The sequence below is a fragment of the Musa acuminata genome, chromosome BXJ2-6 (genome assembly GCF_036884655.1).
Source record: "Musa acuminata AAA Group cultivar baxijiao chromosome BXJ2-6, Cavendish_Baxijiao_AAA, whole genome shotgun sequence".
Taxonomy (NCBI): Eukaryota; Viridiplantae; Streptophyta; class Magnoliopsida; order Zingiberales; family Musaceae; genus Musa; species Musa acuminata.
In genome coordinates this window covers 20,290,773-20,362,861 of record NC_088343.1, presented here as the reverse complement: position 1 = coordinate 20,362,861, position 72,089 = coordinate 20,290,773, and positions in this window count along the sequence as shown.

Here is a 72,089-nt window from a genome sequence, read left to right as displayed (position 1 = left end):
CTCGCCCTTATCCTCGCAATGCCTACGTTGATGCCCTAGCATAGTCGGGATCGAGCCAAGTCGTGCCGACTCCCAGGCCACGACATAAAGGACAACAACATCAGTAAATATGATATTTACAAGATTTCAATCCACATTCTAATAAAGTAATATCCTAAGATGAAATAAAACTTTAGGCAACTATAATTAATATGAAATGTAGCAACTATAAATGGACAAATAACATAGAGTGGTGAAAGCTTTATACCTTAGATCTTGATGATCTTAGGAGCTTTGACCACAGGGTTGGCTTTAGCAATCTCCTCCCTTCCAAACGCCTTGTAGTCGAATGAGCAATCATGGGTGTCCGTGTACTGGTGGCGGCCGCAGAAGAGATCTCCGCATTGGCACCGGAATCCAGTGAGCCCCACCTTTTTCCGGCAAGTGGATCACCTATTACTGAATCTTACTGGCGGCTTAGGTTCCTCCTTAGGCTTCTGTGCGGAGGAAGCCACGACGGGTGTCTCCACATCCGGAGTTCCCGGTCTCGGATTCGGCGATTCCTCACAAGGATTCAAGAACAAGGATGGCGGTAATGGTGACGATGATGGAGGAGTGGGGGGAGACGGAGAAGGAGAGGAAGAAGAGGAAGGTTTGAGGATTTCAGCTTCTTTGTCAAGATTACATCTTTCTCGAGCCATTTGACTGGTAGGAAAAGATGAAAACACCCAAAAATCCAATTTTTTCTTAAGAAGAAGCAGATCAAGGGAATTGGAGCGCAAACAGGATTAATTACAACACAAAAGCACCACAGAATTTCACAGCATTGCTAAAAGATGGATCTTTTAGGACTCGGATCGAAACGACGAGTAATATAGCGAAAAATAAATGTAAGGTAAATCCGGAAAAATTGAGCTCAAATCTTAAAAAGGAATTCTTTTCCATCAAATGGAACATCCGTAGTCACGAAGGATTAAAGCTGCAGAGGATCGAGATGTGACCATCACTACGAAATCAGATCGAGATAGGACGAATATATCAGGCGCAAAAGAACTGATTTTTCCCCATGCTTCCACGGAATCAAGTTCGAGGGTAACAAAAACTGTGAAGATGATCGTAGACAGAGCGACTCTGATCGACCGGACGGAAGAAACGGCGAAATAATCGGTGGAAACTGGGGGAACTTAGAAAGGTAAAAGCATCAGTTTTCAAGGTGGAGTAAAAAAAAAAAAAGCTAATAATAAATATATGTAGTTTAATCAAACAATATAATTAATAGGGCCATCAATTAAAGTGAAATAGTTGAAATAATCGATGGGCACAACTCAAAATTAAACTTTTTTTTTTTTTTTTTTGGTTGGAATGACTATATACACTTGAAAACTTTTAAACATAGCATATATATATATATATATATATATATATATATATATATATATATATATATATATATATATATATATATATATATATATATATATATATATATATAACGATTGGCCATATGAAAAATATCGTTTTAACTCTACATTTGTCGGAATCATTATTGCTTCCTCCCTGCCTCCACCATCACTCTTATGTCATTGTCGGACCGTAAGGGTGTTGCATGCTTGGAGGGGGACAATTGACAAAACCAACCCATGCACGAAACCCATGCACGAAGATGGAGATAACTAAGGGAGAGGAGGGGGATGGTTGATGGACCAACTCATGTGTAGAGGTGCAAGCACCTAAGGGAGGGAGGGAGGTGACTAGTAGGGCCAACTCAACTCATGTGTGAAGGTATAAGTGTGACCATTAGGATTAACTTGCATGTGGAGACGCATACGATTATGTGAGGGGAAGGAGTGGCCCATGAAGCTAGACCATATGCGAAGGTGTAAGTGACCAGAGGTGGCAGCTATCGATAGGGTCTACTAATGTTAATGGAAGCATAACCAATTAGGAGAGAGGACAATCGATAAAGTGGAGGGGATAAAGAGCGATAGCCGACAAGGATATGATGATCATTTTGAAAAAAATAAAATTTATGAGAAATTTTTAAAATTGAAACGTTATGGGACAATTTTTCAAAGTTCGATTTTTTAATGAAAATCCATCCTATATATAATACTAAAAACACTTGGTGTGTCGCATTAATAATTATTTTATTACGAGTGGTCCCAAATTAATTTCGTAATTAGCGACATGTCATCTGAACATCTATCAAAAGTATAAGAAGATCGGCAGCTTTTTTCTTTAAAAATCCATCATTTGGAGTTCTTCACTCCGGTTTCAAGGGAATCTTCACTCCGGTTTCGTAATTAGTGCATTAATAATTATTTTATTACGAGTGGTCCCAAATTAATTTCGTAATTAGCGACATCTCATCTCAACATCTTAAAGAAGATAGCAGCTTTCATCTTTAAGAATCCATCATTTGGAGTTCTTCACTCCGGTTTCAAGGGAATCTTCCTTTAATTAATCCCTCTTCGACTTCTGTCAGATAATTACCTTCCAGTAAGAGCATTATAACTCTCAATTGGGTGGTCCATATATTAGTTTCTTTTTTCAATAAAGCAAAAAAGTATAATACTATATTTAAGTAGCCATGACTAAAAAAGAAGTTTCCACGGAGAATAATGATATAAGCATTGACCTGCTGATTTACCCAACGATTCATCGTCACCTAGATAATGATGTGGGCAGAAGAACCCTCACGCCCCCCTTTCCTTGTGATTGACGGGAAGCGACTTTCCATCCCCAACTGACCACAGTTTTGAGAAAGGTTACATAGGCCGACCATACGGAGTATTAAATCCCGGGCAGTAAAGCTCATTTCTCTCTTTTTCCAATCACTTGGCATAGGCAACCACCATCTGTTTATCTTAGACAAGCACTAATACTGATAAATGATGCCCCCGCAATCGTCTTTCACTAACGATGCACCATAGGAAATTGTATCAATCGGTCTTCTACATAAATGAGCCCCTAAAGGATGTATGAGCTATCCACATCAATCATCAACCTCCCTCCGCTGGTTGCCCAAGTATAAAAGTCGATCCTCGGAGCTTGAACAAGGGATCGAAAGTAGAATTTCTACTATTCACTCTCTCACTCAGATTAACTTTACCATTGGAAGGGTTAGTTCAGAAACTCTCTCGACACTAATTGTTCATGTAGGGTCTTCGATGAAGCCAAGGGACACTTTAATTTGATGCAAAATCTATCTAAGTGTAAAGCAACACCTCGAGATTGCTTCAGCTAATCCTTCCCCCACTTCAACCACCTTACGTGATTGCCACATGGGCCGTTAGGACGAGTTTGTACCTTCGGGATAGAATCAAGTCATGCTGACTCTTGGGTCTGTTGAATCCCAGATTTTGATAATAAAATAAATTGATGAGTTTACGATCTAATCCATATTTTGAGAAAAGTAATACAGGACTAACTTCGATCATGAAAAGGTAAGACAATTGAAATAGAAGAATTAGACATTGAGCCGAAATTAGAGATTGGGCATCGGGCCAAAAGAATCAAATGTTATGCCAAGATTGAATATTGTAGAAGTCAACATTCCGATGAATTGAGTGACATATCGAAGGATAACACGATGTGCCAGGAGTTCGGATGAACCAATGATGTGCCGAACAATATAGATTTCATGTCTTGTAATCATTTAGGTCTTTCTTATCGTAGTTAGGTCTTAATTGAGTTAGTTTTGGGTGTAACCTTATTAACTCAATTATGAGTCCATTGGGTCTGATTTGGGGCTAAGTTGGGCCTATTGTGAGACATATTCAAGGCCTCAAAGTTAGGTCAAGCGGTGGCATCGCCAGTGGAACCACTTATGAGTTGGAACGTATGAAGTGTATGTTTTTTAAAAGACTTGGCGGTGGTACTGCCCAAACTGGCGATAGTACTCCCAGTACTACTAGAATCAAGTCAGCATTAAGAGGGGTGAATTAGTATTTTCGATAAAAATATCGATTTTAGAAAATCTTCATTTGATGAAAATGATAATAAGAGCGTGATTGACTTAGAGTAAGTAAACTAAGTAATCGACTCAGAATGTAATAGTAATGAAACACAAAAAGAAAGTACAAACCGAGTTTATAGTGGTTCGGTCATCGTGACCTACGTCTACTCTCGATTCCTCCGTTATTGAGGCCACTAGCATTCATTAACGGTCTTTCTTCAATAAGTAAAGACCAACTACCCTTTTACAACTCTTTCTCATTTTCACAGGTTTAAGAGATCCCCTTTACAAGCCTCACACCTCTCTTAGAATGATCACAAAGCTAAAGGAGGAGGAGGACACTTAGCACTTTCTCAACACTTTTACAACCTAAAATCTTAAGACTTTTGTTCATACTTTTGTGCTCTTGTATGCAAGAAAGAGTGGGGTATTTATAGGCCCCAATGACTTTAAAAATAGAGCTAAAAAGTGTCTCATCCCTAGTTTATGGGGTATGGGCGGTACAACCACCATTATTAGGCGGTACCATCACCTATAGACTAACACTGGATGGTACCACCGTATGACAGAGCCTTAGAGACTAGGCTCCAGTGGTACCACCACCTGATAGGGTGGTACCACCACTTGGCATTATTAACTGCTGGTGGTACCACCGCCTAATCTGGGTAGTACCACTGCCCATACCACCTAGGAGGTTGAGCCTCAAGTGGTTCCACCGCCCAGTCTGGGTGGTGCCATTGCCTATCGTGGCTCTAAGTGCTAGTCATAGGTGCCCAGCAAGCCAATCACGTGAGTGATGACACGTGTGACTTAATACAGAATCTTTTTGCTTATTATATTTTGGCATATATCACTTTATAACTATTACATAAATGTATACATATATTGTGATGTCCTTGGATTTGTGCAATGAGAATCGGATCGTGATGAGATCACGATAGTGAGATCGATTCACCTTTAAACACATATCCTAAATAATCCCGGACATAGGTTACTCGAGAGGGATATCATGATAACCGGACAGACTGGTGTGCTGTATACCCGTCCATATGATGGATGTAGTTGGTCTCATAGCTGCTTGTGTAGGGACACTAGGGATACAGTACAGGTGCTCATTGGAGAATAAGTTCACTGATTGATCCGCTTACGGAATGCTAGATGGTTGATGATGCCTTATTGTCAGACAGCGATTCCATAGTCCTAGTGGTGTATCTGGTCCTTAGACTTGAGACACCAAGGATGTCCTATATGAGTGCTCCACTCTTTGATACCAGACTTATAGGTTTGGCTGTCCCAGATCTAGTACAACTGGTCATTGAGAGTGGTAGTCGACCTTACAAGGGCTATTGAGTGTCGATAGAGGATCATCCACTCTCGACATCATGAGAGGAATATCTCATGTGTTCTTGCTCAGACAAATCCCTAGCCAGGGTCATTCGGGTTGAGGGAAAAAGAGTTCTCCGGGAGAATCCGATTAGAGCGAGACTCGAGTAGAAACCGTGTGGGTCTGACAACACCATGCTCGATATACGGTCTCTGGGATATTAGATGGATGAGGGCCTATAGGTACACGGTAACTGAGGACAGACAGGTCCAATGGATTGGATTCCCCTGTATCGTCTGGGGACTACGGCGTAGTGGCCTAGTACGTCCGTAGTCGATGAGTCAAGTGAATTATTACAGAGATAATAATTTACCGAGTTAGAAGGAGTTCTAACAGGTATGACTCACGGCCAGCTCGATATTGGGCCTAGAGGGTTACACACATATGGTAGGCATTGCGATGAATAGAGGTTCGGATATGAGATATCTGATGGAGCCCTTGTCTTATTGGATGCAGATCCAATACCCAATAGGGGAGGACCCATTAGGGTTTGACAGGGGACCTCTATAAATAGGAGGGATTCAGAGCCCCATGGGCTAGAGAGCTTTTGTTTGCCTTTTCCTATTCTCCTCTCCATCTCCACCTTAGAGTAGGTCTGGAGTTTTGAGGAGCGTCGTCGCAACCCTATTGTGTGGATCACCGCTAGAGAGGAGGACGCTTGACCTCCTTCACCCTCTCCTAAGGATCCGTAAGGAAACAGGGATATACGATCTCCCTAGGTAACACAATCTACTCTATAGGCAGTTTCATGTTTTGCGGATTTTTGCGTACCAATCTTCGCACGACGACGAACATCTCTTTGGGAATCGGGGATTTTGTTTTTCTTGTTCTTCCGCTGCGCATATGATGTCGCCCCCAAGGATTTCCCCATAGTGGTATCAGAGCCAGGTTGCTTGTGCGAATGATTAGTTTTAAACTGTGTGTGTTGTGTTTAGGAAGAATTTTGACGTCAAAATTGTTGACGCAAAAACAAGGAAGGGCAACAACAGTTGTTGCCCTCGATCTACGTGCGTGCAGCGCAGCCGAAGGCGGGCAGCATAGGGGCTGCGTCTGCTGCAGCCGGCGGGCGGCCTGCTTGCAGCAGGCTTGCTGTCGGCGGGGCTGGCAGCCCACGGGCAGAGGCGCCCGCCGCCGCTGCTCCCGCGGGCGAAAGCCCCCCACAGGGGCGGTCGCCCGGTGGGACAGCACCGCCTGCAGAGGTGGCGGCGCCCGAAGGGGGCGCCCACCCGCAGCAGCAGCGCCGCCAGCGGGCTTGCCGCCTACAAGCGAGGGCAGTGCCCTTGCCCCGCTGCACAGGCTGCCATCAGCAGGGTGGCGGCGGCGGCAGCAGCGAGAAGGGGAAAGGGCATTAGGGTTTTCTGGGCAAAAGATAGTTTTGCCCCTCGGAATTGAGAAATTCCAGTTTCTGTCTTTTATCCAAATTACAAAAATACCCCTTTGAATTCAAAAATTCCCTATAATGTCCTTGATTTAAGAAAATATTAATTAATTAAAAAGTTTAGTTGATTATTATTATTTTTATCTAGTAGTCCTACATTATGATGATTAATTATACATGTGATGTATGATGTGTGGACGGATGATCATGGACCGTGTGATGTGTGTACCTATGATTTTTATTATTGAGGTCTACGAACCTCCATTATATTTCTCGTTTATTGTCGGGTCTACGTGCCTATGATTAAGTTGTAATCACATGAGGAGGCACAGCGGGAGAGTGGATGCGATAGCGGGACCCACGAGACGGACGATCGTGATGCATGAAGATGCATCAAGATGTCGACGGAACCGACAAGGATGAAATGGACGATCACAGGGCATGGAGATGCACCGTTGCACACATAGATCTTGATGTGAGTGATTAGGCCTACTGGCTCGGGCCTAATCATATTAGGTTGTTGTCCATGATCATTTAGTGTAATTGCTTATACACATATTAGATATGTATATATATTTACATACGATATAAATATATATTAAATATGTATATGTGTGACATGTCATATTAGGAGACCAAATCATAGAAACATCTCTCGATAATATTAAGTCGGTAAACGTGAGGCAATTAGATTGACCCACGTGGCCTTCCATCGTTATAAGTAGGAACCGATTCCCGGTGTAGGTTGAGTTGGTCGAGTCCCTCGAGACTCACCTATATCACGATTCGCTATCTTGCTTACGACATAGAGATGTCATCGGTGACCTGAGGGCATGGTATACTTGGTCGAGTCCCTCGAGGGTATATCATCAAATTAGACTCATCTTGTAATGAAGGTGTTGACTTAACCGAGCATTATAGTTGGTCGAGTCCCTCGAGGCCATAGTGATTCGGAGGCCGAATAGGACGGGAATCACAAGGAGTTGTGATCGACAAGAGTTGCCTACCTTTTAGGCTTAGTGTGATTGGTCGAGTCCCTCGAGGTTACACTAAGACGCTGATTAGATCCTGATCCCCACTAGAAGTCTGCCTGAGACTTCCGTTTCACGTGCTGAGGGTGTCGCGTGACTCGTTAGTAAAATAGTGGGAGCATATTAAGATAGAAGTCCATATCTTGATTTCTTGCAAAATCTGCATGTTATTCATTTCTGCTGCATCTTTATTTTCAGAAAATGTTGCTTTAAAATCCCTTACGTGGCATACTTGATGTCAACCGCCTCACTAGTCCAAATTATACGGATTGGCTCCGTAACTTAAGAATTGTTCTCACAGCGGAGAAAATCATGTACGTCCTTGATACAATGTTGCCTGCGCCCGAAGAAGGGGCAAACGAGGATGAGATCGCTCGCTACGTGAAGTACATTGATGACTCCACTCTTGCTCAGTGCTATATGTTGGGCTCTATGACTCCTAAGTTACAGAGACAACATGAAAAGATGGATGCCAGATCCATTCTCCTACATGTCCGTAAATTGTTTGAGGAACAGGGAAGGACTCAGCGATATGAGATATCTAAGAGCCTCTTCCGCGCTAGGATGACTGAGGGGACACCGGTTCAGAACCATGTCCTAAAGATGATTGAGTGGATAGAAAAATTCACAGGTCTAGGAATGGTCCTAGAGGATAACTTGTATGTGGACATTGTGCTTCAGTCCCTACCAGATTCCTTTTCACAGTTCATAATGAATTTTAATATGAACAAGCTTGAAGTGACTCTTCTAGAGCTTCTCAATATATTGAGGGAGGCAGAGAGTACTATCAAGAAAGAGAAGCCAGTTCTCTACACTAGTGAGACCAAAAGGAAAAGGAAAGCAGAAAGGTCCCTTAAGAAGGGAAAGGGCAAGGTCAAACCAGGTAAAGCAAAGGTTACTAAGAAAGACCCAGCAAAGGACAAAGGCCAGTGCTTCCACTGTGGTAAAGATGGGCACTAGAAGAGAAACTGCAAAGAGTACCTTGCAGAAAGGGCGAAACAAAAGCTTGATGAAGCTTCAGGTACATTCATGATCAGTCTCTATTTGTCAGACTCTTATGATAACATATGGGTATTGGATACCGGTAGTGCTTATCATATATGTAATTCGTTGTAGGTTCTGGCAAGGACTAGGAGACTAGAGAGAGGCGAGATGGATCTCAAGATGGGTAATTGAGCAAAAGTTGCTGTAGTAGCTATTGGCGAGGTCGCCCTACATCTGCCTAGTGGAGCTTTTATTGCATTAGATGCATGTTATTTTGTTCCTTCTATTATCAAAAACATTATCTCCATTTCATGTTTAACAGTTAGTGGATATAAATTTGTTTTTGAGAACAATGGTTGTTCGATATTATTAGATGATAAGATCATCACGAAAGGAACATTGCATAATGGTTTATTTATATTAGACACCACTCCACATATCATGAATGTAAATGTGTCCAAAAGGAAACGAGATGAGTTGAACAGTGCATACCTGTGACATTGTAGGCTAGGTCACATCCATGAAAGAAGGATTCAAAAGTTGCTAAATGATGGATATCTAGATCCATTCGACTATGTGTCATATGCAACTTGTGAGCCTTGCATTTGTGAAAAACTGACCAACTCTCCATTTAGTGGAACTGGAGAGAGAGCCACTGAGTTGTTGGAACTCATACATAGTGATGTATGTGGACCCATGTCAACTCATGCCATTGGAGGTTACTTCTACTTCATTACATTTACTGATGATTTCTTAAGGTATGGATATGTGTACTTAATGAAGTACAAGTCCGAGGCCTTTGAGAAATTCAGAGAGTATAAGAATGAGGTGGAGAACCAGACTGGAAAGAGTATCAAAACTCTTCGATCAGATCGAGGAGGTGAGTACTTAAGTACAGAGTTTACTCACTTCCTCAAGGACCATGGGATATTATCCCAATGGACACCTCCTTATACACCTCAGCTCAATGGTGTCTCTGAAAGGAGAAATCGTACATTATTAGATATGGTACGGTCCATGATGAGTTTCGCTGACCTACCCATCTCATTCTGGGGATATGCCCTAGAAACCGCAGCTTACCTTCTGAACAGAGTTCCAACTAAGTCGGTAGTGTCTACACCATATAAGATATGGAAAGGGAAGAAGCCTGATCTTAAGGTTGTTAAGATTTGGGGCTGCCCTACACATGTTAAAAGACACAACCCCGATAAGTTAGAATCAAGGACAGAGCGATGCAAATTTATGGGATACCCCAAGGAAACTTGTGGGTATTATTTCTATCCTCTCGAGGACCAAACGGTCTTTATAGCTAAGAGAGCAGTGTTCCTTGAGAAGGAACACATTCTTGGCGGAGATAGTGGGAGAATGATAGAATTGAGCGAGGTTGGAGAACCAAGCTTAAGCATCACTCTACAGCCCGAGTCTGTTCAGGTACCTAATACACAAGTTTCAACTTTACGCAGGTCTGATAGAGTATCCCATCCTCCTGAGAGATATGTGGGACATATTAGAGGAGAGGATGTAGAGGATATTGATCCTCAGACCTACGAGGAGGCTATTATGAGTATAGACTCCGGGAAGTGACAAGAAGCCATAAATTCTGAGATGGATTCTATGTACTCCAATAAGGTTTGGAACCTAATTGATGCGCCCGAAGGTATTGTACCCATCGGTTGCAAGTGGATCTTTAAGAAAAAGATCGGAGTAGATGGAAAGGTAGAGACATATAAAGCAAGGCTAGTGGCTAAGGGGTATCGTCAAAGGCAAGGTGTTGACTATGACGAAACCTTCTCACCCGTAGCAATGCTAAAATCCATCAGAATTATATTGGCTATTGCAGCACACTATGATTATGAGATCTGGTAGATGGATGTGAAAACCGTATTCCTCAATGGGAACCTTGAGGAGGAGGTGTATATGATGCAACATGAGGGATACGTGTCAAAGAACTGCCCAGATAAGGTGTGTAGGTTGCTTAGATCCATTTATGGATTAAAGCTAGCTTCCCGAAGTTGGAACATAAGATTTGATGAGGCAATCAGATCTTATGACTTCGTTAAGAACGAAGATGAGCCTTGTGTATACAGAAAGGTAAGTGGGAGCGCTATCACCTTTTTGGTATTATATGTGGATGACATCCTGATAATTGGGAATGATGTAGGAATGCTATCCATAGTAAAGGCTTGGTTATCTAGACACTTCTCAATGAAGGACTTAGGGGAAGCATCCTATATTTTGGGGATTAGAATCTATAGAGATAGATCCAAGAGGATGCTTGGCTTGTCCCAGTCCAGGTACATAAAAACCATTGTCAAAAGGTTTGGCATGGAAAATTCCAAGAGAGATCTTATACAGATGAGACATGAGATATCGCTTTCTACGAGTATGTCCCCAAAGACTCCAGAAGAAAGGGCGAACATGGATATGATACCTTATGCCTCAGCAATAGGGTCTATCATGTATGCCATGCTATGTACTAGGCCTGATATAGCGCATGCTCTGAGTGTCACGAGCAGGTATCAGGTGGATCCAGGCTTGGAGCACTGGAAAGAAGTAAAGTGTATCTTTAAGTACTTGAGAAGGACTAAGGATCTTTTACTAGTATATGGAGGTAATAGCCTTAAGGTTGAAGGCTACACTAACTCAAGTTTTTAGTCTAATGTCGATGATAGCAAGTCGAATTCAGGGTATGTGTACACCTTGAATGGAGGAGCAGTGTGCTGGAAGAGTTCCAAGCAAGATACCACTACTGACTCGACCACAAAGGCGGAGTATATTGCTACATCATATACAGCAAAGGAGGGAGTTTGGGTGAAGAAGTTCATCACAGATTTGGGAGTCGTGCCGGGTAGCGAAGAGCCGATCTCCCTATATTGCGACAATAACGGGGCGATTGCTCAAGCAAAGGAACCTAGGTCTCATCAGAAATCTAAGCATGTTTTGAGGAGGTTCCACCTTATCAGAGAGATCGTGACCCGAGGAGATGTAGTAGTGGAAAGAGTTCCATCTGAATATAACATTGCAGATCTACTAACAAAGCTGTTGTCTCAGATTTGTTTTGAGCGTCACAAGGGTCTGATGGGGATCAGACACATAGGTGATTGACTTTAGGTCAAGTGGGAGATTGCTAGTCATAGGTGTCCAGCAAGCCAATCACGTGAGTGATGACACGTGTGACTTAATACAGAATCTTTTTGCTTATTATATTTTGGCATATATCACTTTATAACTATTGCATAAATGCATACATATATTGTGATGTCCTTGGATTTGTGCAATGGGAATCGGATCGTGATGAGATCACGATAGTGAGATCGATTCACCTTTAAACACATATCCTAAATAATCCCGGTCATAGGTTATTCGAGAGGGATATCGTGATAACCGGACAGACTGGTGTGCTGTATACCCGTCCATATGATGGATGCAGCTAGACTCATAGCTGCTTGTGTAGGGACACTAGCGATACAGTACAGGTGCTCATTGGAGAATGAGTTCACTAATTGATCCGCTTACGGAATGCTGGATGGTTGATGATGCCTTATTGTCAGATAGCGATTCCGTAGTCCTAGTGGTGTATCTGGTCCTTAGACTTGAGACACCAAGGATGTCCTGTATGAGTGCTCCACTTTTTGATACCAGACTTATAGGTTTGGCTGTCCCAGATCTTGTACAGCTGGTCATTGGGAGTGGTTGTCGACCTTACGAGGGCTATTGAGTGTCGATAGAGGATCATCCACTCTCGGCATCATGAGAGGAATATCCCATGTGTTCTTGCTCAAACAAATCCCTGGCCAGGGTCTTTCGGGTTGAGGGAGAAAGAGTTCTCCGGGAGAATCCGATTAGAGCGAGACTCGAGTAGAAACTGTGTGGGTCTGCCAACACCATGCTTGATATACGGTCTCTGGGATATTAGATGGATGAGGAACTATAGGTACACAGTAACTGAGGATAGACAGGTCCAATGGATTGGATTCCCCTGTATCGTCTGGGGACTACGACGTAGTGGCCTAGTACGTCCTTAGTCGATGAGTCGAGTGAATTATTACAGAGATAATAGTTCACTGAGTTAGAAGGAGTTCTGACAGGTATGACTCACGGCCAGCTCGATAATGGGCCTAGAGGGTCACACACATATGGTAGGCATTACGATGAATAGAGGTTCAGATATGAGATATCTGATGGAGCCCTTGTCTTATTGGATGCAGATCCAATATCCACTAGGGGAGGACCCATTAGGGTTTGACAGGGGACCTATGTAAATAGGAGGGATTCAGAGCCCCATGGGCTAGAGAGCTTTTGTTTGCCTTTTCCTATTCTCCTCTCTATCTCCACCTCAGAGTAGGTCTAAAGTTTTGAAGAGCGTCGTCGCAACCCTGCTGTTTGGATCACCGCTAGAGAGGAGGACGCTTGACCTCCTTCACCCTCTCCTAAGGATCTGCAAGGAAATAGGGATATACGATCTCCCTAGGTAACACAATATACTTTATACGCAGTTTCATGTTTCGCAGATTTTTGCGTACTAATCTTCGCACGACGACGAACATCTCTTTAGGAATTGGGGATTTTGTTTTTCTTGTTCTTCCGCTGCGTATATGATGTCGCCCCCAAGGATTTCCCCACACCAAGTGGTTGAATGGGCCATCTAACCGACCCAATTCAACCTTGTTTTGGGCTTAAGTGGCCTATAATTGAGTTAGTAGGATTTCTCCTAAAACTAACTCAAATTAAAGTCTTAACTATGATAGTTAAGGCTAAAATAATTATGATACAAGCAATCTAAGTTGTCTCGCACGTCAATCGTTCAACCAAACTCTCAATGAACTTCAGGCGAACTCCCGACGAACATTCGGCAAGCTTTCGATGAACTCTTGACGAACTTCCAACGAGTTTTTGATGAACTCCCGATGAGCTTCCGGTGAGTTTTCATTATATCGTTTGATCCTTCGGTGTATCCCCCAATTTATCCGACCTAATGCCCGATCATTGACTTTGACTCAACATTCGATTCTTTTTTAATTATTTTACCTTTTTCACGATCATAGTTAGTCCTGCATCACTTATCTCAACACATGGATTGGATCATTAATTCATCAATTTATTTCATCATCAAAATTCGAGATTCAACAAGTATATGATCTCCCATGTTGCAAAGTGGTAGTTGTTGGGAAATCTTAGGCAGCATCATATGCATAGTAGAAAAATATAAAAATAAAATCTTCAAATTTTTCATCGATGTGTTCATCATCATGCTAAGATTGGTGCACAAAATCAATGAAACTTAAAACCACGCGTGAGATAGTTGTGTTACTTAGGGAGATCATATATTCCTGAATTCTTGTAGATCTATAGGAGAGTGTGAAGGAGGTCAAGTATCCTCCTCTCTAGCTGTGATCCATATGGTAGGGCTACAATGATGCTCCTAAAATCTCCAAGCTTTTTCTATCTGAGAAGTGTTAGGATCAAGAACGACACTAAAGGGGGGGGGGAGGAGGTGAATTAATGCAGCGGATAAAAATAATAAATTTAAATAATTTTAGAAAACTTCATACGATGAAACTCTTAGTTAGACGTAAACCATTTTTAAAAGATATTTGACTCAAATAAGTTTGTAAGTGAGTAGAGAGGAGGGGATTGAATAGTTTGCAATGAAGTAGAATACAATAAAAGTAAAGTACGCACCAAGAAGAGAACATGCCAATTTTATAGTGGTTCGGTCATATGACCTACATCCACTATCAACACCTCCTCCAATGAGGTCACTAGTTTCCACTATTGATCATTCTTGAAGGGCAAAAATCAATCACCCATTTAAAAAACTTTCATAAGTGGTTCACTCTCCTTTTACAAACTTTCACACTTAGAAATGATGGAGGTGAACTCTCAAACTTTGTAAGCTATTTCACTATAGTTTTGGTTTAGTTCTAATCACTTCTTTATACTTTACTAGTTGAGAAGTAAGGAGTATTTATAGCCTTCAATTGACTTCAGAATTAATGCCAAAAAGTATCATATCCCTGATTTTCGGGATACTGATGGTACTATCGTCATTAATGGGCGGTACTATTAGGGCTCTAGCTAAGAGAGTCCTAATTGAATTTTATTGAAAGGGGCATTCATATAAAACTTATCTTACTGACCCTTATTAAAGAGATGAAAAGGCCAGCTAAGGTTAGGATTAGTTTAAAAGTTGCTTCTTAGAGAAGCATTAGGAGTTGGTTAGAAGAGTCTTGAGTAGGAGTCCTATTAGGAGGTGGGGTTTAGAAGCCCTATAAATAGTCATGTATTCATCATCTTTTCATAAGAATAGATGAATCTTTTTAGCAGCCTTTGAGCAACAACATGGAGGAAGGAACTCCTATAGAGTTCCAAGGAGGCCGATCCCTTAAAGAGATTAACTCCAAACTTAGAATTCGCAATGGTTCTAACGCTTGGTATCAAAGCAGCATTCTTGGTGTCTTGCTACCCTTCCACAACCATCCATCAGCCCTCCACAGTCGCCAAAAGCAATTCTCATAATTGCTTAAAAGATCGTCGTCGAATTCCGTCGTCATCTCCACCACCACGGATCAATCTTTAATCTCCCTATGAATTGCAACAGGTTCTAGTTTTCTACCTTACTGTTGCAATAATTTACTTATCCTTATTCAAGAATAAAAAAAAAATCAAAATTATTCCTATATTGCTGCATAAACTTTTTGTCATAAAGTTTTTATCTCTATGATGAAAAATGCACTATAGAATTCTAGCCGCATAGAATAGTTTGTTTGATCTTGCTACTATATTTTTTCTATCCAAATCTCTACAAAATTTTTATGACAGACTTCACACTTCCTAATAGCAGATTTCCCTTTGGTTTCGTCAAGAAATTCTTAATATAAACCATTGACCTTTTACGTCCAAACTGCTACACTTTAGACGTAAAAACCTACTGTAGTACCTTTTCGTGATCCTTAATTTTTCCGAACCTTCCACCACCCCGTGTCATTAACTCATCAATAGAAAAAAGATAGGGACATCTCTGATCTATATACATATGCTATGGCTTCTCAATATCCAAATCGCGGATTGAATCACGGTTTGAATCACGCTTGGAGGACAAATTGCATGTTTTGTTTATAGAATTTAGAATTGGACAACCGCCGAGTCCAACCAAATTTCTATGAGAAGAGAGTTCAGAGTGACCTCTAGAGAAGGAGAAACAACCCTCGGACATGCTTCAGCCATGCAGGAGGGTGGACTTCTCGTGATGGGAAGAACGACACCCGGCAGGATGGATTTCGCGCGCTGAATGTTACTTTCGCTACTACCAAACATTGGATGTTGCTATAGTAGAAATTGCTATCATTTACCTTGAAGGAGATGCTATTCAATGGTATAATTGGCTGAAATACAATTATGGGGCTCCGATATGGAATCAATTTAAGAATGCACTACGGAATCGTTTCGGACCTACGGAGTATGAAAATATTGATGGCCGACTTGCAAAGATTCGACAAACCTCTACGATTCAAGAGTACCAAATTAGGTTTAAGAAGATATCCTACCTTGCTCATGATTGAACTAACCATCAATTGTTAGGAACAATCATTAAAGGACTTAAGTCAGAAATAAATGGGGAGGTTAAGGCGCGAAAGCCCCGTACCGTGACAGTTGCGATTTCTTTCACACGAATACAAGAAGAAAGACTCAACCAAGATGCTTAGAGGATGAGAACCTCTCATAGTCCTGCAGCATATAAACCTCCTTCTACTCCCAGTCATCCTTCACTGCCAAAAAAATTGACAAAAGAAGAACAACGTGATTGATCAGCAAAGGGTTTTTGTTGGCATTGTGATCATCACTACAAAAGGGGCGACCTCCTACTGACTAAACCTCTTGAAGACATGGAGAAGGAGGTCCAAGATCATGAGGAAGAGGTCATGGATGAAGAACAGCAGCTGGTTGATATTACAATGCATGTCCTTGTTGGTTACGCGAACCCGCAAACAACGAAAATGGGAGGACTTCTGAAGCAACAACCTATCACCATTCTTATTGACACCGAGAGTATTAATAATTTTATGAATAGCAAGGTTACTGTTCGAATGGCCTTACCTATCAAAAATTGCAGCAGGTTTGACATTAAGGTCATCGACGAATGGATTTTAAAGTGTGATCATAGGTGCTCACGGGTGAAACTATTGCCGCAGGACCAAGAGATAATTGCATATTCTTCATCCTCCTTCTTGATAATTATGAGGTCATGCTCAATATGAAATGGCTGACAACATTAGGTGATGTTTCCCGGAACTTTGTGAAACTGATTATGAAATTTTACAGTAAGGGAAAACATGTGATACTACACGGGAAACGTGAGGGCAACGTAACGATGATTTGCACACAAGGAAAGGAGAAGGTTTTGCATAAAGCATGCAGTGGCTTTTTAGTAAAACTTGATCAAAAAACTAAGGGAGAGCCAACAAAATTTGAAGATCCAAACCTACTTCCGTTGCTTGTTGAATTTTCAGATATATTTGACGAACCACGCAACCTACTTCCTACCCATCAGCATGATCATTGTATACCGTTTCTTCTGGGCAAACCTCTAGCAAATACTTGGCCATATTGGTATCCATATCTCTAGAAGGATGAAATAGAAAGGATTGTAAAAGAGATGCTCGAAACCTCTAGCCCCAACTCTTCACCGGTGCTCCTTGTACGAAAGAAGGACAGAACAAGGCGAATGTGTGTTAATTACCAAGCTCTCAATGATATAACCATCAAGGACAAATATCCTAGTCTAGTAGTAGATGAATTGCTTGATGAATTAAAGGGAGCAATGAGTCTTTACAAAGCTGGACTTTCGATCCGGGTATCATCAAATATGAGTGTGCGAAAAAGACATACCGAAAATCATCTTTCGAACACACAATGACTACTACGAATTTTTAGTAATGCTCTTTGGTCTCACCAATGCTCCCTCCACCTTCTAGAGCCTTATGAATGAGACTTTTCGAAATTATTTTCGTAAGTTTGTGCTAGTTTTCTTCGACAATATCCTTATTTATAACTCTTCTCTTGAAAGTCATTTTCAGCACTTATGACTTATGACTTCCTAATAGCAGATTTCCCTTTGGTTTCGTCAAGAAATTCTTAATATAAACCATTGACCTTTTACTTCCAAACTGCTACACTTTAGATGTAAAAACCTAATATAGTACCTTTTCGTGATCCTTAATTTTTCTGAACCCTCCACTACCCCATGTCATTAACTCATCAATAGAAAAAAGATAGGGACATCTCTGATCTACATGCATATGCTATGGCTTCTCAATATCCAATTGATGCTAAATTTGAAGTATTGGAATCTCGGATTGAATCACGGCTTGAATCACGCTTGGAGGACAAATTGCATGTTTTGTTTGTAGAGTTCAGAATTGGACAACCGCCGAGTCCAACCAAATTTCAATGAGGAGAGAATTCAGAGTGACCTCTAGAGAAGGAGGGACAACCCTCAGCATTGCTTCAGCCACGCATGAGGGTGGACTTCTCGTGATGGGAAGAAGGAGACCCGGCGGGATGGATTTCGCGCGTTGAATGTTACTTTCGTTACTACCAAACGTTGGATGATGCTATATTAGAAATTGCTATCATTTACCTTGAAGGAGATGCTATTCAATGGTATAATTAGCTGGAATACAATTATGGGGCTCCGATATGGAATCAATTTAAGAATGCACTACGGAATCGTTTCAGACCTACGAAGTATGAAAATATCGATGGCCAACTCGCAAAGATTCGACAAACCTCTACGATTCAAGAGTACCAAACTAGGTTTAAGAAGATATCTATTAGGATCCTTTTATTTTTCCTATGCTTTCCTTTTAATTTCTGCATATTTATTAAGTCTATTTAGTTTAGCTAAAGTCGGAACTCTATAAATAGAGATGTAACTGCTTCTTTTCGATCATTTATGAAAAATATTATTCTGTCTTTTGACAAACCCTAGGAGGCCGATCCCCTCGAAGCGATCAAGGAGGGCTGATCCCCTCAAAGCGATCAAGGAGGGCGGATCCCCTCGAAGCGATCAAGGAGGCCGATCCCCTCGAAGTGATCATCCCCTTTCTCTTCTTCTTTTTTACGATAAGACTTTAGGGTCTTATCATTTGTTATCAGAGCGGCGATCCATGGCGTTTCCGCTGCAACGTAACTAAAAAAAAAGAAAAAAAAAAGAAAGGAAGAGAGAAAGCAGAGAGAGAGAAGAAGAAGAAGCCGTAGCCACGCACCCCTGCTTCCTCTGCTTGCGGCCAGCCCACCGCTGCCCCTGCTCTCCGGTAGGACGCGCCCTCCCGTGCTGCCTCCTTTCCACCATCGGCGCTGCTTCCCAGCTAATCGACCAACGCCACCGCTGCCCCCCTAGCCGGCGACGTCTCCTCCTCGCTTTCCCGTCTCGCTCGAGCGAGAAGGATCCCTGGTGCCGTCTCCCTGCTAACGGACCACCCCTTCGTCGTTGAGACTCTCGGCGACGCTGCCCTAATTTCTCTGCCACCGTGCCCCCCCCCCGGGTCGCAGCCGCAGCCACCGGTTGCCCCCCTCTTCACGACGACCGAAACAGGGCAACTCACCGCTGCTGCCCTTGTTTCCAGCCGCGACTCCACCAGCCGCGCCTCCTCCAGCACTCCTTCCCTCGAGTGCCATTGCCGCCCAGCCGACCCATCACCGCTGTGGGCCACCGTGCGACAACCGCCGCTCGCCTCCCAGCTGCCGCCGCTCCACCTTGCTCTGCATCTAACCGAAACAGAGCACACTTGCTCTGCCCTTGTTTCAACCGCGCCACACCTTGCTGCATCTAACCGAAACAGAGCACACTTGAGCTGCCCTTGTTTCCGCCATGCCACAGTCGCGTTGATTCCCTTGCTGCTGCCGGTTGTCGCCACCGTCGCTGCTACTGCCCAGCTACTGTGCAGATGCCCTTGACTAGACATCAGAAACAAGAACGGGGGATTATCGACTTGCAATCGTATGCAATGGCTATCGATAACTCAGTGAAGGCACAAATGGAAGCGTTGGAAACCAGAATTGAAAATCGGCTACAAGAAACTCTTCATGATTTCAATAAGAGTTTGTTGGAGCACTTTAGCGGGTTTCAACAAGATGGAAACTCAAGTTCTATGCTGAACAAATCGAGAGATACAGGAAAAGGGCCCCAGGATGGTGACACACACTACCCACGTATCAGGGTAGAATTTCCATGATGGGAAGATGGGGATCCGACCAGTTGGATCTCTAGGGCGGAAAAATATTTTCGTTTTCACATAACTCCAGAAGAATCCAAGGTCGAAGTGGCCTCAATCTAGCTCGATGGAGATGCAATCCAGTGGTATGATTGGTACGAAACTTGCCATGGAATTCCTTCGTGGGAGCAGTTTAAAAGAGGACTTCTTGTTCGCTTTGGCCCATCCGAATATGAGAATGTTGATGGCCAACTCACGAAAATTCGTCAGACTTCTACAGTGTTGGAATATCAGAGTAGATTTGAAAGATTGTCCAACCAAGCTAGAGAGTGGTCAGAACGACAACTTCTGGGTACATTTATTGAAGGACTTATTCTCGAGATCCGGTGTGAGGTTAAGGCTCGTCAACCTCGCCCTATGATGGCTGCGATTTCATTTGCACGCCTACATGAAGAAAAAATCAGTGTGGAATATCGTCGAAACAGAGGTACCAATAAATAGGTGATTAGCAGACAACCTACCTCATCTACTCCTAGTCGAAACTACAACACTAGCAAACTAACCCGAGAAGAACTCAAAGAAAGGTTAGCGAAGGGTTTGTGCTGGCATTGCGATGAAAAGTGGAGTAAGGAGCATCGATGCAAACAAGGAAGACTTTTGAGGATTGAACCGATCGAGGAGGAATCAGAAGTAGAAGTATCAGATTCCGATCATGAAGAAGTGGAAACTAATGATGATGTTGAAGCCGTCACACATATAGTGCATGCATTGGCTGGCTACTCTAATCCACAAACTATGAAAATTGGGGGAACTTTGAAACACCAGTCTGTCATTGTTTTAATTGATACAGGTAGCACTAATAATTTTATGGATAGGAAAATTGCAGCCCGATTAGCTTACCACATCGAATGTTGTGACAAATTTGAAGTCAAGGTCGCCGATGGACGAATTTTAACTTGCGACAGCAAGTGCTCAAAGATAAAACTAATTTTGCAAGGTCAAGAATTATTTGTGGATTTCTTTTTATTACCCTTGGAAGACTATGAAGTGGTGCTCGGAATTGAATGGCTATCAACCCTAGGTGATGTCTCCTGGAATTTTTCTAAATTGATTATGAAGTTCTTTATTAATGGAAGACAGGTGACTCTCAAAGGAGGACGTGGAGGTAAGGTTACAACTATCACTAGCCATCGGATGGAGCGGGTCCTTCGGAAGACACACACCAGATTTTTGGTGCAATTGCATAACATTGAAAAGGAAATGATAGTGAACATTCCGGCTGGAAATATTGAATCATTGCTAACAGAGTTTGCAGATATATTTGCAGAGCCACACAAACTTCCACCTCTTAGATGTCATGATCATCGGATCCCACTATTACCAGAGAAGGCACCAACCAATGTCCGACCGTATAGATATCCACATTTCCAAAAGGCAGAGATGGAGAGGATTGTCACAGAGATGCTCAAAACAGGAGTTATACGAGCCAGTGTTAGCCCTGTTGAATCTCGGGTTTTGATGATGAAGTCAATTGTCATTTGTTTGTCTAATCTATATGTTGAGATAAGTGTGCAGGATTAACTACGATGAAAGTCAGACAAGAAGCAGGAGTTTCGCCGGAGTCAAGTTCATGATCACGTTGGGAGTTCGAGAATTCGACGGAAGTTCGGATAGTCATCGGAGGTTCTGCGGGAATAGATCCGAGAAGTCCAGAAGCTTGCCAAGCGAAGCTCGTCGGAACTCGCCAAGTGGATCGTCGCAAGTCCAGGAGTTTGCCGGAAGTCCGCAGGAGCATCACTAAGGGTTCATCGGATGATCGACGGAAGTTCGCCGGAAACTCGCCGGAAGAAGCGATTGACGTACCGAAGCAAAGCTGTAGAAATTGTCTTAGAAGTAATCGTAGTTAGCATGTTGATTAAGCTGGAAATGGGAGGTGATCCCATTAGCTTAATCTTGGGGCAATTGGGCTCTTGAGAAACCAAAATTGGGCCGAATGGAGCTACCCATTCGGACCCAAATTGCACCAAGAGGTGCAACCGCCCAAGCCAGGAGGTGGCACCGCCTGGGCTAAGCCTCCCAAGGAGACTGGGCGGTGCAACCGCCCCAGCCAGGAGGTGGCACCGCCTGGGGCTTAGTCTTCGAGCAAGACTGGGCAGTGCAACCTCCCCTGACAGAGAGGTAGCACCGCCTGAGCTCGGTCTTCGAGCTCTGGCAGGCGGTGCAACCGCCTCAGTCAGGAGGTGGCACCGCCTGGGGCTCAGTCTCCGAGCCAGACTCAAGCGGTGCAACCACCCCTGACAAAGAGGTGCAACCGCTTGGGCTCAGTCTTCGAGCTCTACCAGGCGGTGCAACCGCTCCAGTCAGGAGGTGCAACCGCCTGATCTCGGAATTCCAGGATTTGATCATTTTGAGCTCCAAATTTGAACTGGGTTGGGGCCTATAAATACCCCACCCATTCAGCACTGAAAAGATACAGACCTACACCGAAATCTTGATCTTTTCTGTGATTCTAAGAGCTCAAAATTGTTGTAAAGCCTAAAAGTTCTCCTCCTTCTATTCTTCAAAGTTTTGAGTTGTAAAGAGAGGAGAGAAAGGTTCTGTAAGGGTTGTCTCCTGAGCCCGTCAAAAGGAGTGAAACTGTAAAAGGGCAGTTGGCCTTCGCCTATTGAAGGAAGGTCTCTAGTTGACGTCGATAACCTCGTCGGAGGAGGAAGCCAAAAGTGGAGTAGGTCAAGACTGAACGAACCACTCTAAATCTCGGTTTGCATTTACTTTGAGCATTTTATCATTACTGCAAACCTCCTAAATAGCTACTGCCTTCTGTGCTTTTACGAAAGAGATTCTAAGTTCGGATCTTTCCGAATCTGCGTTTAGACGTAAATCAGCGTTTTCGTACAATCATTACATTGCAGTTTACGTTTATGTTTTGATTCCATTTATAACTGCAAACTGCCTTCTGCGCGTTTACGAACAAGTTTCTAAGTTCAGACCTTTCCGAATCTGCGTTTAGACGTAAATTGGTGTTTTCGTACGATCATTACATTGCAGTTTATGTTTACATTTTGACTCCATTTATAACTGCAAACTGCCTTCTGCGCATTTATAAAACGTATCTCAAAGTTCAGTATCTTCAGAATCAGTATTTAGACGTAAACTGCGTTTAGACGTAAATCTGCGTTTAGACGTAAAACTACGTTTAGACGCAAACTGCGTTTAGACGTAAAACTGCGTTTAGACGTAAACTGAGTTTAGACGCAAACTGCATTTAGATGTAAACTGTGTTTAGACGTAAACTGCGCTTAATCATAAGTAATCTTAGAATCGGGTTTTACATCGAAATCATTTTTATCGAACGAACGCAGCTTTCGTTTTTAATCACTGAAAGATTTCCGCTGCACTAATTCATCCCCCCCCCCTCTTAGTGCTCTCAATCCTAACAATTGGTATCAGAGCAAGGTTAACTCTCTAACGGATTAAAACCCAAGAGATGTTGAATCTTGGATTTTGATGATGAAATCAATTGATGGGTTAATTAATCTAATCCATATTATTGAGTTAAGTTTGCAGGATTAACTACGACAACCAGAAAACACAAAGCAAGAATACCGGAGTCAAGATCGATGGACGTTTAAGAGTCCGAAGAATCGTCGGAGATGCTGCCGGAACCAACCGAGAAGAAATCGGGAACCTATCGGAATTTTCAGAAGTTCGCCGAAGAGATCGTCGGAGGTTCACGGAGATCACCGAGAAGGCTCGGCTACTCGTTAAAGTCATCACAAGATCGGGAGCTTGATGGGAGTCCGTCGGAAGAAGTTCGTCGGAAAGCTCGCCGAAACAAGACTCGACGTTCGCGGTTGAAAGCTTGCTTAGGATGTGTTTTTGTTATGTAGTTCACTTGTAATTAGGATTAGGATTAAGAGATAATCCTATATCTTGGTTAGGGGCAACTGGGCCCAAAGTCAGATATGGTTTGGGCTAAAATTAAGCCAAACCAGTGAAATCGGAGAGCCAGGCGGTGGCACCGCCTGGCTGGGCGGTAGCACCGCCCAGCACCCGAGAGCTGGGCGGTGACACCTCCTGAGCTGGGCGGTTGCACCGCCCAGCACCCGAACGCTGGGCGGTGGCACCGCTTGGCTGGGCGGTGGCACCTCCAGCATCAGAAACCCAAAGAGAATTCAAATTTTGGAGCCCAAAATTTGAATCCTCTTGAGGCCTATAAGTACCCCTCAAATCTCAGCTGAGATTACAACTTTGGAGAAGCATTTGATTGAGAGAAAAGTCTTAGAAAGTCTTAGCAAGTCTTGTTTTCAATTTGCTAGAGAGTTCTCCTCCTTCTTTCTTATTGAAATCTTGTAAGAGGTTGAACTGCTTGTAAAAGGTTGTAAGAGGGGTACTTACCCTTCCATTTCAAGAGATTTGCTAGTGGAAGGTGGGAGCCTCATCGAAGAGGGGCCTCGCAAGTAGATGTAGGTCATTTGACCGAACCACTCTAAAATCAGGCGTAATCTCTGGTTTGCATTTCATTATCGCTATTTACATTACTGCAAACCTTCTTACATGCATTAGTTCCTTATTACCTTTGCTGCGCAACTCTAAGAATACGTTTTCAAGTTAAGCTTTTCAAGTTCCGTTCTTATCATACGAAAGATTTTTCTAAAACCTTGTTTTAATCCGCTGCACTAATTCACCCCCCCCTCTTAGTGCCGCTCCGATCCTAACAAGTGGTATCAGAGCGAGGTTATCTCTCATATTTGGTTTAATACCCAAGAGAGATGGCTTACTCCGGCATGCAAGAGGGCCATTCTATTGCACGACCACCTTTGTTTAATGGGTCGGATTACACATATTGGAAGACTCGCATGAGGATCTTCCTCATTTCTATGGACTTTGAGCTTTGGTCTATTGTCGAGAATGGATTTCAAAAATCTTCTCTTCCGATGAGCGAATGGAATGAATCGGAGAAGAAGGTTTTTGCTTTAAATGCAAAGGCTATGAATGCCTTGTTTTGTGCACTAGACAAAAACGAATTTAATCGTGTTTCAATTTGTGATTCGGCTTTTGATATTTGGAGAACTCTTGAGGTCACTCATGAAGGCACTAGCCGAGTGAAAGAGTCCAAAATCAACATCCTTGTGCACTCTTACGAACTTTTCCGAATGAAACCAAGTGAGTCCATTGGAGACATGTACACCCGGTTTACGGATGTCATCAATGGACTCAAAGCTCTTGGTAAAGATTTTACTAACTTTGAACTAGTAACTAAAATCTTAAGATCCCTCCCTAAAAGTTGGGATCCAAAAGTTACGGCCATTTAAGAGGCCAAAGACCTTAAAGCATTCCCTCTTGAAGAACTCATTGGGTCTCTAATGACCTATGAAATGACATGTCAAGCTCAAGACGAACTCGAGAACCCCCTTCCAAAGAACAGGAAGGATATGACACTCAAATCACAAGAAGACCACTTGAAAGGAATATCAAGTGATGAGGACAGTAACAATGACATTGCACTTTTGACTCAAAAATTTAAAAAATATTTAAGAAAGAACAAATTTAAAAATAATATAAAAAATAAATTTGAACAAAAGAAGGACCAAGTGATTTGTTATGAATGCAAAAAACCGGGACACTACAAGAACGATTGTCCTCAAGCCAAAAAGAGGACATCAAAGAAGAAGGCGTTCAAGGCAACGTGGGATGATTCAAGCACATCCGAAGAAGAGGAGTCCAACACCGAGCAAGTTGCTCATTACGCGCTAATGGCTTTAGGAGAAGAGGTATGTGATTTATTTAATGAAGATTTATCTTTTGAAGAACTCTCTATCGCCTTTCATGAATTATTTGATGAATGTAGAACTGTTAGCAAGAAGTTAAGTATCTTAAAGAAAGAGCATGCTTTGCTACAAGAAAAGTTTGATAATCTTCAAACTCCTCCATGCTCTAAGTGTGAGCATTTAGAAGCAATAAAAAATGAAAATTTGCTTCTTAAAGAAACCTTAAATAAGTTTAAGGTTGGTAGCAAAGGATTAGATATGATCCTTGCACACAAGGGTCACATCGCAAATAGAAATGAAATTGGATTTGTAAAAGGATTACATCAAAATCCTACCACTTTCATAAAAGGACCTACATTACATGTTTCCTCTTACATGAAATGCAACTTCTGTTGCAAATCCGGACATATTGCCTACAAATGTCCATTTAGGAAAATGAGCTCACAAAAATTAATATGGGTTCCTAAAGGAACTATAAAGGATTCAATAATAAATAACAAAGTTAGTGGGTCAATTTTTGAGGCACCCAAAATCAAATGGGTACCTAAAAATCATCCTCTTTTGTAGATAAACCCACAAGCTAGGAGCAAGAGATGGTATCTCGATAGTGGATGCTCAAGACATATGACTGGAGATCCATCTCATTTCTCTATGCTCACTAGCAAAGAAGAAGGGTACGTCACCTTCGGAGACAACAACAAAGGCAAAATCATTGACAAGGGAACTGTTGGTAACAAATTTAGTTTTTCCATTGATGATGTTTTACTAGTTGATGGATTGAAACACAATCTCTTAAGTATTAGTCAACTATGTGATAAAGGTTATATCGTTAGATTTGAATCAAATATGTGCATTATTGAAAAACCAAATCATAACATGACTATGATTGCGTTAAAACAAAATAATGTCTATACCATCAATCTTGATGAACTAAGTAATGAAATGTGTTTCTCCGCCGTAAATGATGATGCTTGGCTTTGGCATAGGAGATTAGGTCATGCAAGTATGAAAACAATATCTAAAATCTCATCTCAAGAATTAGTACGAGGGATTCCGAATATGAAGTTTATTAAGGATAAGGTATGCGATGCATATCAACTAGGCAAACAAATAAAAACAAGCTTCAAACCAAAAAATCAAATTAGCACCACTAGACCATTACAATTGATCCATTTGGACTTATTTGGACCAATTGATACAACAAGTCTAGGTGGAAGCAAATATGCTTTTGTGATTGTGGATGACTACTCTAGATACACTTGGACCTATTTCTTAGCTCACAAAAGTGATTGCTTCAAGTGTTTCTCTAAATTTTGTAAACTCACTCAAAACGAAAAAGACTTCATGATTTCATCAATTCGTAGTGATCACGGTGGTGAATTCCAAAACCGTGACTTTCAAAATTTTTGTGAAGTTAATGGGTACAATCACAACTTCTCAACTCCAAGAAATCCTCAAAAAAATAGAGTAGTTGAAAGGAAAAATAGAAACCTACAAGAAATGGCAAGAACTATGTTAAATGAACATAGTTTACCCAAATATTTTTGGGCCGAAGCCGTAAATATGGCTTGTTACATCATAAATAGGGTCCTAATAAGACCATCTCTATCAAAAACTCCCTATGAATTATGGAATAACAAAAAACCAAATATTTCTTATTTTAAAGTTTTTGGTTGTAAATGCTTCATTTTAAATGAAAAGGATGCCCTAGGTAAGTTTGATGCTAAATCCGATGAAGGCATTTTTCTTGGTTACTCCTCCGTTTCTAAGGCCTTTCGTGTCTTTAACAAAAGGACCTTAGTAATAGAAGAGTCTATTCATGTAGTTTTTAATAAAATTTTTGATTTAAAGAAAAATGATTTTGATGATGATCTTGGTTTTGATAATTTGAATTTAAACGAACCCCCTCCTCAAAATAGTCATTTGAATGCATCTTCTTCCGAAATTTCTTTACCCAAAGAATGGAAGTATGTAGATGCTCATCCAAAGGAGCTAATTATAGGAGATACAATAAAAGGGGTTCAAACTCGTTCTTCTTTCAAGAATTTTTGTGCCAACGCCGCTTTCCTTTCTCAAATTGAACCTAAATGCATTGACGAAGCCTTAAAAGATGATTTTTGGGTCATTGCAATGCAAGAAGAATTGAACCAATTTGAGAGGAATGAGGTATGGAAGCTTGTTCCTAGACCAAGTGACCACTTAGTCATAGGTACTAAGTGGGTCTTTAGAAACAAGCAAGACGAAAATGGTATCGTGGTTAGAAACAAGGCTAGATTAGTGGCCAAAGGTTTCAACCAAGAAGAAGGTATCGATTACGAAGAAACCTTCGCTCCCGTGGCTCGATTAGAAGCCATAAGGATGCTCCTTGCCTATGCTAGTAGTAATAATTTTAAACTATTTCAAATGGATGTCAAAAGTGCTTTCTTGAATGGTTTTATTTCCGAAGAAGTATATGTCGAACAACCTCCCGGATTTGAAAATTCTCTTCTTCCTAATCATGTATTGAAATTGACTAAAGCTCTCTATGGCTTGAAACAAGCTCCTAGAGCTTGGTATGAAAGGCTTAGTTCCTTTCTTATTTTAAATAATTTTACCAAAGGCAAGGTTGATACTACATTGTTTATTAAACATTTGGAAAATAATTTTCTTATTGTGCAAATTTATGTTGACGATATTATTTTTGGCTCTTCGGATGAATCACTATGTGAATCATTTGCCAAATGTATGAGTCATGAATTTGAAATGAGTTTAATGGGTGAATTAACTTTCTTTTTAGGATTACAAATCAAACAACTTAGTGATGGTATATTTCTTAACCAATCCAAATATACATTAGAATTGTTAAAACGATTTAACATGGATAATTCAAAAGCAATAAACACCCCTATGAGCACTGCGACTAAGTTAGATATGGATGAAAATAGTGAAAATTTCGATCAAAAAACATATAGGGGAATGATAGGTAGTCTACTCTATCTCACCGCGACTAGACCGGATATTATGTTTAGTGTAGGACTTTGCGCCAGGTTTCAATCTAATCCTAAATTATCTCATCTTAAGAGTGTTAAAAGAATATTTAGGTATCTTAAAGGAACTCCAAATTTAGGATTGTGGTATCCAAAATTTGAAAAATTCGATCTAATAGCTTATGCAGATGCCGATTTTGGCGGATGCATGATAGATAGAAAAAGCACATCCGGAACATGCCAATTTTTAGGACATGCACTTGTTTCTTGGACTTCCAAGAAACAAAATTCAGTTGCACTATCTACGGCGGAAGCCGAATACATTGCTGCAAGTGCATGTTGTGCATAAGTCATTTGGATGAAAAATACATTAGAAGACTATGGAATTCACTTTAAAAATATTCCCATAAAATGTGATAATACTAGTGCCATATGTCTTACTAAAAATCCAATTCGGCACTCTAGAACTAAGCACATCGACGTTAGGCATCATTTCATACGCGATCATGTCCTTAATAATGATGTTGTTCTAGAATTCATTGACACAAAGCATCAATTAGCAGATATATTTACAAAAGCTTTGAACGAAGATCAATTTGAATTTATTAGAAGGGAATTAGGCATGTTAAATTGTCCCTAAAATGAGTTTCACGAAAAATGACTCGTCCTTTTCCTTTCTTTTGTGGATTTGATTTCTTTCTTCTTCTTCAATTCAAAATGATCTATTAAAGTATAACTTATGATCTTGAGGGAAGAAGCTAAACAAAAGGGAGGAAGAAAAATTTTTTTCTTTCCTCCGCGGGATGCCAGCGGTGGCACCGCCAGATCCGACGGTTGCACCGCCTGGCGCTCGGGCGCCAGGCGGTGACACCACTCGGTTTGGCGGTGGCACTGACCGAGCGACCCTTAATTAACCCGAGGGGTTAGGGCCGGCGGTGACACCGCCCCCAACCCGAAAAAAGGGCTCTCAAAACCCTCTCCCATTCCCTCTAAACCTCATTCTAACTCTTAGAAGCATTGGAGAAGGATTCTTGGTGGTCCAAGCCTTCCATCTCTCAACATAATCTCCATAAGGTAACACTTGAAATCCCTCTTTTCTTTCCTCTTTCCCTTGCTTATTTTTCACAATTTCATCATCATCTTGTCTAGATAATGGCTCCTAAGAGATCAAAAGGAAAAAGGATTGAAGGAGATTCATTTGACCATGATCTTTTTAGATCAAAAGAGGTAGCCCTTAGCTTTCCAAAATTTGAAACACGATGTATCCATAAGGGAAAATACGTTGATCTGGATGAACTAGAGGACTTAGAACCCATTAGGTGGTTTGCACACCTAGAAGCTCTACCTCTACTACAAATAGATGAACCAATCTATCCGCGATTAGTTAGATTGTTCTATGCCAACCTATGAGGACAACGATAGCCTAAGCACTTACCTTCTAGGAACACCCATTAGAATATTTGACAGCACTATTTGTGAGCTAATTGGCATACTTGAAAAAGATAGGGGATGCTATTTTAAAGGTAAATGGGACGTCAACACAATAGGAGCAACCTATACCAAAGCCGTAGAAACAATTTTTGCAAATCCAAACCTTGACTTCCTACCCAAGAGCTGTGAACACCTACTGCCTTTCAACTCTAAAATTCTTCATCACATTATCACAAGCATCATATTCCCCAAACAGTTTCATCTTGACGAAATAAGTCAAATAGAGATAGGAACCATGTATTAGATTATGACCGGTCAGCATAATTGTTTTGGGTACTTAATTCGCCAACACATGTAGGATATTATGGCTAAAGATACTATATTGCCATATGGGAGGTTAATCACTAGATTTCTTCATGCCTATAACATTTGCATTCCACCCGATGAAGAATCTATCCAAAATGATCGATATAACATAATAAATAAAAACCTACTGAAAAGACTTAGGTGCACTTTTAGCAATGGCATATGGGTTAGGCAGCCTAGAAGGACGGATCCAATTCCTCAACCAATAGAACACCCCGAAACACCAATTCTTATGGGAAATGAATCTCCTCCTCCTAGTCCCTTTGGCACAGCACCTTCAGCTCCTGTTTCCTCCTCTGAAGATCTCATTATGGCGGAACTGTCTCAGATCAAATCTCAGCAAGTACAAATTCAGAATCAACAAGTTAAAATTTTGAAGACACTACGACAAATGAATGAAAAAATAGATATCCTGTATCAGCACTGTGGATTACCTCCTAAGGATTAAACTGATGTATCTTTTTATTCTGTTCTGTTTGCTTTTAACAACAAGTTCAAAGTTTGTCATCAATTGAACGATAACTGATCCTTTCTTTTAGTTAACTACTGTGTTGATCTGCATAAATGATGATGTCTTTGGGATAAACTATTTCTGGCAAATTTGAATGATGAACTTTGGTTCCTATTAAATGCTAAACTTTTTTTCTATGATCATCAATTAGCTGGCTTATCTCTTTTTGTTGATGACAAAGGGGGAGAAGTGATGACTAAGTGATGACTTACACCATAACAATAGCATGACTTATATAAATTACAAAAACTTGTGTGATATGAATGTCTTATATGCCTTGCAAAATCCTTGAAAGTATCGCAAGATTGATTGATCATATTGAAGGCTTGCCTTACATTTACATCATGAAATTCATGTTGAAAATCTTTATCTTCTATCGTAGTAAAAATTGTCTCTTATCATGATTTTCATCGAAATTTTGTATTTACTATTTGAAAATGACGATAAGTTCTACGGTTAGAACTTATCGGTTTATGCTTGAATTCTATGGATGGAATTCAAGTGTTTTCATCTTCTTATAATATGGCATATAGATAGGGGGAGTTATATTTAACTCCGTCATCAATTGATTGTCATCATCAAAAAGGGGGAGATTGTTGAATCTCGGATTTTGATGATGAAATCAATTGATGGGTTAATTAATCTAATCCATATTATTGAGTTAAGTTTGCAGGATTAACTATGACAACCAGAAAACACAAAGCAAGAATACCGGAGTCAAGATCGATGGACGTTTAAGAGTCCGAAGAATCGTCGGAGATGCTGCCAGAACCAACCGAGAAGAAATCGGGAACCTATCGGAATTTTCGGAAGTTCGCCGAAGAGATCGTCGGAGGTTCATGGAGATCACCGAGAAGGCTCGGCTACTCGTTAAAGTCATCACAAGATCGGGAGCTTGATGGGAGTCCGTCGGAAGAAGTTCGTCGGAAAGCTCGCCGAAACAAGACTCGACGTTCGCGATTGAAAGCTTGCTTAGGATGTGTTTTTGTTATGTAGTTCACTTGTAATTAGGATTAGGATTAAGAGATAATCCTATATCTTGGTTAGGGGCCAACTGGGCCCAAAGTCAGATATGGTTTGGGCTAAAATTAAGCCAAACCAGTGAAATCGGAGAGCCAGGCGGTGGCACCGCCTGGCTGGGCGGTAGCACCGCCCAGCACCCGAGAGCTGGGCGGTGACACCTCCTGAGCTGGGCAGTTGCACCGCCCAGCACCCGAACGCTGGGCGGTGGCACCGGTTGGCTGGGCGGTGGCACCTCCAGCATCGGAAACCCAAAGAGAATTCAAATTTTGGAGCCCAAAATTTGAATCCTCTTGAGGCCTATAAGTACCCCTCAAATCTCAGCTAAGATTACAACTTTGGAGAAGCATTTGATTGAGAGAAAAGTCTTAGAAAGTCTTAGCAAGTCTTGTTTTCAATTTGCTAGAGAGTTCTCCTCCTTCTTTCTTATTGAAATCTTGTAAGAGGTTGAACTGCTTGTAAAAGGTTGTAAGAGGGGTACTTACCCTTCCATTTCAAGAGATTTGCTAGTGGAAGGTGGGAGCCTCATCGAAGAGGGGCCTCGCAAGTGGATGTAGGTCATTTGACCGAACCACTCTAAAATCAGGCGTAATCTCTGGTTTGCATTTCATTATCGCTATTTACATTACTGCAAACCTTCTTACATGCATTAGTTCCTTATTACCTTTGCTGCGCAACTTTAAGAATATGTTTTCAAGTTAAGCTTTTCAAGTTCCGTTCTTATCATACGAAAGATTTTTTTAAAACCTTGTTTTAATCCGCTGCACTAATTCACCCCCCCTCTTAGTGCCGCTCCGATCCTAACAAGTGATATCAGAGCGAGGTTATCTCTCATATTTGGTTTAATACCCAAGAGAGATGGCTTACTCCGGCATGCAAGAGGGCCATTCTATTGCACGATCGCCTTTGTTTAATGGGTCGGATTACACATATTGGAAGACTCGCATGAGGATCTTCCTCATTTCTATGGACTTTGAGCTTTGGTCTATTGTCAAGAATGGATTTCAAAAATCTTCTCTTCTAATGATCGATTGGAATGAATTGGAGAAGAAGGCTTTTGCTCTTAATGCAAAGGCTATGAATGCCTTATTTTGTGCGCTTGATAAAAACGAATTTAATCGTGTTTCAACTTGTGAAATCGCATTTGATATTTGGCACACACTCGAAGTGACTCACGAAGGCACAAGTAGAGTGAAAGAGTCAAAAATCAATCTGCTGTTACATTCTTTTGAACTTTTCCGGATGAAACCGAGTGAAACCATTGGCAACATGTTTACCCGTTTCACGGATGTCGTCAACGGTCTAAAAGGACTCGAAAAAAGCTTTTTGGATTTTGAGCTCGTAAATAAGATACTAAGATCCCTTCCTAAGAGTTGGGATCCTAAAGTCACTGCTATTCAAGAGGCAAAAGATCTGCGCAACTTCCCTCTTGAAGAACTAATTGGGTCGTTAATGACCTACGAAATGACTTGTAAAGCTCATGAAGAGCAAGAAGACATCCTTCCAAAGAACAGGAAGGATATGGCACTTAAAACTTCAGAATGCCACTTGAGAGAAAACTCAAGTGATGAGGACTGTGATGATGACTTGGCACTTCTAACAAGAAAATTTAAAAAATTCTTTAAAAGAAACAAGTTTAAGAATGATGCAAAAAATAAACTTGAACCCAAGAAGGACTAAGTTATTTGCTATGAATGTAAAAAGCCAGGACACTACAAGAGTGATTGTCCCCAAGTCAAAAGGAGAACATCAAAGAAGAAGGCGCTTCAAGCAACATGGGATGACTCGAGTGCGTCCGAAGAAGAGGAGTCCAACACCGAGCAAGTTGCTCATTACGCCTTAATGGCCATCGGAGATGAGGTAACATATTTAATTGATGAAGATTTACCTTATTATGAATTATTAAATGCTTTCCATGAATTATTTGATGAATGCAAAACAATTAGTAGAAAATACAAATTGCTAAAAAAGGAGCATGAAAGTCTTATTTGCAATTTCGATAAGTTAAATGCTGAACATCATGATAGTTTAAGCTCGTGCATAAAATGCCATGATCTAGAAACTCTCCAAAAAGAAAACTTGCTACTTAAGGACACCTTGAAGAAATTCGAGGTTGGTAGCAAGTCATTGAACATGATCCTTACAAACAAGGGTCACGTTCACAAAAGAAGTGGAATTGGATTCGTGAGAAGTCCTCACCAAAATCCAACCACCTTCATAAAAGGCTCCATCTTACATGTTCGACATTAAGACAAATGTAACTTCTGTTGCAAATTTGGACATAAGACGCACTATTGTCCATTCAAGAAAATTAGTCCAAACAAATTAATTTGGGTTCCTAAAGGAACCATGATAAATTCTATGCAACATGATAAACAATTTAGATATGTCTGTGAGGGACTCAAAAGCAAATGGGTACCTAAAATTCATTCCTTCCTATAAAAACTTTAAAATTCTAGGCTGGAGCAAGAAATAATGGGTACAACCTTATTTGACTTTTCAGATTTAGAAACGTACGATTCCCAAATTCACATATCCCCTTGATCTTCGACCCTATCAATTTCATCCATTCATCATCTTCAAATCCAACCTTGTATCATGAAGAAACTAAGTATGTCATGAACTTGAAAGAGTTACCAACTTGAACAAACTATCATAAACATGTGTACGACATTGGGAGTATGCACGTTAAAAGATCTACCTTGATCGTACAAGAGTCTTTGCCCTAATTACGTAAGAAAAGTTAATTGCTCTGAATGAAAACTCTTCTAAAGACAAAAAGCTCCTAGATCAAATCACGCTGTTCAGAACAAAGTGTTCACTGCCTGCAGGCGGTGGCACCTCCCCAGCAGGCGGTGGCACCTCTAGCTGGCGGTGGCACCTCTCCAGCTGGCGGTGGCACCTCCAGCTATCACGGGTTGCCAACGGTTGCACCGCTCCAGCCAGAGGTGCAACCGCCCGCAACTCTGCCCTTTTTAACCCGAGCTAGGGTCGGCGGTGAAACTGACCCCAACTCACTCCCTTCCCTCCTCTACTCGTCCAAGCCTCCTCCATCCCCATTTCACCCTGTTTGGCATCCCAAATACCCCTCATTTCGGAGCAAAACATCAACAATCCTTCCCTCTCTTGAAGATTTCACTACGGTACTCTCCAAGAACCCCTAAAACTCTGTTTTTTCTTTCATTTACTCTTGCTTATCATTATTGTTAGGATCGAGAGCACTAAGAAGGGGAGGGTGAATTAGTGCAGCGGAAATCTTTCAATGATTAAAAAACGAAAGCTGCATTCGTTCGATAAAAATAATTTTAATGTAAAAGCCAATTCTAAGATTACTTAAGATTAAGCGCAGTTTATGTTTGAATGCAGTTTACCTCTAAATGCAGTTTGCGTCTATGTGTAGTTTACGTCTAAACACAGTTTACGTCTAAACGCAGTTTGCGTCTAAGCACAGTTTGCGTCTAAGCGCAGTTTACGTCTAAACGTAGTTTTATGTCTAAACGCAATTTTACGTCTAAACGTAGTTTGCGTCTAAACGTAGTTTTACGTCTGAACATAGTTTATGTCTAAACGCAGTTTTACGTCTAAACACAGTTTTACGTCTAAACACAGTTTGCGTCTAAACACAATTTTAAAACTATGAGATGCGTTTCATAAATGCGCAGAAGGCAGTTTGCAATTATAAATGTAGTCAAAACGTAAACGTAAACTGCACTATAATGAACGTACGAAAAAACACCGATTTACGTTTAAACACAGATTCGGAAAGATCTGAACTTAGAAACTCGTTCGTAAAAGCGCAGAAGATAGTTTGCAGTTATAAATGGAATCAAAACGTGAATGTAAATTGTAATGTAATGATTGTACGAAAACGTCAATTTACGTCTAAACGCTGATTCGGAAAGATCCGAACTCAGAAACTCGTTTGTAAAAGCGCAAAAGGCAGTAGCTATTTAGGAGGTTTGCAGTAATGATAAAAAGCTCAAAGTAAATGCAAACCGAGATTTAGAGTGGTTCGGTCAGCCTTGACCTACTCTACTTTTGGCTTCCTCTTCCGACGAGGTTGCCGACGTCAACTAGAGGCCTTCCTTCAATAGGCGAAGGCCAACTGCCCTTTTACAGATTCACTCCTTTTGATAGGATTAGGAGACGACCCTTACAGAACCTTTCTCTCCTCTCTTTACAACTCAAGACTTTGAAGAACAGAAGGAGGAGAACTTAAAGGCTTTACAACAATTTTGAGCTCTTAGAATCACAAAAAATATTAGGATTTCGGTGTAGGTCTGTGCTCTTTCTGTGCTGAATGGGTGGGGCATTTATAGGCCCCAACCCAGTTCAAATTTGGAGCTCAAAACGATCAAATCCCGGAATTCCGGGATCAGGCGATTGCACCTTCTGACTAGAGCGGTTGCACCGCCTGGCAGAGCTCGAAGACTGAGCCCAGGCGGTTGCACCTCTCTGTCAGGGGCGGTTGCACCGCCTGAGTCTGGCTCGGAGACTGAGCCCCAGGCGGTGCCACCTCCTGACTGAGGCGGTTGCACCTCTCCTGCCAGAGCTCGAAGACCAAGCTCAGGCGGTGCTACCTCTATCAGGGGAGGTTGCACCGCCCAGTCTCACTCGGAGACTGAGCCCAGGCGGTGCCACCTCCTGCCTGGGGCGGTTGCACCACCCAGTCTCCCTGGGAGACTTAGCCCAGGCGGTGCCACCTCCTGGCTTGTGCGGTTACACCTCATGGTGCAATCAGGGTCCGAATGATTAGCTCCATTCGGCCCAATTTCAGTTTTTTAGGGGCCCAATTGCCCCTAGATTAAGCTAATGGGATCACCTCCCATTTCCAACTTAATCAACGTGCTAAATACGATTAATTCTAAGACAATTTCTGCAGCTTTGCTTCGGTGCGTCAATCGCTTCTTCCGACGAGTTTCCGACGAACTTCCGTCGATCATCCGATGAACCCTCGGTGATCCTCCTGTGGACTTCCGGCAAACTCCTGGACTTGTGACGATCCACTTGGCGAGTTCCGATGAGCTTCGCTTGGCAAGCTTCTGGACTTCTCAGATCTGTTCCCGCAGAACCTCCGACGACCGTCCGAACTTCCGTCAAACTCTCGAACTCCCAACGTGATCATGAACTTGACTCCGGCGCAACTCCTACTGCTTGTCTAACTTTCATCGTAGTTAATCCTGCACACTTATCTCAACACATAGATTAGACAACAAATGACAATTGACTTCATCATCAAAATCCGAGATTCAACAATCTCCCCCTTTTTGATGATGACAATCAATTGATAATGGAGTTAACCTTAACTCCCCCTGTCTACATGCCAAGTTGAGATAAGTCAACCTTGAATTCAAGACCTTAGAATTCAAGCGACATATTGATAAGTTAGATCAGTTAAACTTATCAATATTCCCATCATGATACCCATCATGATGTATCTCTTCAAGGATGATGTCGAGGCTTGACATACATCATCAAGTTTATATGATAGTGAGAGTAACTATCCATCATGTAGTTGAACATAAACATATAAAGCACTATTACATGATGCACACATTTCAAATATTCTAGCAAGTTTTGCATTTTCTTCATATTGTAAGATATCCACTCAAGGCATAATGCAAACTATAGCATCTGTTCATATATCTCTTGGTGATGCAAGCATGACATAGTCATAGCATCAATTCATATATCTCTCGGTGATGCAAGTATGACATAGATATAATCATGGCAGTGTGTATCAATTCATATATTTCTCCCCCTTTGTCATCAACAAAAAGCATGGTAATTGTGATACCAAGAAATTAATATTAGCAAGCTTATAGAGGAATTTTACATAGATTGCTTTGAATACTTCTTCCCCTTTTTGTTATAATCCATTGTACACATAAAGATATTACAAGATGGAATACATACGCAGGAATCACTGCATCAAATCTATTTCAGAAACTTATTTCAACACATGTCATGTAATGGCAATCAAGTGATCATTCAATAAAGTCCGAAAAATAATTTTAACAAGTTTGTTTATTTGGACATATCAACATTCCTAATTCTCCTCTTATGAAATCAAATTGTTCTTCACTTAGAGGTTTTGTAAATATGTCAGCTAGTTGATGTTTAGTATCAATGAACTCTATAGTTACGCCATGATTAGTAACATGATCTCGTATAAAGTGATGTCTAATATCAATATGTTTTGTCCTTGAGTGTTGTATAGGATTCTTAGTTAAGCATATCACACTTGTGTTATCACATTTAATGGGAATATCCTTAAGATTAACTTTGTAATCTTCTAAGGTGTTTTTCATCCATACAACTTGTGCACAGCATGCACTTGCTGCAATATATTCAGCTTCGGTTGTTGATAGTGCAACCGAGTTTTGTTTCTTAGATGACCAGGAAACAAGGGCATGTCCTAAAAATTGACATGATCCTGATGTGCTTTTTCTATCTAGTCTACAGCCAACAAAGTCCGCATCAGCATAAGTAATTAACTCAAAATTCTCTGATTTTGGGTACCATAATCCTAGATTTGTGGTACCATTAAGATATCTAAGTATTCTTTTGACTGCTTTGAGATGAGATATCTTAGGGTTTGATTGAAATTTGGCACAAAGTCCTACACTGAACATGATGTATGGTCTGGTTGCAGTGAGGTAAAGTAAACTTCCTATCATACCCCTATAAGTTTTTTGATTGAAGCTTTCTCCACTTTCATCAATTTCTAACTTAGTGGAGGTGCTCATAGGAGTGTTAATAGCCTTTGAGTTGTTCATATTAAACTTTTTTAATAAATTCATCGCATATTTAGTTTGACTAATAAAGATGCCATTGCTTAGTTGTTTGATTTGTAAGCCTAAGAAGAATGTTAATTCTCCCATTAAGCTCATTTCGAATTCAAGACTCATAGTTTTAGCAAAAGATTCACAAAGAGATTCGTTCGTAGAGCCAAAGATAATATCATCAACATAAATTTGAACAATGAGAAAATTATTTTCAAAATTCTTGATGAACAATGTGGTATCAACCTTGCCTTTTGTGAAATTATTTTCGATAAGAAAATAACTAAGTCTCTCATACCAAGCCCTTGGGGCTTGTTTTAAACCACAGAGAGCTTTAGTTAATATAAACACATGATTAGGGAGGCTATCATTTTCAAATGCAAGAGGTTGTTCAACATAAACTTCTTCAGAAATAAAGCCATTTAGAAAAGCGCTTTTAACATCCATTTGAAATAGTTTAAAATTATTACTACTAGCGTAGGCAAGGAGCATCCTTATGGCTTCCAATCGATCCACAGGAGCGAAGGTTTCTTCATAATCGATACCTTCTTCTTGGTTGAAACCTTTGGCCACTAATCTAGCCTTGTTTCTAACCACGATACCATTTTCATCTTGCTTGTTTCTAAATACCCATTTAGTACCAATAACTAAATGGTCATTTGGCCTAGGAACAAGCTTCCACACCTCATTTCTCTCAAATTGATTCAATTCATCTTGCATTGCGATAATCCATGAATCATCTTTCATGGCTTCGTCAATGCATTTGGGTTCAATTTGGGAGAGAAAGGCGGCGTTCGCACAGAAAATTTTAAGAGAAGATCATGTTTGAACCCCCTTTGACGTGTCTCCCAAGATTAGCTCCTTGGGATGAGCATCTACATACTTCCAATCCTTGGGTAAGGATATTTCGGAAGTGGATGCATCTAAGTTGCTAGTTGGAGAAGGGGTTTCATTTAAATTCAAGGAATCAAAATTAACATCTTCATCAAGATCATTTTTCGTGATTTCGGAAATCTCATTGAAAACAACATGAATGGATTCTTCGATAATTAGAGTTCTTTTATTGAAGATACGAAAGGCTTTAGAAACTGAAGAATAACCAAGAAAGATTCCTTCATCGGATTTAGCATCAAATTTTCCTAAGTTATCCTTTTCATTCAAGATAAAACACTTACAGCCAAAGACTTTAAAGTATGAAACATTAGGTGTTTTGTTGTTCCATAACTCATAGGGAGTTTTGGTTAGCAGGGGTCTTACTAGAACTCTATTCAAAATGTAGCATGCAGTATTTACGACTTCGGCCCAAAAATATTTGGGTAGGTTGTGTTCATTCAACATGGTTCTTGCCATTTCTTGTAAATTTCGATTTTTTCTTTCTACTACTCCATTTTGTTGAGGATTTCTAGGAGTAGAGAAATTATGGTTATATCCATTGAGTTCACAAAATTCCTGGAAATCATGGTTTTGAAACTCACCACCATGATCACTTCTAATTGACGAAATCATAGAACCTTTCTCATTCTGATCAAGTTTACAAAACTTGGTAAAATATCTAAGGCATTCACTTTTCTGTTTTAAGAAGTAAGTCCATGTGTATCTGCTATAGTCATCCACAATGACGAAGGCGTACTTGCTACCTCCTAGACTTGATGTGGAGATTGATCCGAACAAATCCATATGGATCAATTGTAAGGTCCTAGAGGTGCTTATTTGATTCTTAGATTTGAAACTACCCTTAATTTGTTTACCTAATTGGCAAGCATCACATACATTATCTTTGATGAACTTGATATGAGGAATTCCCCTTACAAGTTCTTTAGATGATATTTGAGTGATTAGTTTCATGCTAGCATGACCTAATCTTCTATGCCATATCCAAGCATCCTCATTTAAAACAGAAAAACACATTTCATTACACAAATCATTGATGTCAATAGTGTATATGTTATTTTGTTTCAATGCAATCATAGATATGTTTTTGTGTGGTTTTTCAATGATGCAAGCATTAGATTCAAATCTGACAATATATCCTTTATCACATAATTGACTAATGCTCAAGAGGTTATGTTTTAAACCATCAACTAACAAAACATCTTCAATAGAGAAGTTGGATTTGTTACCTATGGTTCCTTTGCCAATGATTTTACCCTTGTTGTTGTCTCCGAAGGTGACATAGCCTTCGTCTATGCTAGTGAGCTTAGAGAATTGAGATGGATCTCCGGTCATATGCCTTAAGCATCCACTATCAAGGTACCATCTCTTGCTTCTATCTTGCGATGGTTTAGTTTTCTACAAGAAAGGATGATGTTTAGGTACCCATTTGCTTTTGGGTGCCTCATAAATAGATCTACATTTTCTATCATGTTGCATAGAATTTATCATGGTTCCTTTAGGAACCCAAATCAATTTGTTTGGACTAATTTTCTTGAATGGACAATAATGCGTCTTGTGTCCAAACTTGCAACAAAAGTTGCATTTGTTTTGATGTCTAACATGTAAGATGGGGCCTTTTACGAAGGTGGTTGGATTTTGGTGAGAACTTCTCATAAATCCAATCCCACTTCTTTTGGGAATGTGACCCTTGTTTGTAAGGATCATGTTTAATGACTTGCTACCAACCTCGAATTTCTTCAAGGTGTCCTTAAGCAGCAAGTTTTCTTTTTGAAAAGTTTCTAGATCATGGCATTTTATGCATGAGCTTAAACTATCATGATGTTCAGCATTTAACTTATCGAACTTGCAAATAAGACTATCATACTGCTTTTTTAGCAATTTGTATTTACTACTAATAGTCTTACATTCATTAAACAATTCATGGAAAGCATTTAATAATTCATCGAATGATAAATCTGCATCTATTGAATTTGTTACCTCATCTTCGATGGCCATTAAGGCGTAATGAGCAACTTGCTCGGTGTTGGACTCTTCTTCTTCGGACGCGCTCGAGTCATCCCATGTTGCTTGAAGCGCCTTCTTCTTTGATGTTCTCCTTTTGACTTGGGGATAATCACTCTTGTAGTGTCCTGGCTTTTTGCATTCATAGCATATCACTTGGTCTTTCTTGGGTTCAAGTTTATTTTTTGCATCATTTTTAAACTTGTTTCTTTTAAAGAACTTTTTAAACTTTCTTGTTAGAAGTGCCAAGTCATCATCACAGTCCTCATCACTTGAGTTTTCTCTCAAGTGGCATTCAGAAGTTTTAAGTGCCATATCCTTCCTGTTCTTTGGAAGCATGTCTTCTTGCTCTTCATGAGTTTTACAAGTCATTTCGTAGGTCATTAATGACCCGATTAGTTCTTCAAGAGGGAAGTTGCGCAGATCTTTTGCCTCTTGAATAGTAGTGACTTTAGGATCCCAACTCTTAGGAAGGGATCTTAATATCTTATTTACGAGCTCAAAATCCGAAAAACTTTTTTCGAGTCCTTTTAGACCGTTGACGACATCCGTGAAACGGGTAAACATGTCGCCAATGGTTTCACTCGGTTTCATCCGAAAAAGTTCAAAAGAATGTAACAACAGATTGATTTTTGACTCTTTCACTCTACTTGTGCCCTCGTGGGTCACTTCGAGTGTGTGCCAAATATCAAATACAGTTTCACAAGTTGAAACACGATTAAACTCGTTTTTATCAAGTGCGCAAAATAAGGCATTCATAGCCTTTGCATTAAGAGCGAAAGCCTTCTTCTCCAATTCATTCCAATCGATCATTGGAAGAGAAGACTTTGAAAATCCGTTTTCGACAAGGTTCCACAGTTCAAAATCCATAGAAATAAGAAAGATCCTCATTCGGGTCTTCCAGTAGGTGTAGTCCGTCCCACTGAACATGGGTGGACATGTAATAGAATGCCCCTCTTGGTTTCCGGCGTATGCCATCTCTCTTGGATTTTAATCCGTTAGAGAGTTAACCTTCCTCTGATACCAATTGTTAGGATCGAGAGCACTAAGAGGGGGGGGGGGGTGAATTAGTGCAGCGGAAATCTTTCAATGATTAAAAAACGAAAGCTGCGTTCGTTCGATAAAAACAATTTTAATGTAAAAGCCGATTCTAAGATTACTTAAGATTAAGCGCAGTTTATGTTTGAACGCAGTTTACGTCTAAACGCAGTTTGCATCTATGCGCAGTTTACGTCTAAACACAGTTTATGTCTAAACGCAGTTTGCTTCTAAGCACAGTTTGCGTCTAAGCGCAGTTTACGTCTAAACGTAGTTTTACGTCTAAACGCAGTTTTACGTCTAAACGCAGTTTGTGTCTAAACGCAGTTTTACATATGAACATAGTTTACGTCTAAACGTAATTTTACGTCTAAACGTAGTTTTACGTCTAAACGCAGTTTGCGTCTAAACATAATTTCAAAACTTTGAGATGCATTTTACAAATGCGCAGAAGGTAGTTTGCAATTATAAATGTAGTCAAAACGTCAACGTAAACTGCACTCTAATGAACGTATGAAAAAACACCGATTTACGTTTAAATGCAGATTCGGAAAGATCTGAACTTAGAAACTCGTTCGTAAAAGTGCAGAAGACAGTTTGCAGTTATAAATGGAATCAAAACGTGAATGTAAACTGTAATGTAATGATTATACGAAAACGCCGATTTACGTCTAAACGCTGATTCGGAAAGATCCGAACTTAGAAACTCGTTTGTAAAAGCGCATAAGGCAGTAGCTATTTAGGAGGTTTGCAGTAATGATAAAAAGCTCAAAGTAAATGCAAACCGAGATTTAGAGTGGTTCGGTCAGCCTTGACCTACTCCACTTTTGGCTTCCTCTTCCGACGAGGTTGCCGATGTCAACTAGAGGCCTTCCTTCAATAGGCGAAGGCCAACTGCCCTTTTACAAATTCACTCCTTTTGACAGGATCAGGAGACAACCCTTATAGAACCTTTCTCTCCTCTCTTTACAACTCAAGACTTTGAAGAACAGAAGGAGGAGAACTTAAAGGCTTTACAACAATTTTAAGCTCTTAGAATCACAGAAAATATCAGGATTTCGGTGTAGGTCTGTGCTCTTTCTATGCTGAATGGGTGGGGTATTTATAGGCCCCAACCCAGTTCAAATTTGGAGCTCAAAACGATCAAATCCCGGAATTCCGGGATCAGGCGGTTGCACCTCCTGACTGGAGCGGTTACACCGCCTGGCAGAGCTCGAAGACTGAGCCCAGGCGGTTGCACCTCTCTGTCAGGGGCGGTTGCACCGCCTGAGTCTGGCTCGGAGACTGAGCCCCAAGCGGTGCCACCTCCTGACTGAGGCGGTTGCACCTCTCCTGCCAGAGCTCGAAGACCGAGCTCAGGTGGTGCTACCTCTGTCAGGGGAGGTTGCACCGCCCAGTCTCGCTCGGAGACTGAGCCCAGGCGGTGCCACCTCCTACCTGGGGCGGTTGCACCACCCAGTCTCCCTGGGAGACTTAGCCCAGGCGGTGCCACCTCCTGGCTTGGGCGGTTGCACCTCCTGGTGTAATCAGGGTCCGAATGGTTAGCTCCATTCGGCCCAATTTTAGTTTTTCAAGGGTCCAATTGCCCCTAGATTAAGCTAATGGGATCACCTCCCATTTCCAACTTAATCAACGTGCTAACTATGATTAATTCTAAGATAATTTTTGCAGCTTTGCTTCGGTGCGTCAATCGCTTCTTCCGACGAGTTTCCGGCGAACTTCCGTCGATCATCCGATGAACCCTCGGTGATCCTCCTGCGGACTTCCGGCAAACTCCTGGACTTGCGATGATCCACTTGGCGAGTTCCGACGAGCTTCGCTTGGCAAGCTTCTGGACTTCTCGGATCTGTTCCCACAGAACCTCCGACGACCGTCCGTACTTCCGTCGAACTCTCGAACTCCCAACGTGATCATGAACTTGACTCCAGCGTAACTCCTGCTGCTTGTCTAACTTTCATCGCAGTTAATCCTGCACACTTATCTCAACACATAGATTAGACAACAAATGACAATTGACTTCATCATCAAAATCCGAGATTCAATAATTATCCCTCTAAACAACAGTAGTTATGGGTTCTAGAAGATCCTCAAGGGACAAGGGAAAGAGGAGATTGGTAGAAGATTTTAATCTCGCCCTTTTTGATTCAAAAAACCATGCTGAAAAATTTTCCTCTTTCGAACTTAGGAGTATCAATAAGGGAAAATACGTAGATCTGAATGAACTAAGAGACATAGAGACTATCCAATGGTTTGCAAACCTAGATCTACTTCCAATCTTGCAAATTAACGAACCCATCTATCCTAGACTAGTTAGATTGTTTTACAATAACATACAAATAGATGATGAAGAAAGAATGTCCACCTATCTTTTAGGACAACACATCTCAATCACTGATAGATTCATTTGTGACATGATAGGCATTCCCATGAAAAGCATAGGACTTTACTTTAGAGGATCATGGGATGATGAAACTATTGGAACATCCTATGTTAAAGCCTTAGGAACAATCTTTGCCAATCCCAACTTAGCGTTTGTTCCTAAAAGTTGTGAACATCTACTGCCTTTAAACACTAAGATATTTCATCATATCCTGACTAGCATAATTCTTCCCAAACAATACCATCATGATGAAATGAGTCAATTAGAATTGGGAACTATGTATTTGATCATGAAGGGACATGACATCTGTCTTGGTTATCTTATCTAACAAACATGTTAGAATTATCTAAGAAAGACATGATGCTCCCATATGGTGGTATAATCACTAGAATAATGAAAGCTTACGACATTCTAATACTACCAGAAGAAGAAGTAATGAAAGTAGATAGATTCAGCATAATAAACAAAAATCTACTTCACCGACTAAGATGTTACTATAGAAACGGTAACTGGGTTAGAATGCCTAGAAGAACTGATCCCCCTCAACCTGAACCAGAACTGGAAACACCAGTATTTAGGGGTACCCAATCTCCTCCGATCTGTCCCTTTGAGGAAACACATCAAGTTGAGCAAACTTATACATCATCCGTCGAAGATATTGGGATTCGGATGGACCGATTCGAACAGAGACAAGAACGGATCGAACAACGACAAGATCAAATCCTATCTGAGCTACAACAGATTCATAGTCAATTTGACTCCTTGTTTAGGCACTTTAATTTTCCACCTCATGAATGGACTTGTATGAACATTTGTTGTTGTTGTTGTAAACTCCTAATGTTACTCACCATGATGTGATTTGTCTTGATCCTTGATATGGTTGTAAACATCTATCGTGGTAAACATATGTCTTGTGCCTTGTGGTAAAGGTTATCTCGGATTTTTATGGTATCATTTCTTTTTTGGTATGTGATGTGTCCGAATTAGGAATGTTGTGCTTTGAAACTAAAAGTTTTGAAAACCTTGTGCTTTGATTTCATAAGAAGAGAATCAGGAACGTTGATGTGTCTGAATAGACAAACTAGTTAAAACTATTTTTTCGGACTATATTGAATGATCAAATCACTTGATTGCCATGTTTCCATGATTATATTTGAAAATCAATAGCATAATCTTGTCCGAATGCATCTCATTATCCGAATGCTATAAATCAGATTTTCTCGTACACTTTTATGAAAAATATGTTTCTGAAATAGATTTGATGAAGTGATTCTTGCGTATGAATTCCATCTTGAAATATCTTTACGTGTACAATGGATTATAACAAAAAAGGGGAAGAAATATTCAAAGCAATCTATGTAAAATTCCTCTAGAAGCTTGCTTATATTATTTTCTTGGTATCACAATTACCATGCTTTTTGTTGATGACAAAGGGGGAGAAATATATGAATTGATAAACACTGTGATAAACACTGCTATGATTATGTCTATGTCATACTTGCATCACCGAGAAATACATGAATTGATGCGATAAACACTGCTATGATTATGTCTGTCATACTTGCATCACCGAGAAATACATGAATTGATTCGATAAACACTGCTATGATTATGCCATCCTTGCATCACCAAGAGACATATGAACAGATGCTATAATTTGCATTATGCCTTGAGTTGATACCTTACTATGTGAAGATATGCAAAACTTGTAAAAATTTGACATGTTTACATCATGTATTGATATCATAATACTACTTCACAGCTTTACATGTTGATATTCAACTACATGATGAACAGTTACACTCACAATCATATAAAATCTGATGATGGATGTCAAGCCTTGACATCATCATTGAAGAGATACATCATGATGGGTATCATGATGGGAGTATTGATAAGTTTAAATGATCTAACTTATCAATATGTCGCTTGAATTCTTAGGTCTTGAATTCAAGGATGACTTATCTCAACTATGGCATATAGATAGGGGGGGTTAAGGATAACTCCATTATCAATTGATTGTCATCATCAAAAAGGGGGAGATTGTTGAATCTCGGGTTTTGATGATGAAGTCAATTGTCATTTGTTTGTCTAATCTATGTGTTGAGATAAGTGTGCAGGATTAACTACGATGAAAGTCAGACAAGTAGCAGGAGTTGCGCCGGAGTCAAGTTCATGATCACGTTGAGAGTTCGAGAGTTCGACAGAAGTTCGGATAGTCGTCGGAGGTTCTGCGGGAACAGATCCGAGAAGTCCAGAAGCTTGCCAAGCGAAGCTCGTCGGAACTCGCCAAGTGGATCGTCGCAAGTCCAGGAGTTTGCCGGAAGTCCGCAGGAGCATCACCGAGGGTTCATCGGATGATCGACGGAAGTTCGCCGGAAACTTGCCGGAAGAAGCGATTGACATACCGAAGCAAAGCTGTAGAAATTGTCTTAGAAGTAATCGTAATTAGCATGTTGATTAAGCTGGAAATGAGAGGTGATCCCATTAGCTTAATCTTGGGGCAATTGGGCCCTTGAGAAACCGAAATTGGGCCGAATGGAGCTACCCATTCGGACCCAGATTGCACCAGGAGGTGCAACCGCCCAAGCTAGGAGGTGGCACCGCTTGGGGCTCAGTCTTCGAGCAAGACTGGGCGGTGCAACTTCCCCTGATAGAGAGGTAGCACTGCCTGAGCTCGGTCTTCGAGCTATGGCAAGCGGTGCAACCGCCTCAGTCAGGAGGTGGCACCGCCTGGGGCTTAGTCTCCGAGCCAAACTCAAGCGGTGCAACCGCCCCTGATAGAGAGGTGCAACCGCCTGGGCTCAATCTTCGAGCTCTGCCAGGCGGTGCAACCACTCCAGTCAGGAGGTGCAACCGCCTGATCCCGGAATTCCGGGATTTGATCGTTTTGAGCTCTAAATTTGAACTGGGTTGGGGCCTATAAATACCCCACCCATTCAGCACTGAAAAGATACAGACCTACACCGAAATCTTGATCTTTTCTGTGATTCTAAGAGCTCAAAATTGTTGTAAAGCCTAAAAGTTCTCCTCCTTCTGTTCTTCAAAGTTTTGAGTTGTAAAGAGAGGAGAGAAAGGTTCTGTAAGGGTTGTCTCCTGAGCCCGTCAAAAGGAGTGAAACTGTAAAAGGGCAGTTGGCCTTCGCCTATTGAAGGAAGGCCTCTAGTTGACGTCGGTGACCTCGTCGGAGGAGGAAGCCAAAAGTGGAGTAGGTCAAGACTGACCGAACCACTCTAAATCTCGGTTTGCATTTACTTTGAGCATTTTATCATTACTGCAAACCTCCTAAATAGCTACTGCCTTCTGTGCTTTTACGAAAGAGTTTCTAAGTTCGGATCTTTCCGAATCTGCGTTTAGACGTAAATCGGCATTTTCGTACTATCATTACATTGCAGTTTACGTTTACGTTTTGATTCCATTTATAACTGCAAACTGCCTTCTACGCGTTTACGAACAAGTTTCTAAGTTCAGACCTTTCCGAATCTGCGTTTAGACGTAAATCGGCGTTTTCGTACGATCATTATATTACAGTTTATGTTTACGTTTTGACTCCATTTATAACTGCAAACTGCCTTCTACGCATTTATAAAACGCATCTCAAAGATCAGTATCTTCAGAATCAGTATTTAGACGTAAACTGCGTTTAGACGTAAATCTGCGTTTAGACGTAAAATTGCGTTTAGACGCAAATTGTGTTTAGACATAAAACTGCGTTTAGACGCAAACTGCATTTAGATGCAAACTGAGTTTAAACATAAACTGCATTTAGATATAAACTGCGTTTAGACATAAACTGCGCTTAATCTTAAGTAATCTTAGAATCGGCTTTTACATCAAAATCATTTTTATCGAACGAACGCAGCTTTCATTTTTAATCGCTGAAAGATTTCCACTGCACTAATTCACCCCCCCCCCCCCCTCTTAGTGCTCTCGCTCCTAACAAGCCCATATTCTTCCCCAGTCTTACTAGTCAGAAAGGAGGATGGCTCATGGCGGATGTGTGTCGACTATCGAGCACTTAACAACATTACAGTGAAAGATAAATATCCTATTCTAGTAGTGGATGAACTATTGGACGAATTAGGAGGAGCATAGGTCTTCACTAAATTGGACGTACGATCGGGCTATCATTAAATCAGAGTACATGAAAGGGATGTTCAGAAAATTGCCTTCAGGACACATAATGGCCATTATGAGTTTCTAGTAATGCCTTTTGGGTTAACCAATGCGCCTCTACTTTCCAGAGTTTAATGAATGATATATTTTGGGCTCATCTCCGTAAGTTTGTTTTGATTTTCTTTGATGATATTTTAATATACAGTCATTCCCTAGAAAGTCATTTATTACATTTATGAACTGTCTTTAATATTCTTCGTGAGTATGATCTTTTTGTCAAGAAATCCAAGTGCAATTTTGGGCAACCTGAGGTTGAGTACCTCGGCCATATCATATCTCAAAAGGGTGTTGCAGTTGATCCTTCAAAAATCCAAGTGATGACAGACTGGCCAATTCCAAAGTCAATCAAAGCTTTAAGGGGGTTCTTGGGACTAACCGGCTATTATCAAAAAATTGTGAAGAATTATGGCAAAATTAGTGCCCCCTTGACGTCACTTCTAAAGAAAAATGCATTCAGATGGTCAGAAGAGGCAACTCAGGCATTTCAATTCTTGAAAACTGCAATGTCTACTACACCCGTGCTGGCTTTACCCGATTTTAACAAGATGTTTGTGATTGAATCTGATGCTTCTGGAGCTGGAATAGGGGCTGTATTAATGCAGGAAGGTCGGCCTATCGCTTATGCTAGTAAGGCTTTTTCCCCTTCCCATTTGAGTTTATCTATTTATGACAAGGAGATGCTAGCCATAATACATACAGTCACAAAGTGGAGACCCTACCTAATTGGTCAACGGTTTCAAATATGCACTAATCACAAAAGCCTCAAATATTTTTTAGAGCAAAAGATTTCTTCTCTAGAGCAACAGAAATGGGTCTCAAAGCTACTAAGATTCGATTATGAGATCATTTATAAAAAGGGGAGTGAGAATTTAGTAGCAGATGCCCTCTCATGCCTTTCACAACAAGCTGATAAACACTAAAGTGAACAAGAATTTACTGTAGGTGATTGGGTTTTCCTTCGTCTTCAACTATACAAGCAAACTTCCATAAAGGTCCGATCTTCCATGAAGCTATCTCCTCGGTTTTTTGGACCTTATGAGGTATTAGAACGCATTGGACCAGTGGCCTACCGCTTGGATTTTCCTACTAGCTCTAAACTACATACAGTCTTTCATGTTGCATGCCTTAAAAGGAAATTGGGTGAAGATGCAATAGTGCAGTGCCACTTGCCAGACACTTCTACTACTGGGGAAGTTCAAACTCAACTACAAGTCATACTTGATCGACGAGTTGTAATGTACCGCAGACATCCTGTAACTGAAGTGCTGGTGCAATGGGCCAACTTACCAAAGGAAGATGCCACTTGGGAGTCCTACAACATGCTAAAGGAGAGGTTTCCATAATTTGATGCTGCTTAGCCTTGAGGACAAGGCTGAATTGAAGGAGGCGGGATTGTTAGGATCCTTTTATTTTTCCTGTGCTTTCCTTTTAATTTCTGCATATTTATTAAGTCTGTTTAGTTTAGCTAAAGTCGGAACTCTATAAATAGAGATGTAACTACTTTTTTTCGATCATCTATGAAAAATATTATTCTGTCTTTTGACAAACCCTAGGAGGCCGATCCCCTCGAAGCAATTAAGGAGGGCCGATCCCCTCGAAGCGATCAAGGAGGCCGATCCCCTCGAAGTGATCATCCCCTTTCTCTTCTTCTTTTTTACGATAAGACTTTAGGGTCTTATCAATATCCTACTTGCTCATGATTGAACTAACCATCAATTGTTAGGAACATTCTGTTGGGAAATCATAGGGGGGCGACATCATATGCGCAGCGGAAGAACAAGAAAACAAAAATCCCCGATTCCCAAAAAGATGTTCATCGTCGTGCGAAGATTGGTGCGCAAAATCCGCAAAAACACAAAACTGCGTATAGAGATTGTGTTACCTAGGGAGATCGTATATCCCTGTTTCCTTGCAGATCCTTAGGAGAGGGTGAAGGAGGTCAAGCGTCCTCCTCTCTAGCGGTGATCCACACAGCAGGGTTGCGACGACGCTCCTCAAAACTCCAGGCCTACTCTGAGGTGGAGAGGGAGAGGAGAATAGGAAGGGCAAGCAAAGACTCTAGCCTATGAGGCTGTGAATCCCTCCTATTTATAGAGATCCCGTGTCAAAACCCTAATGGGTCCTTTCCCTAGTGGGTATTGGATCTGCATCCAATAAGACAAGGGCTCCGTCGGATATCTCATATCCGAACCTCTACTCATCGCAATGCCTACCATATGTGTGTGACCCTCTAGGCCCAATATCGAGCTGGCCGTGAGTCATACCTGTCAGAACTCCTTCTAACTAAGTGAATTATTATCTCTGTAATAATTCACTCGACTCATCGACTACGGAAGTACTAGGCCACTATGCCGTAGTCCCCAGACGATACAGGGGAATCCAATCCATTGGACCTGTCTGTCCTCAGTTACCATGTACCTATAGTCCCTCATCCATCTAATATCCCAGAGACCGTATATCGAGCATGGTGCTGTCAGACCCATACGGTTTCTACTCGAGTCTCGCTCTAATCGGATTCTCCCGGAGAACTCTTTCTCTCTCAACCCAAATGACCCTGGCCAGGGATTTGTCTGAGCAAGAACACATGGGATATTCCTCTCATGATACCGAGAGTGGATGATCCTCTATCGACACTCAATAGCCCTCGTAAGGTCGACTACCACTCCCAATGACCAGCTGTACTAGATCTGGGAACAGCCAAACCTATAAGTCTGGTATCAAAGAGTGGAGCACTCATACAGGACATCCTTGGTGTCTCAAGTCTAAGAACCTGATACACCACTAGGACTACGGAATCGTTGTCTGACATTAAGGCATCATCAACCATCCAGCATTCCGTAAGCGGATCAATCAGTGAACTCATTCTCCAATGAGCACCTGTACTGTATCCCTAGTGTCCCTACACGAGCAGCTATGAGACCAGCTGCATCCATCATATGGACGGGTATACAGCACACCAGTCTATCCGGTTATCACGATGTCCCTCTCGAGTAACCTATGACCGGGATTATTTAGGATATGTGTTTAAAGGTGAATCGATCTCATTATCGTGATCTCATCACGATCCGATTCCCATTGCACAAATCCAAGGACATCACAATATATATGCATTTATGCAATAGTTATAAAGTGATATATGCCAAAATATAATAAGCAAAAAGATTCTGTATCAAGTCACACGTGCCATCACTCACGTGATTGGCTTGCTGGGCACTTATGACTAGCAATCTCCCACTTGACCTAAAGCCAATCACCTATGTGTCTGATCCCCATCAGACCCCTGTGACGCTCAAAGACAATCTGAGACAATGGCTTTGTTAGTGGATCTGCAATGTTATCTTCGGATGGAACTCTTTCCACTGCTACATCTCCTCGGGTCACGATCTCTCTGATAAGGTGGAACCTCCTCAGAACATGCTTAGATTTCTGATGAGACCTAGGTTCCTTCGCTTGAGCAATTGCCCCGTTGTTGTCGCAATATAGGGAAATCGGCTCCTCACTATCCGGCACGACTCCCAAATCTGTGATGAACTTCTTCAACCAGACTCCCTCCTTTGCTGCATCTGATGCAGCAATGTACTCCGCCTCTGTGGTCGAGTCAGCAGTGGTATCTTGCTTGGAACTCTTCCAGCACACTGCTCCTCCATTCAAGGTGTACACATACCCTGAATTCGACTTGCTATCATCGACATCAGACTGAAAACTTGAGTCAGTGTAGCCTTCAATCTTAAGGCTATTACCTCCATATACTAGTAAAAGATCCTTAGTCCTTCTCAAGTACTTAAGGATACACTTTACTGCTTTCCAGTGCTCCAAGCCTGGATCCGCCTGATACCTGCTCGTGACACTCAGAGCATGCGCTATATCAGGCCTAGTACATAGCATGGCATACATGATAGACCCTATTGCTAAGGCATAAGGTATCATATCCATGTTCGCCCTTTCTTCTGGAGTCTTTGGGGACATACTCGTAGAAAGCGATATCCCATGTCTCATCGGTATGAGACCTCTTTTGGAATTTTCCATGCCAAACCTTTTGACAATAGTTTCTATGTACCTGGACTGGGACAAGCCAAGCATCCTTTTGGATCTATCTCTATAGATTCTAATCCCCAAGATATAAGATGCTTCTCCTAAGTCCTTCATGGAGAAGTGTCTAGATAACCAAGCCTTTATTGTGGATAGCATTCCTATGTCATTCCCAATGATGAGGATGTCATCCACATATAACACCAAAAAGCTAATAGCGCTCCCACTTACCTTTCTGTATACACAAGGCTCATCTTCGTTCTTAACGAAGTCATAAGATCTGATTGCCTCATCAAATCTTATGTTCCAACTTCGGGAAGCTTGCTTTAGTCCATAAATGGATCTAAGCAACCTACACACCTTATCTGGGCAGTTCTTGGACACGAATCCCTCAGGTTGCATCATATACACCTCCTCCTCCAGGTTCCCGTTGAGGAATGCGGTTTTCACATCCATCTGCCAGATCTCATAATCATAGTGTGCTGCAATAGCCAATAGAATTCTGATGGATTTTAGCATTGCTACGGGTGAGAAAGTTTCGTCGTAGTCAACACCTTGCCTTTGACGATACCCCTTAGCCACTAGCCTTGCTTTATAGGTCTCTACCTTTCCATCTACTCCGATCTTTTTCTTAAAGATCCACTTGCAACCGATGGGTACAATACCTTCGGGTGCATCAACTAGGTTCCAAACCTTATTGGAGTACATAGAATCCATCTCAGAATTCATGGCTTCTTTCCACTTCCCGGAGTCTATACTCATAATAGCCTCCTCGTAGGTCTGAGGATCAATATCCTCTACATCCTCTGCTCTAATATGTCCCACATATCTCTCAGGAGGATGGGATACTCTATCAGACCTGCGTAAAGTTGAAACTTGTGTATTAGATACCTGAACAGACTCGGGCTGTAGAGTGGTGCTTGAGCTTGGTTCTCCAACCTCGCTCAATTCTATCATTCTCCCACTGTCTCCGTCAAGAATGTGTTCCTTCTCAAGGAACACTGCTCTCTTAGCTACAAAGACCTTTTGGTCCTCGAGATGATAGAAGTAATACCCACAAGTTTCCTTGGGGTATCCCACAAATTTACATCGCCCTGTCCTTGATTCTAACTTATCGGGGTTGTGTCTTTTAACATGGGCAGAGCAGCCCCAAATCTTAACTACTTTAAGATCAGGCTTCTTCCCTTTCCATATCTCATATGGTGTAGACACCACCGACTTAGTTGGAACTCTGTTCAGAAGGTAAGCTGCGGTTTCTAGGGCATATCCCCAGAATGAGATGGGTAGGTCAGCGAAACTCATCATGGACCGTACCATATCTAATAATGTACGATTTCTCCTTTCAGAGACACCATTGAGCTGAGGTGTATAAGGAGGTGTCCATTGGGATAATATCCCATGGTCCTTGAGGAAGTGAGTAAACTCTGTACTTAAGTACTCACCTCCTCGATCTGATCGAAGAGTTTTGATACTCTTTCCAGTCTGGTTCTCCACCTCATTCTTATACTCTCTGAATTTCTCAAAGGCCTCGGACTTGTACTTCATTAAGTACACATATCCATACCTTGAGAAATCATCAGTAAATGTAATGAAGTAGGAGTAACCTCCAATGGCATGAGTTGACATGGGTCCACATACATCACTATGTATGAGTTCCAACAACTCAGTGGCTCTCTCTCCAGTTCCACTAAATGGAGAGTTGGTCAGTTTTCCACGAATGCAAGGCTCACAAGTTGCATATGACACATAGTCGAATGGATCTAGATATCCATCATTTAGCAACTTTTGAATCCTTCTTTCATGGATGTGACCTAGCCTACAATGCCACAGGTATGCACTGTTCAACTCATCTCATTTCCTTTTGGACACATTTATATTCATGATATGTGGAGTGGTGTCTAACATAAATAAACCATTATGCAATGTTCCTTTCGTGATGATCTTATCATCTAATAATATCGAACAACCATTGTTCTCAAAAACAAATTTATATCCACTAACTGTTAAACATGAAATGGAGATAATGTTTTTGATAATAGAAGGAACAAAATAACATGCATCTAATGCAATAAAAGCTCCACTAGGCAGATGTAGGGCGACCTCGCCAACAGCTAATACAGCAACTTTTGCTCCATTACCCATCTTGAGGTCCATCTCGCCTCTCTCTAGTCTCCTAGGCCTTGCCAGAACCTGCAACGAATTACATATATGATAAGCACTACCGGTATCTAATACCCATGTGTTATCATAAGAGTCTGACAAATGGAGACTGATCATGAATGTACCTGAAGCTTCATCAAGCTTTTGTTTCGCCCTTTCTGCAAGGTACTCTTTGCAGTTTCTCTTCCAGTGCCCATCTTTACCACAGTGGAAGCACTGGCCTTTGTCCTTTGTTGGGTCTTTTCTTAGCAACCTTTGCTTTACCTTGTTTGCCCTTGCCCTTTCCCTTCTTAAGGGACCTTTCTGCTTTCCTTTTCTTTCTGGTCTCACCAGTGTAGAGAACTGGCTTCTCTTTCTTAATAGTACTCTCTGCCTCCCTCAACATATTGAGGAGCTCTGGGAGAGTCACCTCAAGCTTGTTCATATTAAAGTTCATTATGAACTGTGAAAAGGAATCTGGTAGGGACTGAAGCACAATGTCCACACACAAGTTATCCTCTAGGACCATTCCTAGACCTGTGAGTTTCTCTATCCACTCAATCATCTTTAGGACATGGTTCTGAACCGGTGTCCCCTCAGTCATCCTAGCGCGGAAAAGGCTCTTGGATATCTCATATCGTTGAGTCCTTCCCTGTTCCTCAAACAATTTACGGACATGTAGGAGAATGGATCTGGCATCCATCTTTTCATGTTGTCTCTGTAACTCTGGAGTCATAGAGCCCAACATATAGCACTGAGCAAGAGTGGAGTCATCAATGTACTTCACGTAGCGAGCGATCTCATCCTCGCTTGCCCCTTCTTCGGGCATAGGCATCACTGTATCAAGGACGTACACGATTTTCTCCGCTGTGAGAACAATTCTCAAATTACGGAGTCAATCCGTATAATTTGGACCAGTGAGGCGGTTGACATCAAGTATGCCACGTAAGGGATTTAAAAGCGACATTTTCTGAAAATAAAGATGTAGCAAAAATGAATAACATGCAGATTTTGCAAGAAATAAACTATCAAGATATGGACTTCTATCTTAATATGCTCCCACTATTTTACTAACGAGTCACGCGACACCCTCAGCACGTGAAACGGAAGTCTCCGGCAGACTTCTAGTGGGGATCAGGATCCAATCAGCGTCTTAGTGTAACCTCGAGGGACTCGACCAATCACACTAAGCCTAAAAGGTAGACAACTCTTGCCGATCACAACTCCTTGTGATTCCCGTCCTGTTCGGCCTCCGAATCACCATGGCCTCGAGGGACTCGACCAACCATGATGCTCGGTTAAGTCAACACCTTCATTACAAGATGAGTCTGATTTGATGATATACCCTCGAGGGACTCGACCAAGCATATCATGCCCTCAGGTCACCGGTGACATCTCTATGTCGTAAGCAAGATAGCGAATCGCGATATAGGTGAGTCTCGAGGGACTCGACCAACTCAACCTACACCGGGATTCGGTTCCTACTCATAACGATGGAAGGCCACGTGGGTCAATCTAATTGCCTCACGTTTACCGACTTAATATTATCGAGAGATGTTTCTATGATTTGGTCTCCTAATATGATATGTCACACATATACATATTTAATATATATCTACATCGCATGCAAATATATATACATATCTAGTATGTGTATAAGCAATCACACCAGATGATCATGGACCACAACCTAATATGATTAGGCCCGAGCCAGTAGGCCTAATCACTCACATCAAGATCTATGTGTGCAACGGTGCATCTCCATGCCTTGTGATCGTCCATCTCGTCCTCGTCGGTTCCGTCGACATCTTGATGCATCTCCATGCATCATGATCGTCCGTCTCGTGGGTCCCGCTATGGCTTCCACGCTCCCGCTGCGCCTCCTCATGTGATTTACAACTTAATCATAGGCACGCAGGACCGACAATAAACGAGAAATATAATGGAGGTTCGCAGACCTCAATAATAATAATCACAAGTACACACATCACACGGTCCATGATCATCCATCCACTCATCATACATCACATGTATAAATAATCATCATCATGTAGGACTACTAGATAATAATAAAAAATAATAATCAACTAAACCTTTTAATTAATTAATATTTTCTGAAATCAGGGATATATAGGGAATTTCTCAATTCCTAAGGGTATTTTCGTAATTTGGACAAAAGACAGAAACTGGAATTTCTCAAATTCCGAGGGGCAAAACTATCTTTTGCGCAGAAAACCCTAATACCCTTTCCCCTTTTCGCTGCTGCCGCCGCCGCCACCCTGCCGGCGGCGGCCTGTGCGGCGGGGCGAGGGCACTGCCCTCGCCTGCAGGCGGCACGCCCGCTGGCGGCGATGCCGCTGCGGGTGGGCGCCCTCTTCGGGCGTCGCCGCCTCCGCGGGCGGTTCTGCCCGCGAGTCAGCGCCCGCTGGTGGTGCTGCCTCGCTGGCGGCCGCCCCTGCGGGGTTTTTGCCCGTGGGAGCAGCGGCCACAGGCGCCGCTGCCCTGCGGTGCCTCAGCCCGCGCTGCTGCCCCGCGGCGCCTCTGCCCGCGGGCTCAGTGGCCGCAGGCGCTTCTACCGAGCGGGCTCCCAGCCCCGCCGGCCGCAAGCCTGCTGCAAGCAGACCGCCGGCCGGTTGCTGCAGGCACAGCGCTTGCGCATGCGCCGGCGCTGTGCTGCCTGGCTGCGGCTGCGGCTGGCTGCAGGCATGCAGATCGAGGGCAGCAACTGTTGCTGCCCTTCCTTGCTTTTGCGTCAACGATTTTGACGTCAATATTCTTCCTAAACACAACACACGCAGTTCAAAAACCAATCATTCGCACGAACAACCTGGCTCTGATACCACTGTTGGGAAATCATAGGGGGGCGACATCATATGCGCAGCGGAAGAACAAGAAAACAAAAATCCCCGATTCCCAAAAAGATGTTCATCGTCGTGCAAAGATTGGTGCGCAAAATCCGCAAAAACACAAAACTGCGTATAGAGATTGTGTTACCTAGGGAGATCGTATATCCCTGTTTCCTTGCAGATCCTTAGGAGAGGGTGAAGGAGGTCAAGCGTTCTCCTCTCTAGCGGTGATCCACACAGCAGGGTTGCGACGACGCTCCTCAAAACTCCAGGCCTACTCTGAGGTGGAGAGGGAGAGGAGAATAGGAAGGGCAAGCAAAGACTCTAGCCTCTGAGGCTGTGAATCCCTCCTATTTATAGAGATCCCGTGTCAAAACCCTAATGGGTCCTTTCCCTAGTGGGTATTGGATCTGCATCCAATAAGACAAGGGCTCCGTCGGATATCTCATATCCGAACCTCTACTCATCGCAATGCCTACCATATGTGTGTGACCCTCTAGGCCCAATATCGAGCTGGCCGTGAGTCATACCTGTCAGAACTCCTTCTAACTAAGTGAATTATTATCTCTGTAATAATTCACTCGACTCATCGACTACGGAAGTACTAGGCCACTACGCCGTAGTCCCCAGACGATACAGGGGAATCCAATCCATTGGACCTGTCTGTCCTCAGTTACCATGTACCTATAGTCCCTCATCCATCTAATATCCCAGAGACCGTATATCGAGCATGGTGCTGTCAGACCCATACGGTTTCTACTCGAGTCTCGCTCTAATCGGATTCTCCCGGAGAACTCTTTCTCTCTCAACCCGAATGACCCTGGCCAGGGATTTGTCTGAGCAAGAACACATGGGATATTCCTCTCATGATACCGAGAGTGGATGATCCTCTATCGACACTCAATAGCCCTCGTAAGGTCGACTACCACTCCCAATGACCAGCTATACTAGATCTGGGAACAGCCAAACCTATAAGTCTGGTATCAAAGAGTGGAGCACTCATACAGGACATCCTTGGTGTCTCAAGTCTAAGAACCAGATACACCACTAGGACTACGGAATCGTTGTCTGACAATAAGGCATCATCAACCATCCAGCATTCCGTAAGCGGATCAATCAGTGAACTCATTCTCCAATGAGCACCTATACTGTATCCCTAGTGTCCCTACACGAGCAGCTATGAGACCAGCTGCATCCATCATATGGACGGGTATACAGCACACCAGTCTATCCGGTTATCACGATGTCCCTCTCGAGTAACCTATGACCGGGATTATTTAGGATATGTGTTTAAAGGTGAATCGATCTCATTATCGTGATCTCATCACGATCCGATTCCCATTGCACAAATCCAAGGACATCACAATATATATGCATTTATGCAATAGTTATAAAGTGATATATGCCAAAATATAATAAGCAAAAAGATTCTGTATCAAGTCACACGTGCCATCACTCACGTGATTGGCTTGCTGGGCACTTATGACTAGCACATTCATCAAAGGACATAAGTCAGAAATAAAAGGGGAGGTTAAGGCGCGATAGCCCCGTACCGTGACATTTGCGATTTCTTTCACACGAATACAAGAAGAAAGACTCAACCAAGATGCTTAGAGGATGAGAACCTCTCCTAGGCCTGCGGCATATAAACCTCCTTCTACTCCCAGTCATCCTTCACTGTCAAAAAAATTGACAAGAGAAGAACTACGTGATTAATCATCAAAGGGTCTTTGTTGGCATTGTGATAAGCCGTAGAACCGCGATCATCGCTACAAAAGGGGCCACCTCCTACTGACTAAACCTCTTGTAGACATGGAGAAGGAGGTCCGAGAGCATGAGGAAGAGGTCATGGATGAAGAACAGCAGCCGGTTGATATTACAATGCATGCCCTTATCGGTTACGCGAACCCGCAAACAATGAAAATGGGAGGACTTCTGAAGCAACAACCTATCACCATTCTTATTGACACCGAGAGTACTAATAATTTTATGAATAGCAAGGTTACTGTTCGAATGGCCTTACCTATAAAAAATTACACTAGGTTTGACATTAAGGTCATCGACGAATAGATTTTAAAGTGTGATTATAGGTGCCCACGGGTGAAATTATTGCTATAGGACTAAGAGATAATTACATATTCTTCCTCCTCCTTCTTGATAATTATGAGGTCATGCTCAATATGAAATGGCTAACAAAATTAGGTGATGTTTCCAGGAACTTTGTGAAACTGATTATGAAATTTTATAGTAAGGGAAAACATGTGATACTACACGGGAAACGTAGGGGCAACGTAACGATGATTTACACACAATGAATGGAGAAGGTTTTGCATAAAGCATGCAGTGGCTTTTTAGTAAAAACTTTAGCAAAAAACTAAGGGATAGCCAACAAAATTTGAAGATCCAAACCTACTTCCTTTCCTTGTTGAATTTTCAGATATATTTGACGAACCGCGCAACCTACTTCCTACCCATCAGCATGATCATTGTATACCGTTTCTTCTAGGCAAACGTCTAGCAAATACTCGGCCATATTGGTATCCATATCTCTAGAAGGATGAAATAGAAAGGATTGTAAAAGAGATGCTCGAAACCTCTAGCCCCTACTCTTCACCGGTGCTCCTTGTATGAAAGAAGGACAAAACATGGCGAATGTGTGTTAATTACCAAGCTCTCAATGATATAACCATCAAGGAAAAATACCCTATTCTAGTAGTAGATGAATTAAAGGGAGCATGAGTATTTAAAAAGCTGGACCTTCGATCCGGGTATCATCAAATATGAGTGTGCGAAGAAGACATACCGAAAATCATCTTTCGAACACACAATGACTACTATGAATTTTTAGTAATGCTCTTTGGTCTCACCAATGCTCCCTCCACCTTCTAGAGCCTTATGAATGATACTTTTCGAAATTATATTCATAAGTTTGTGCTAGTTATTTTCGACGATATCCTTATTTATAACTCTTCTCTTGAAAGTCATTTTCAGCACTTATGACTTATTTTAACGATTTTACGAGAATATATTATTTTTATCAAAAAATTAAAGTGCAACTTTATTCGACAGAAGGTAAAATATCTTGGGCATATCATATCAGAGGAAGGTGTGGCAGTTGACCCCTCCAAAATTGAAGCAATGCAAAACTGGCCGATCCCGAGGAATATAAAATTGCTATATGGCTTTCTCGGTTTAATAGGCTACAACCGCAAGTTCGTGAAAAACTATGGAAAGATCAGTGCACCCCTTACTTCCTTACTATAAAAATATACTTTTCAATGGTTGGACAAAGCCACCACTGCCTTCAACGAACTTAAAGCCGTACTGACGACAAGGCCCGTATTAGTTTTACCCGACTTCGGCAAGACTTTTGTTATTGAAGCCGATGCCTCCGGAGTCGGAATTTGTGCTATACTAATGCAAGATGGCTACCCTCTTGCTTATACTAATAAGGCATTATCTCCTTCCCATCTCAAGATGACTATTTACGAAAAGGAGATGCTCGTGATTGTGCATGCAGTGACCAAATGGAGATCGTACTTGATCGAGCGACACTTTCAAATCAAGATCGACCTTAAAAGCCTAAAATATTTCTTGGAACAGAAGATATCTTCTCCCGAGTAGCAAAAATAGGTAATAAAGCTTCTTGGATATGATTATGAAATAACTTATAAAAAGAGAAAAGAGAATGTTGTTGTAGATGCACTTTCGCGGCTACTTTAACAAGTAGAATTTTCGACCGTTTCACTTCCGACCAGAGTCTTTCTTGAGGATATTAAGAGGGAATGATAGGAAGATCCAAAGACCAGTAATATTATAAAAAATAAGAGGAAACACCAAGCTTCATGGCTCATTATAGTTGGGACTTAAAAGAATTGCACTATAAGGGACACATTATGCTTATACCAAATTCTACTTGCATAAAGACCATCCTTCAAGAGATGCATTCCATACCTATAGCCGGGCACTCTGGGTTTCTTAGAACCTATAAGAGAATTAAGCAAAATTTTTATTGGGTAGGGATAAAAAATATTGTTGCTAAATTTATAGCATAATGTAATGTATGTCAACAACATAAAAGCGAGACAGTGGCAAGTCCCGGAAAGCTACAACCTTTACTTGTCCCGGACTCAATATGGACTAAAATATCAATAGACTTCATCAAAGGTCTTCCCTCATCATAAGAAAAAGGTATAATTCTTGTCATGGTTGATCGCCTTACAAGTATGCTCACTTTTGTGTTGTTCGTAATCTTTCCATTACGTCTAGTATTGCTCGAATCTTTATAGAGAATATTATAAAATTACATGAGATGCCGAGATATATTGTAAGTGATCATGATAGGGTCTTCACAAGCAAATTTTGGATAGAGTTATTCCAAATGCAGGGTATTAAATTAAAAATGAGTACGGTGTATTACCCACAAACCGACGGCTAGACTGAAGTGGTGAACAGGAGCTTGGAAACATACCTCAGATGCTTCACGAGTGATTGGCCAAAAGAGTGGATAAAGTGGTTTCCCTGGGCCGAGTGGTGGTATAATACAACTTATCATTCATCCACAAAATGTACTCCCTATGAGGCTATGTATGGTCGACCTCCATTTGTGATCCCAAAATATGTGTTGGATACCTCTAAAGTAGAACAAGTAGATAGGGAACTACAAGACAGAGATAAAATGTTGAAGTTACTAAAAGATAATCTCACTGCAGCTCAAGCAAGGATAAATTTTCAATAGGATATTGGGTCTTCTTACGACTCTAGCTATACAAGCAAACATCAATCTAGACCAAAGCATCTATGAAGCTTTCACCTCGGTTCTATGGACCCTACCAAATTTTGGAGCGCATCAGAGTGGTAGCATATAGATTAGACTTACTAGCTAGCTCCCGAATTCATTCATATTGAATCTCGAATTTTGATGATGAAATCAATTGATGTGTTTGTCATCTAATGTGAGTTTAAGTGACGTAGGACTAGCTTCGATCAGAAAAGGCAAATCCATTAAAGCAGGAGGAATCAGACGTTGGACCGGAGCAGAAATGTCAAAAGATTGGACGTTGGGCCGAAGGAACGGTCGACGTATTGATAGAAGACATCGGACCGTGAATTCGGGCATCGGGCCAAGAAGATATGACATTGCGCCAAGAAGATCGAATGTTGCAAGAAGACAACGTGCCAATTGGGCAATACACTAAAGGAGAGAAGGATACACTGAAGGATCGGACGGAGTGCCAGATGAATGACATGCCGGACAACAAGGATTCGCTTGTAATCGATTATGTCTAGATCAAGTTAGTTTAGAGTCTAATTGAGTCAGTTTAGAATGTAATTAAGACAACTCACTTTGGGGCCAATTGGTCCCAAAATGGGACTGTTTTGGGCCAAGAGAATGGCCCATTTAGTGTCCCAAAAGTTGGGTTAGGCGGTGGCACTACCGGTGGCTTACTCTACGAGACACATTCTTCGAGATTATGTCAAGTGTTGGTACCGCTAGTCTAGGCGGTGGTCCCACCCATACATAGTCTCCTAGGTGGTGGTACCATCAGATTGGGCGATGGTACCACCCAGTGTCAGGCTGTAGGCGGTGGTACTGCCCATACCCCGAAATCTCATGGATTTAAATTTTGGCTCTAATTTTTGAAGTCATTTGGGGTCTATAAATACCCCAGCTATTCCTGCATGGAGTAGCAAGAAAGATTGAGCAAAACTCTATGATTCTAAGATTGTAAACCCTATTAGAAAGTTAAGTTCCCTCCTAAAGCTTAGAGAGAGTTCTAAGGTAGGTTTGTGAGGGATACTATGTAAAAGAGGGTTGTAAAAGACTGTCTTCTAAACCTATGAAAAGGAGAATAGAAGTATAAAAGAGTAGTTGGTTTTCTTCCATTGAAGGAAGACCATTAGTGGATGCCAGTGGCCTTGACGGAAGAGAAATAAGGAGTGGATGTAGGTCATGATGATCGAACCACTATAAAATATGGTTTGTATTTCTTTTGAGCAATTTATTTTAATTGCAAAGTACCTTACTTGCTATACTCTTCCATACGCTTTCAAAGTTTTAGCATTTTCGACATTGGTTTTCATCCAATGTATAAAAATTTTGAAACCAATGTAATTTTTACCGCTGCACTAATTCACACCCCCCCCCCCCCCCAAGTGCCGACTCGTTCCTAACAGTTGGTATTAGAGTCTCATTATTTTTTATTTGGTTTAACACCCAAGAGAAATCGCTCTTTTTAGCTTTCAAGAGGGCTTTTCTATTGTTCATCCTCCCATGTTCAATGAGACGGACTATACTTATTGAAAAACTCATATGAGAGTTTTCTTGCTTTCCTTGAATCTCGATTTGTGGAATATAGTCGAATTTGGTTTTCAAAAGCCTTTTACTCCAATGAATGAATGGAATGATTTGGAGATATTTTTTTTTTCTTTAAATGCTAGAGCTATGAATACTCTATTTTGTGCCTTAGACAAAAATGAATTCGATCGGGTTTCTACTTGCGAAACGACTTTTAATATTTGGCATACTCTTGAAACACACATGAAGACACTAGTAGAGTAAAAGATTCGAAGATTAATCTTTTGATGCATGATTTTGAGTTATTTCTAATGAAGCCGAGCGAAACTATTGTTGACATGTACACCCACTTTACGGATGTTGTCAATAGTTTAAAAGCTCTTGGCAAATGTTTTTCAAATTTTGAACTTGTTAACAAGATATTAAGATCCCTTCTAAAGAGTTGGGATCCAAAAGTAACTGTAATACAAGAGTCAAAAGATCTCAATAATTTTTCACTAGAAGAACTTTTTGGTTAATTGATGACATATGAAATGGTGTACAATGCACATGATGAACAAAACAAACATGAGAACAACCTTCCAAAGAACAGGAAGGATTTGACACTTAGAATAAATGAAGACCACTCAAGCGGAAGCTCAAGTGATAATGAACTCGAACTTCTCACTATAAAATTTAAAAGGTTCATTAAACAAGAATTAACGAATAAAAATAAACTTAAAAAGAAGTTGCCAAAGAAGAAGAGAGAACTCAAGGCGGCTTGGATCTAATTGAGTTCATCCGAAGATGAAGAACAAACCAACAAAGGCGAGGTGGCAAACTATGCCTTAACGACTTTCAACGACGAGGTAACCAAAACTTCTTTGCCTCATTTCAAAATTACTTGATATTTTTCATGAGTTATTTTTAATTTAGTTCAAAAAAATTATATAATTTTTTTTTTGAAAATTGTATGTTTAATAATGTAATGAAAATATTTAAAGTTTTAGGATCATGCTTATCTTTCTAGTAATTTTAAAAAAGATCATGACAATTGCATGTTTTATGATAACGCAATAAAATGTTAGATACAAATCTAATGCTTAAACACCTAAAAGAATTAATTCTACGTATGTTTTAAAGAAGCAATAATGAGTATTTTGATGATTTCCATATTGTTTTTTGATGACGATGCATGGCTTTTGTATGGCTTGATGATTTTTGTGATGAATCTTGTCTTTGGTTTTTCATTTTAAACATGATGCATGGTTTTGAAATAAGAACAAAACTTTGGGCATGCTAATATAAAGTCAATCACCAAAATTGAAACTAAAGAAGTTTAGATATCTATAAGAATCATTCAACATTATGTTCAATGAAACCATGCTTGATGTTTTAATGAAAATGTTAAGAGGCTTGATATCATGCTTAATGAGTTTATAGCTTAAAATTATGCATGTTGTCCCTTAAAAACTTGAAACCAAGTTTTGGTATTATAACATCTCTCATTTTTTAAAATTTTGTAAAGGCCCATTTGTAATATAGGGACCTAAATATAAATATTAAAAATATAATATAATTTGTTAAAGATTCTCATTTAAAGTAAAGAAAAAAAAAATAGTGGATATGTGTCACTAGCTAACCTAATGATGTCACCTAAGTTTGCTCTAAGGATGACACCTAGCCCTTTTCATGCATGCTTGCCAACATGCAACATTGCAACCCTTATGTTCGCCAAAAGTAATTAAATGAGAGATTAAAGGAGAAACTAAATGTAAACTTAAGATGCTGTAGCCAACGTGAGTGTAAGAAGAGAAGAGTGTTGAATCTCGGATTTTGATGATGAAGTCAATTGTCATTTGTTATTTAATCCATATATTGAGATAAGTGTGCAGGATTAACTATGATAAAAGTAAGACATGCAACAGGAGTTGCGTCGGAGTCAAGACTATGATCACGTTGGGAGTTCGAGAGTTTGACGGAAGTCCGGACGGTCGTCGGAGGTTCTGCGGGAACAAATATGAGAAGTTCAGGAGCTTGCCAAAAAAAGCTCATCGGAACTCGCCAAGTGGATCATCGCAAGTCCAGGAGTTTGCCGGAAGTCCGTCGGAGCATCGCCGAAGGTTCGTCGGATGTTCGCCGGAAGTTCGCCGGAAGAAGCGATTGATGCACGGGAGCAAGTTGTAGTAAATGTCTTAAGAAATATCGTAGTTAGCATGTAGATTAAGTTAGGAATGAGAGGTGATCCCATTAACTTAATGTGGGGGCAATTGGGCCCTTGACATACCCAAATTGGGCCGAATGGATCAACCCATTCAGACCAGAATTCCTGCCAGGCGGTGGCACCGCCCAGGAGATGGTCTCCCAGGAAAGCTAGGCGGTGCAACCTCCCCAGTCAGGTGGTGGCACCGCCTAGGCTGAGCGAGACTGGGCGGTGCAACCGCCCCAGTCAAGTGGTGGCACCACCTGGGCTCAATCTCTGAGCGAGACTAGGCAGTGCAACCGCCCTTGATAGGCGGTGGAACCACTTGAGCTCGGTCTCTGAGCTCTGCCAAGCGGTGCAACCACCCTTGTCAGGCAGTGGCACTGCCCAGAGGCTCAGTCTCCGAGCTGCCAGGTGGTTGTACCGCCCTAGTCAGGAGGTGGTACCGCCAGGACCTCGAAATTCGGGAAAAGACATTTTTGAGCACCAAATTTAAACTAGTTTGGGGCCTATATATACCCCACCCTTTCCTGCATGAAAGGGCATCAAAAATCCAATCTTACTATGTGATTTTTAGAGCTCAAAAGTGTTGTAAAGGCTAGAAGTTCTCCTCCCTCTTTTCTTCCAAGTTTTGATCTTTCAAGAGAGGAGAGAAAAGTTTGTAAAGGTTGTCTCCTAAGCCCATCAAAAGAAGTGAAACTATAAAAGGGTGGTTAGCCTTCGCCTATTGAAGGAAGGCCTCTAGTGGAAGTCGGTGACCTCGTCAGAGGAGGAAGCCAAAAGTGGATGTAGGTCAAGATTGACCGAACCACTCTAAAATTGCAGTGCTCTCTAGTTTGCATTTCTTCTTGCTGCTTACCTTACTGCAAACCTTAATATATGCTTTACTTCCTTATTACTTTTGCCACTCCTTTACAAACTTGCTTTCAAGTTAAGTTTTTGAAAACGGTTTTACGTCGGAAACGATTCCATCGTACGAATGCAGTTTTAATCGTCGAAAGTTTTCCGCTGCACTAATTCACCCCCCCCTCTTAGTGCTCTTAATCCTAACAATTGGTATCAGAGCGGGGTTAACTCTCAAATGGATTAAAACCCAAGAGAGATAGCATACACCGAAAACCAAGAGGGCCACTCTAGTACATGTCCACCTATGTTCAATGGGACGGACTACACCTATTGGAAGACCCGAATGAGGATCTTCCTTATTTCAATGGATTTTGAACTTTGGAATCTTGTCAAAAATGGATTTTCGAAGTCTTCTCTTCCAATGATCGATTGGAATGAATTGGAGAAGAAGACTTTCGCTCTTAATGCAAAGGCTATGAATGCCTTATTTTGTGCGCTTGATAAAAATAAGTTCAATCGTGTTTCGGTTTGTGAAACCGCATTTGATATTTGGCATACACTCAAAGTGACTCACAAAGGCACAAGTAGAGTGAAAGAGTCAAAAGTCAATCTTTTAATACATTCTTTTGAACTTTTTCGTATGAAACCGAGCGAGACTATTGACCACATGTACACCCATTTCACGGATGTCGTCAATAGTCTAAAAGGACTCGGTAAAAGTTTTTCGGATTTTAAGCTCGTAAATAAGATTCTAAGATCCCTTCCTAAGAGTTGGGACCCTAAAATTATTGCTATTCAAGAGGCTAAAGATTTAAATAACTTCCCTCTTGAAAAACTAATCGGGTCATTAATGACCTATGAAATGACTTGCAAGGCTCATGAAAAGCAAGAAGACATCCTTCCAAAGAACATGAAGGATATGACATTTAGAACTTTAGATGACCACTTGAGAGAAAACTCAAGTGATGAGGACTGTGACGATGACTTGGCACTTCTAACAAGGAAATTCAAAAAATTCATTAAGAGAAACAAGTTTAAAAGTGACACAAAAAATAAACTTGAACCCAAAAAGGACTAAGTTATTTGTTACGAGTGCAAAAAGTCGGGACACTACAAAAGTGATTGTCCCCAAGCCAAGAAGAGAACATCAAAGAAGAAGGCGCTCAAAGCAATGTGAGATGACTCGAGCGCGTCTGAAGAAGAGGAGTTCAACATCGAGCAAGTTACTCATTACGCCTTAATGGCCATCGGAGAAGAGGTAACAAATTTAATTGATGCAGATTTATCATTTGATGAATTATTAAATACCTTCTATGACTTATTTGATGAATGTACAATAATTAGTAGAAAATATAAATTACTGAAAAATAAGCATGATAGTCTTGTTAGCAATTTTGATAAATTAAAAACTGAATATCATGATAGTTTAGCTCAATGTGAAAAATGCCATGATCTAGAAACTCTCCAAAAGGAAAACTTGCTACTTAAGAACACCTTGAAGAAATTAGAGGTTGGTAGCAAGTCTTTGAACATGACCCTTGCAAACAAGGATCACGTTCCTAAAAGAAGTGAAATTGGATTTGTGAGAAGTCCTCACCAAAATCCAACCACCTTCATAAAAGGCCCTATCTTACATGTTCGACACTAAAGCAAATGCAACTTTTGTTATAAATATGGACACAAAACACATCAGTGTCCATTCAAGAAAATTAGTCCGAACAAATTAATTTGGGTTCCTAAAGGAACCATGATAAACTCTATGCAATATGATAAACAATGTAGATCAGTTTTTGAGGCACCCAAAAGCAAATGGGTACTTAAAAATTATCCTTTCTTGTAAAGACATACACCATCACAAGCTAGGAGCAAGAGATGGTACCTTGATAGTGGATACTCAAGGCATATGACCGGAGATCCATCTCAATTCTCTAAGCTCACTAGCATAGACGAAGGCCATGTCACCTTCGGAGACAACAACAAGGGTAAAATCATTGGCAAAGGAACCATAGGTAACAAATCCAACTTCTTTATTGAAGATGTTTTGTTAGTTGATGGTTTAAAACATAACCTCTTGAGTATTGGTCAATTATGTAATAAAGGATATATCGTCAAATTCGAATCTAATGCTTGTATTATTGAAAAACCACACAAAAACATATCTATGATTGCATTAAAACAGAATAACGTATACACCATTGACATCAATGATCTTTGCAATGAAATGTGTTTCTTGGTTTTGAATGAGGATGCTTGGCTTTGGCATAGGAGATTAGGTCATGCTAGCATGAAACTAATTACTCAAATATCATCCAAAGAACTTGTACGAGGAATTTCTTATATCAAGTTCATCAAAAATAATGTGCGTGATGCTTATCAATTAGGAAAACAAATTAAGGATAGTTTCAAATCTAAGAATCAAATAAACACCTCTAGGCCCTTACAATTAATCCATATGGACTTGTTCGGACCAATCTCTACATTAAGCCTAGGAGGTAGCAAATACGCCTTCGTCATTGTAGATGACTATAGTAGATACACATGGACTTATTTCTTGAAACACAAAAATGAATGCTTTAGATATTTCATCAAGTTTTGTAAACTTGTTCAAAATGAAAAGGGTTTTATGATTTCATCAATTCGAAGTGATCATGGTGGTGAATTTCAAAACCGTGATTTTCAAGAATTTTGTGAATCTAATGGATACAACCATAACTTCTCTACTTCGAGAAATCCTCAATAAAATGGAGTAGTAGAAAGAAAGAATAGAAATTTACAAGAAATGACAAAAACTATATTGAATGAACATAGTCTACCTAAATACTTTTGGGCCGAAGCCGTAAACACTGCATGCTATATTTTGAATAGAGTTATAGTAAGACCCTTACTCACCAAAACTTCCTATGAGTTGTGGAATAATAAAAAACCCAATGTTTCATATTTTAAAGTTTTTGGGTGTAAGTGTTTTATCTCGAATGAAAAATATGTATGAGGAAAATTTGATGCTAAATTCGATGAAGAAATTTTTCTTGGTTATTCTTCAGTTTCTAAACCTTTTCGTATCTTCAATAAAAGAACTTTAATTATAGAAGAATCCATTCATATTGTTTTCAATGAGATTTCCGAAATCAAGAAAAATGATTTTGATGATGATGTTAATTTTGATTCTTTGAATTTAAATGAAACCCCTTCTCCAACTAGCAACTTGGATGCATCCACTTCCGAAACACCCTTACCCAAGGATTGGAAGTATGCAGATGCTCATCCTAAGGAGCTAATCCTAGGAGACACATCTAAAGGTGTTCAAATACATTCTTCTCTTAAAAATTTTTGTGCCAACACCGCCTTTCTCTCCCAAATTGAACCTAAATGTATTGACGAAGCCATGAAAGATGATTCATGGATTATCGCAATGTAATATGAGTTAAATCAATTTGAGAGAAATGAGGTGTGGAAGCTTGTTCCTAGGCCAAATGACCATTTAGTTATTAGTACTAAATAGGTCTTTAGAAACAAGCAAGATGAATCTGGTATCATGGTTAGAAACAAGGCTAGATTAGTGGCCAAAGGTTTCAACTAAGAAGAAGGTATCGATTATGAAGAAACCTTCACTTCTATGGCTAGATTAGAAGCCATAAGGATGCTCCTTGCCTATGTTAGTAATAATAATTTTAAATTATTTCAAATGGATGTTAAAAGTGCTTTTCTTAATGGCTTTATTTCTGAAGAAGTTTATGTTGAACAACTTCCCGAATTTGAAAATAATAGCCTCCCTAATCATGTATTTAAATTAACTAAAGCTTTATATGGTTTAAAACAAGCCCGAAGGGCTTGGTATAATAGACTTAGTACTTTTCTTATTGAAAATAATTTCACAAAAGATAAGGTTGATACTACATTGTTTATCAAAAATTTTAAAAATAATTTTCTCATTGTTCAGATTTATGTTGATGATATTATTTTCGGTTCTATGAATGAATCTCTTTGTGAATCTTTTGCTGAAACCATGAGTCTCGAATTTGAAATGAGTTTGATGGGAGAATTAAACTTTTTCTTAGGCTTATAAATTAAGCAACTAAGTAATGACATCATTATTAGTCAAACTAAATATGCCTTATATCTGTTAAAAATATTTAATATGAATAGCTCAAAAGCTATTAACACTCCTCTGAGCACCTCCACTAAGTTAAAGTTGATGAAAGTGGAGAAAGCTTCGATCAAAAAACTTATAGGGGTATGATAGGAAGTTTACTTTACCTCACTATAACTAGACTAGATATCATGTTCAGTGTAGGACTTTGTGCTAGGTTTCAATCGAACCCTAAGATATCTCATCTCAAAGCGGTTAAAAGAATACTAAGATATCTTAAAAGTACCACAAATCTAGGATTATGGTATCCAAAATCTGAGAATTTTGAGTTAATTGCTTATGCTAATGCGGATTTTGCTAGGTGTAGATTAGATAGAAAAAGAACATCAGGAT